The 69295-nt window shown below is 40.7% G+C and overlaps 1 protein-coding gene across 1 annotated transcript; it reads left to right on the forward strand.

Moving 5' to 3' along the window:
- The first annotated feature begins 15962 nt into the window (after positions 1 to 15962).
- SLC35D1 (solute carrier family 35 member D1) lies at positions 15963 to 59150 on the forward strand. Its single transcript, NM_001082459.2, is given in 12 exon segments — positions 15963 to 16275; positions 17082 to 17115; positions 17213 to 17299; positions 18003 to 18070; positions 19602 to 19673; positions 20235 to 20303; positions 22446 to 22548; positions 26434 to 26526; positions 44757 to 44824; positions 45928 to 46006; positions 50130 to 50212; positions 58827 to 59150. Coding segments are annotated over 12 exon segments (1068 nt in total). The 5' UTR covers positions 15963 to 16072; the 3' UTR covers positions 58936 to 59150.
- The last annotated feature ends 10145 nt before the right edge of the window (positions 59151 to 69295 follow it).

The raw sequence follows: 69295 nt of genomic DNA on the forward strand, positions 1-69295 counted from the left end.
GTTTTTTCCAGTAGTCATGTAAGGATGTGCGAGTGGGACCATTAAGAAGGCTTCAGATCAGATCAGATCAGATCAGTCACTCAGTCATGTCCAACTCTTTGCGACGCCATGAATCACAGCACACCAGGCCTCCCTGTCCATCACCAACTCCCGGAGTTCACTCCGACTCACGTCCATTGAGTCAGCGATGCCATCTAGCCATCTCATCCTCTGTCGTCCCCTTCTCCTCCTGCCCCCAATCCCTCCCAGCATCAGAGTCTTTTCCAATGAGTCAACTCTTTGCATGAGGTGGCCAAAGTACTGGAGTTTCAGCTTTAGCATCATTCCTTCCAAAGAAATCCCAGGGCTGATCTCCTTCAGAATGGACTGGTTGGATCTCCTTGCAGTTCAAGGGACTCTCAAGAGTCTTCTCCAACACTACAGTTCAAAAGCATCAATTCTTCAGCACTCAGCCTTCTTCACAGTCCAACTCTCACATCCATACATGACCACAGGAAAAACCATAGCCTTGACTAGACGAACCTTAGCACTGAAGAATTGATGCTTTTGAATTTCGGTGCTGGAGAGACTCTTGAGAGTCACTTGGACTGCAAGGAAAGGAGATCCAACCAGTCAATCCTAAAGGAAATCTACCTTAAATATTCACTGGAAGGACTGATGCTGAAGCTGAAGCTCCAATACTTTGTCCACTTGATGCAAAGAGCCGACTCATTGGAAAAGACTCTCATGCTGGGAAAGACTGAGGGCAGTAGGAGAAGGGGGGCGACAGAGGATAAGATAGTTGGATGGCATTACTGACTTGATGGACATGAGTTTGAGAAAACTACCGGAGATAGTGAAGGACAGGGAAGCCTGGCATGCTTCAGTCCATGGGGTCACAGAGAGTCAAACACAATTTTAGCAACTGAACAATAACAATTAATGAGTAAAGAATGAGGTGTTAAAACTAGTTCAAAAGAAAATATGAAGACAGATTTATGTATCAGTCAAAAGAATGCTAAAGTGAATATGCTCATAATAAATACAAAGCTTGTTAACATCCCATAAGGAAATAAACTTGAGGGATTATCCTTTTTAAAAATAATTTTATTTATTAATTTTTAGCTGTGCTGGGTCTTCTTTGCTGCACGGGCTTTTCTCTAGTTGTGAAAACCGGGGACCACTCTCTAGTTGCAGTGGGCAGGCTTCTTATTGCAGTAGCTTCTCTTGTTGCAGAGCTCAGGCTCCAGGCACATGGGCTCAATAGTTGTGGCTTGCGGGCTCTACATTGCAGGCTCAGTAGTGTAGTACAGGGGCTTAGTTGCTGTGCAGCATGTGGAATCTTCCTGGACCAGGGATCGAACCCGTGTCCCCTGCATTGGCAGGCAGATTCCTATCCACTGTATCACCAGGTAAGTCCAAACCTCTTCTAAGCAGAAAGCCCATCAAACGTGGATACTACCATAGAATTAATTAATCTTCCAAAGATCCATTCAACAATTCCCAGTGCTCCACTGAAAGAACATCCAGTAATCACTTTCCCTTTTTTCTACACTTGATAATGTTTTTAAACATTTCTCCTTTGCCTGCAGGCTATTCAGATATTTAAAGACACCAGCTTCATTTCATTTATCTTCAAGAGTCAGGTGCTCAGGATTAGACACAGGTGTGGTAATGAACAAGAAGGTGTTTTATTTCAGTTTGAAAAGGGAGAATCAAAACAATTCATTATTAAAACTGGGGTATATTATTAAATGTAAATCCTATTTGCTGCCTATTTCACTCTAAAGAAAGCTTTCACTGTATATTTTCTCTGCCTCCCAAACAGGTAGGACACTGTATATGTAATTATAGCAGCTGTATGACAACAGGAAAAAAACAAATAACTAGTCAGACAACTATCACATTGTAGATTCCAAAGTGGCATTTAGTTTGTCAACATGTTTAATTAATCATATTCAATAGTTAATTTGATCCAAACATTACACTTCACTACATGTGAAGCAGAATCAAAATATTGCCCTCTATGTTTCAGATATGAACTACCTATGTTTAGTGTCAATAATTAATTGATGCCTCCAAAGACAATTCTATTTCATTCCATTCCTTTATTTTTCTTTCTCTCAGTACACTTAACATGTTGTTTTTTTCTTTCATTGATTTGCTTAGGATCTCAGAGGTTAAAAAAGGATCTTGAAAACCTTCTAGACCAGAGCTCTCCAGTAGAATGTTCTGCAACGATGGAAAAATTCTATATTTGTGCTGTTCAGTATAGTAACTGCCAGCCACATGTGGCCATTAAACACTTAAAATATTTCTAGGGCAGGATTTCTCTAACTCAGCACTATTAACATTTTGGGTTTAATATGTCTTTATCATTGCAACATTGCTGAGAAATTTATTCAACATGCTAAGTCGTTTCATGCACAGTCATCCTGTTTAATTTCAACCTCATTCCCTCAGCTCTCAGCATGCATGTTCCATAGTGGTTGTTCCAAACTCTCCCACTCTACTCAAATGCATGACTTCACTCTGCCCACCAATTCCAAGAAGAGGAAGAAAACTACACTCTGCAGCTGTAGTATGAGATTACTTCCTTGTGTAATCCTAAAGCTTACTTAAAATTTCCACTTCCTATGTGGATGACAGTATTGATTTTCTCTGAATTTCTCCATGTTATAATAAATTCATAGTGGACTATCCTTGGAGATAATAGGGAGTCCAGTGCAATGAAAAAAATACTGGATGAAGATACAAGAGGCCAGAGTTTTACAACCAGTCCTATTTTAACCTGTCCAGCTTCAGATTTCACACTTGCATACCAGAGAATACTTCTAATGATTTTTTCCTAATATTTTAGATGACTATTCCAAGTGTAGACCTTTAAGATTCTACCTTCTTCCTATTTACTGTTTTTTAATAAAAAATGTCTATGTGCCATCATTGTGCTAGTTGCTGGAAATGCAACAGTAACTGGGACAGATTTGGCTCATGCCCACATGTAATTTGATTGGGAAGTGACCTACCTATTCAGTGCTCTACCCTGAGAAAGCTCAGCCCTAGGGAGAACAATCAATCTAAGCTATAAGGTTGCATTGCTCTGTTCTTAGGCTAATCCATGGGTACCAGGAGGGTGAGACTAAGCCTCCTCCCAGTTCATGATTTCTCCCATGCAGATATGTCAACTGCTTAGTAGAACCAGGGGAATATGCAGAAGATGTATTAATGAGCACAGTATAGACACTGGCCATTCAAACTTATAGCTGAAGCAAAATGCCACTTCTAACTTGGTTGCCATGAAATTAAAAGATACTTACTTCTTGGAAGGAAAGTTATGACAACAACATTTTAAAAAGCAGAGATATTACTTTGTCATCAAAGGTCCGTCTAGTCAAGGCTATGATTTTTCCAGTAGTCATGTATGGATGTGAGAGTTGGACTATAAAGAAGGCTGAGTGCTGAAGAATTGATGCTTTTGAACTGTGGTGTTGGGGAAGACTCTTGAGAGTCCCTTGGACTGCAAGGAGATCCAACCAGTCCATCCTAAAGGAGATCAGTCCTGAGTGTTCATTGGAAGGACTGATGTTGAAGCTGAAACTCCAATACTTTGGCCACCTGATGCAAACAGCTGACTCATTTGCAAAGACTCTGATGCTGGGAAGGATTGAGGGCAGGAGGAGAAGGGGATGACAGAGGATGAGATGGTTGAATGGCATCACCGACTCGATGGCCATGAGTTTGAGTGAACTCCGGGAGCTGGTGATGGACAGGGAGGCCTGGCGTGCTGTGGTTCATGGGGTTGCAAAGAGTTGGACACGACTGAGCGACTGAACTGAACAGAACTGAGACTTGGTTGCTGGTGTATAGGGAGGTCTAAGGAATTTCAGAGGAGGGGCAAAGGTGACCATTAGCAGTAGATCGAGTCTCAGAGGATCTGAGGAAGTTACTGTTTATCAGCATTTATAGACATATTCCTATGTTCTAATTGAAGAGTGGCAATACTGGTGTGTTGCTACTGCTACTGCTACTGAGTATCAACTGGAATTAGGAAGAATGAGGCAGCATGAGTACACAGCTATGTTATTTACCTGCTCTTTTCAACGTAATCAGAAGAAGCCTGCAATACGCCAACCTTTCTTAGAAATGCCTGCTTGCATCTACATATATATGTAAACCTTCCATCTTCACTTTAGTTTCTTCTTTTGACTCTACCCAAGTTTCCATCTACGACCTCCCTCTCCTGGACCATCTCATAGTTCTTCCTACTTCTGAGCCCAAATAGGCCCATCACCCTCTTATCAGATTTTAAAAATTTGTTAATTCTGATACATTAAATGGATATCCATTTTGATACCTTATTTTTACATTCTTACCTTTGCATTTTTTTTCTTGAGGAGGACTACAAAAGCTTCAGGTTTCATAAAACTTGCATCCACTCCTGCTCTTGGAGCTGATATTTTATTGGGAGGAGACAGACAATAAACTAATACAACATGATCAAGAAGTGGAAAAGCTACAAGGAAAGATAAAGCAGGGTTAGAGAACAGAAAGCCACAGGAGGTATGATATTTTAGGTAGGTTGGTCAAAAAAGACACATGAAAAAAAGCTCCACTGAACTTAGACTTAACTTGGAATTTCACCAATTTTTCCACAATGTTCCTTTTGAGGGAGGGGATGCTGTGTTGGATCTTAATTGCTGCTGGCAGATTTTCTCCAGTCGCAGAGAATGCAAGGTACTCTACTTTCGGCGCCCGAACTTCTCATAGTACTGGCTTCTGTGTTGCGGAGTATGGGCTCTAGGGCACCTGGGCTCCGGTAGTTTCAGTGTGTGGGCTCAGCAGCTGTGGTGCACGACCCTAGCTGCCCCAAGGCATGTGGAATCTTCCTGCCCTCTGCACTGGCAGAAGGATTCTTAACTACTGGACCCACAGGTCTCCCTCTTATTGGTTTTAATAATTCCAATCTCTTCCCTTTATTACTCTTTCCCTTCCTGAGGTTGCTATCTCCATGACACCTTATGAGTTTTTTTTTTTTTAATATTTCATTTTATCTAGTTAATATTTCTTTATATTAGATTCTCTTTAATCAAATAACTAGTGTGGTTTGTGTCCTAACTGGACTCTGATTGTTATAGAAATTGTTACTCGTAATGGTTCCAAAAGATGGGATTTGGGGATTGGTTTGGTTTTGTCCTTGGGTTTCAATGTAGTGGCTGAGCTCCTTGCTCAGAATGGGAAATGGGTGCTGGTAACCCATGCCATCGGAGAAGGCAACGGCACCCCACTCCAGCACTCTTGCCTGGAAAATCCCATGGACAGAGGAGGCTGGTGGGCCGAAGTCCATGGGGTCGCTAAGAGTCGGACAAGACTCAGCGACGTCACTTTCACTTTTCACTTTCATGCATTGGAGAAAGAAATGGCAATCCACTCCAGTGTTCTTGCCTGGAGAATCCCAGGGACGAGGGAGCCTCTTGGGCTGCCGTCTATGGGGTCGCACAGAGTCGGACACGGCTGAAGTAACTTAGCAGCAGCAGCAGCAGCAACCCATGCCATGCAGAAGTAGCACAATTGATAAAATAATCACCTGCAGTTAATTGTGAAGATGTGCCTGCTGACACAAGTGCCTTGGAGCATGTGCCTGCTGTACTTGCCTGTTACAGCAGTAATTGTGACCATGAAGACTACAGTGTGGAACAGACTCTTCTGAGTAGACTTAAACACAGAAAGAAATATCAGACTTGGGTCCTTATACTCATTATATTCTCGGTTAAAGTCTCATGAGAGAGCTAGAGATTCTATGGCAGCCCTAAAAGAATGTCTCATTTCTCATAGCCACAGGGCTGGTATTGCTAAAAGTGAGTAAATATTTAGTTGCCAAGTTTACAGAATTTACATTATTTGAATTTATGGCTTTGTTGTATCTCTCATGAAGAAGTTAGGAAAAATGATAGGGAAGCAAAGGGACACTAAATCTCGAAGTAAGGATATATCTGGCCAGATTTAAATCAAGTTGAAAATTTTGAATTCCCAGGTCATACTCTTTCTAACAGTAGAAGAAGCTTGTCCTCCTGTGCCTGAGGATATTATTAATAGCGTTTCCTTGCTTCAAAACTATCTAATATATTTATTAATAGGATCAGATATCATTATGCTCCGGGGTACAAGTACAAAGTCTGACCCAAGAGGAAGCAGTTTTTAAACCAAAAATTTGCAAGAATTTCCTAATTTTTATCAGTGTAAACCGGGAGAATATGTAAAGGAATGAGTTTTAAGGGAGACGAGCTATAGTACTGGTTTGAGCTAAATGTATTGACATGAGTGATCTTACCTGAGGTTCTAGATTTAATGTTTTAGCTCATAAAGGTGGGAATAGTCTAAAAATGTGTTAGCTGACAGAGAACTGGGCTCAAAAGTGGCCTGTGTTTAATGAGACTGAGAGGCCAAAACTTCCCCCATTATAATGTAGAGGAAGGAATTCCAAGGTTTAGGGAAATAGGAATATTGGAGTGCCTTTATCATGAATGATCTACATACCCATCTCTCCACTGCATGTTGAGAGGATCCAGAGGACATGCCCATCATCAGCATGTTGAAAAACATATTTGTGTGTAGAGTACAAATGTCCTTGAGAAGTTCTGTTATGGCTGTTCTCCATAAACCAGGCATAATTGTGGGGAATTTCACTATTGAGGTGGGCTCGCTGTTTATGATAGAGATGATAGAAATCCTAGAGTATCAGAGACAAGTAGCGGTTTTTAACCACCAAAGCTGAGAGGGGCATATTTACCATAAAAGGAAAGAAATAACACAGTGGTAACCAGAATGTTTTAATCCCCACAAATCTTTGGCGGTGGTTAATTGATTACAACATCCCTAAGAATGTTAATAGCATGGCAGTCTACTAAAATAGTGCTTAACCTATATAACAGGGGAAAACAGATTGACAACAAAAAAATCCAACTTCAGGACTTCTCTGGTGGTCCAGTGGCTAGGAATCCACCTGCCAATGCAGGGGTACATGGGTTTGATCCTGGATCCAGGAAGATTCTGAATGCCTTGGAGCAATTGGGCCTGAGAGTCATAGCTACTGAAGCCCGCATGCCTTGAACCGCTGCTCCACAGCAAGAGAAACCTGCACATCGCAGTTAAGACCCAATGAAACTAAAAATAATAAATAATAATAAAATTTAAAAATCTAACATGTTTCTGAAATGGAGTTTCTCACTCAGTTTTTAGACATAAGCCAATTTATACAGCCAGAACTCTTGCATTGAAGGGGGAGTCAAGTTTCCTTCCTGTATCATGGGACAGGGACACACTCTATTGTTGTTGTTGTTTAGTCATTAAATTGTGTCTGACTCTTTGCAACCCCGTGGACTGCAGCACGCCAGGTTTCCCTGTCCTCCACTGTCTCCCAGAGTTTGCTCAAGTTTGTGTCCACTGAGTCAGTGATGTTACCTAACCATGTCATCCTCTGCCGCCCTCTTCTCCTTTTGCCTTCAGTCTTTCCCAGCACTGAATACACTGTATAACTTCCTCCAAATCTTCTTCAAAGGGCCTGCAGTCATTGATGAGAGTGACTATGTATTGGGGGAAAGGAAATACCCAGACCTTTTGGGGATTATGGAACACTGGTTGCTGCTGCTGCTGCTGCTAAGTTGCTTCAGTCGTGTCCGACTCTGTGCGACCCTGTAGACGGCCTCCTACCAGGCTCCTCTGTCCCTGGGATTCTCCAGGCAAGAACACTGGAGTGGGTTGCCATTTCCTTCTCCAACGCAGGAAAGTGAAAAGAAAGTGAAGTCGCTCAGTCGTGTCCAACTCTTAGCGACCTCATGGACTGCAGCCAACCAGGCTCCTCCGTCCATGGGATTTTCCAGGCAAAAGTACTGGAGTGGGGTGCCATTGCCTTCTCCATGGAACACTGGTTACTTGATACTAATTCCTGGGCCCCCATATTACGACAGACTCCAGTGAAACTGGGGGCTGAGTCAGGTAACAATTGGAGTCTTAACTCAAATCTGAAACACAGTGGGCCTGGTGAGTCTGTAGATCCAATGTGGTTGAAATGAAAGTGAAAGTTGCTCAGTCATGTTCGACTCTTTGTGACCCCATGGACTATAAAGTCCATGGAATTCTCCAGGCAGGAACACTGGAATGGATAGCTGTTCCCTTTTCCAGGGGATCTTCCCCACCCAGGGATTGAACCTAGATCTCCCACATTGCAGGCGAATTCTTTACCAGCTAAGCCTTATCTGATTCCTGAATGTATAAATAGAAGAAATATATGTTTAGACATAACAGACATACTTGGCAACTAGGAAAATCCTTATATTGGCTCTTTGACCCATGGAATAGACCATAATGGTGGAAAGAGAAAGCCTGTGGAACTTTCCCATACTACCAGGATAGTAACAAAAGGGAATCACATACCTTTAGGGAAACTGCAGAGAGTAGTGCTGTCATCAAAGACTTGGAAGGATGCCTGGGTGGTGATACCTAACACATTTCCATTTAAGTCACCTCTTTGTCCAATACAGAAGGCAAATCTTGACCAATATCTGAGAATGATTATAAACTTAATCAGGAAGTGACTGCAATATTAGTTAATGTTCCACATGTAGCATTTCTACTGAGGCAGGTCAACACTACAGCTTCAGACACCTAGTACACAACTATTGATGTGGCAAATGCTTTTTCTTCTTCATCAGTTATAAGGATCAACTAGAAGCAGTTTACTTTTTAAATGGCAGGGTCAGGAGTACATCATCACAGTTTTGCCTCAGGATCACATCAAATCTACTCTCCACCATAGTATAGTTTACAAAGATATTAATCATCTTAACATTCTCTTAAAAAGCAACTGGTTCATTAGAAGGATTGAATTATGCTTACCGGCTCTGAGCAACGTGAAGTAGCAAATATTTTGGGTGGCTAAGTAAGGGAGCCAGGATCTCAGCTGGTCAGGATTTATTACTTGATACAATAGGGAACAACAGAGTTGTTTGCTGGAGTTCAGGGGATAAGGATGAGTTTAGTTTCAGACATGTTGAAGAGGCTCAGAGAGAGTCATCCAAGTGAAGATGTTCAGGACACAGTTGGATATACAAATCAGGAGTTCAAGAGAACACACATGAGTAGATTTAGGAAGTGTTGACAAAATGTTAAATCATAATTGAAGCCATGGAATGGGGTGTGATTATTGAGTGAAAACATATAGGAATCAAATGAGAAGACTCAAGATAGAGCCTTGGAGGATATGAAACTTTATTTTAAAGATATGGTAGAAGAAAATGAGCCAGCAAAGAATGAAAAGGGGCATTCAGAGAACCAGGAGGAGTAGCAGAGAGTGCAGTGTCCCAGGAGTTAGGGGAGGAGAGTGTAGCTAAAGGAAGGGAGAGGGTCCGTAATGCAGATGCTGTGAGGTGGTCACAGATAAAAGAAGACTGAGAGTCAGCTGGGTGTACTTTCTTTCAGGTCATTGGTGGCTTAGGGGTGACTAGCTTCAGGGTTTTGGAGGGGATGAAACTAATTTGGTGTGAGTTTGAAGGTGGTTTGAGGGAGTTATAGATCCAGTGAACAGGTGTGTAGTGAGGCTAATTCACAGAGATAGAAGATTCAAAGCAACTGACTTTGAATAAATTTGTGTAAGCTTCAGCTGTAAATAAATTGAGTTGGAAATGTCTCTGTAGTTTCAATGCATAAATTGATGTCTAGTATGACTGAGCGACTTTACATTCACTTTTCACTTTCATGCATTGGAGAAGGAAATGGCAACCCACTCCAGTGTTCTTGCCTGGAGAATCCCAGGGACGGGGGAGCCTGGTGGGCTGCCATCTATGGGGTCGCACAGAGTTGGACACGACTGAAGCGACTTAGCAGCAGCAGCATGGTGTTTGTGAATAGGTCATGAGTGACAATGAATTTAATTGGTGTCCCTATATCCTGGTTATTCTTCTTCATAGCGTTACTGAACATTAACCTTGGTAATTGAAGGAAGTAACGGCATTGTGAGAACTTTAAAAGCAAGTATGTCCACCTACCCTGTGTAAGACAGGGGTGTCTAGTGGAGGAGCACAAACCAAACGCTGAATGGACTGGGGCCAAATCTTTACAGTCACTTAGAGCTGTGGGACTCAGGACTTCCACTAGGTCTTTGTTTTCCTGTTATTATGTTGTCTCACCATACCTACTTCCTAGAGTGGTAAGGATGAAAGGAGATAATGAATTTCAATTACAACACATTGCCAGGTTCACCTTTGGCTATCAATAAGGTCTCCTTCCAACCCAACACAGAAAAGGATGAGGCCCTGCAGAGAAGCTGCATGCTTCTTCCATGCACTGTGGTTCTCTGAACTTTAAAAACATTGTTCAACTAGGAAACACCTAACACCTTTGCTCCCTGGCTATAGTGTAATCAGTGATGCAACACAGTGGTTATTGGGTGTGATCTAGGCTGGCAGTGAAACAACAAATTGGTGAACAAAAGTAAACATCAAAAAAGGCTAAATAAATTCCAGTATAAGAAGAGCAAGTGAGCTAGAGAAAGTGAGAAGTGTAGGGAAAAGAAACAGAAATATGAGTCATGTTAAAAAATAGTATACAGATCAATTTCCCTCATGGAGAAATGTAATGGCTAAAGCAAAAGATATGATTTAAACACAAAGAAGGTTTTTCTGCTAGTAATTATACCTAGCAAGATATAAAATATATCAAACTACAATGTTGACATTTCTAAATAGAGTAAGCATGTATATCAATGAGAACATTTAAATCTAGTTTTCCCAATCTTGTACAGTTTATTTACATATGTTTTAAACTTCATCAAATTTTATCAGCTAATGCATAAATTTCCCATATATAATTCTGTGATTAATATTACTAAGGTTAGGAAACAGATTTGAGTGCCTAAAATGCCTACGAGTCTAAATACCTATAATAAAAATCCTGCTAGAATACTGGAACCTGATCTTATCTTTATGGGCACGTACTGGGAATGTGTGACTCTATTAGATTTAAAAGCATTTTACTGAGTGTCCACAAATCATTACTGGAGTTGAGAAAATCCAACACAGTTTTTGGCCTATGGTTCAGTTCAGTTCAGTTCAGTCGCTCAGTTGTGTCCGACTCTTTGCGACCCTATGAATCACAGCATGCCAGGCCTCCCTGTCTATCACTAACTCCTGGAGTTCACTCAAACTCATGTCCATCAAGTCAGTGATGCCATCCAGCCATCTCATCCTCTGTCATCCCCTTCTCCTCCTGCCTCCAATCCCTCCCAGCATCAGGGTCTTTTCCAATGAGTCAACTCTTCACATGAGGTGGCCAAAGTACTGGAGTTTCAGCCTCAGCATCAGTCCTTCCAATGAACACGCAGGACTGATCTCCTTTAGGATGGACTGGTTGGATCTCCTTGCAGTCCAAGGGACTCTCAAGAGTCTTCTCCAACACCACAGTTTAAAAGCATCGATTCTTCGGCACTCAGCTTTCTTCACAGTCCAATTCTCACATCCATACATGACCACTGGAAAAACCATAGCCTTGACTGGACAGACCTTTGTTGGCAAAGTAATATCTCTGCTTTTAAATATAGTATCTAGGTTGTTCATAACTTTCCTTCTAAGGAGAAAGCATTTTTTAATTTCATGGCTGCAATCACCATCTGCAGTGATTCTGGAGCCCAAAAAAATAGTCTGACACTGTTTCCCTGTTTCCCCATGAAGTGATGGGACCAGATGCCATGATCTTCGTTTTCTGAATATTGAGCTTTAAGCCAACTTTTTCACTCTCCTCTTTCACTTTCATCAAGAGGCTTTTTAGTTCCTCTTCACTTTCTGCCATAAGGGTGGTGTCATCTGCATATCTGAGGTTATTGATATTTCTTCCAGCAATCTTGGCCTATGGTAGGTCTTAGTAAATACTTGTTAATAAAGTATGTAAACATGCTGAGAAAAACAATAGTAATTGCTCAGATCAGTACTTTTTAAGCAATTTATTTTTATTTCATTTTGCGTTACTGCAGAAATTTGTACCTGGCATTTCATCTTCCACAGAGTAGCACATGAACTATTACACGGCCTTTTTCAGTGGTTTTCATCATCCCCATCTGATTTTAGAAAAGATTTGCTTTTCATACAGTGTTAGTGGTAATATAAAATTGGTACAACCTCTTTGGGGATCAGTTTGTTCATTTCATTAATATTTTTAAAAAGTAGTCTTTAAGCAATTCCATTTCTAGAAACTGATACTTGCAAAAGTGGAATGGACAAGGATAATCAAAGACACATTGTTTATAAACTGAAAAAATGGCAATAATTTAAATGTCTATGGGATGGACTGCGTGAATTATGATGCATCCAGCTGACAGAATTCTTGGCAGCCATTAACAATGAATGAGGTAGAGTCTCTTTACTGCCACAGAAAGGCCTTTAAGGAATACTAAATGAAAAGAGAAAGGTTGCATAATGGTAATAATAGTAATTATTGTTGCTTAGTCGCTAAGTTGTGTCTGACTCTTTGTGACCCCATAGACTGCAGCATGTCAGGCTTCCCTGTCCTTCACCATCTCCCTGAGTTTGCTCAAACTCATGTCCACTGAGTTGGTGATGCCACCCAACCATCTCATCCTCTGTCAGCCGCTTCTCGTCCTGTCTTCAGTCTTGCCAAGAATCAGGTCTTCCCTGATGAGTTGTCTCTTTGCATCAGGTGGCCAAAGTATTGGAGCTTCAGCTTCAGCATCAGTCCTTCCACTGAATATTCAGGGTTGATTTCCTTTAGGATTGACTGGTTTGATCTCCTTGATTATTATTATTAGGAACACTTGTAAAGTGTGTACTATATTCTAAACATTTAACTTAACTCATTTAATTCTCATCACCACCCTAAGAGGGGGGTGCTATTGTTATCCCCATTTTACAGACAAAGGAACTGAAGCATCATATTGTCAAGTAACTTGCCCAAGGTCGCAAAACCAGGATCAGAGACAGTGTCTGGCTTGAGCATCACTGTTTCTCACACGATTCTTTCCATTTATGGTAAAAAATGTATAACAATACACATATGTAAATGTATGTGTACGCATGTAAATGTATATGTATGTGTGCACGTGTGTATGTAGGCACGGAAAGTGACTCAAACTACTCTCAAAGTGTGTTCATAGTACACAGCCTTTGAACAGTTAGCAGTCACTTTCTCTGAAAAGTGGGTTGGGGTGAGAGGAAGAGAGCATGTGATACAAGCCTCTTTTGCTTGTTTGCTTTTGTTATGAGGGACATTATTATTTTCAAAATAATTTTTTCACAAGGGATGTTTCTCAAAATATAACGTCCTGAATATTTTTCTTCTACTACCTGCAGTTAAGGAAGAAATTTGACCATTTTTTCCCCTCATCATTGAAGTTATATCATTGATTCATTTAGCAAAAACATCTGAACAGTGCTAGGTGCTCACTGTGAAGTGGAACAGACTGTCAGGCAAACTCCTAATTCTAGAGCCCCTATCAAAGGGGATGAACAAAGCTGGGGTGGGAGAAGCACAAGAGATGACATTTCTGTGGAAGGCAAGGAGAGGTAGTGTGAAAGAAGGTACCCAGAGAGGAGAGAATATTTTGCATAAATATTGAAGGAAAAGTAAGAGTTCTTCAGGAGGCAGGGGAGGGAGAGGAAAAAGCTTTCCAGATGGAGGGAATATAGGAGTAAGGACAGAGAAATAGGCAACAGGAACCTACATTATTCTTCAGGGAACTGGGTGTAGTTAGCCAAAACCTAAGGAGGAACAGGTGGGGAGGGCAGGAGCCACATCACTTAAGCCCTTGTGGACCATGTTAAAAATTTCATCCTTGTGCTAGTTTTTACTAAGGAACATTCAAAGAACACAGATGTTCTCAGGATAATTTAAAACATACAGGTCAAAAGATGTTTATACAATGAACATTATCTAGCCTCAAACAGGAAGGTAATTCTGATACATGCTACATGTGGATGAACCTTGAAAATACTGTGCTAAGTGAAATGAAGATACAAAAGGACAAATGCTGTATGATTCCCCTGATATGAGGTACCTAGACTCATAGAATTTATAGAGACAGAAAATAGAATAGTGGTTACCAGAGGATGGAGGGAGGGAGCAACGGGGAGTTATTGTTTTGTAGTTTCATAATCTGTTTGAGATGATGTGAAAGTTCTAGAGAAGGGTAGCAGTAAGAGTTGTGCAACAATATACTTAACAGCACTGAACTGTGTACTCAAAAAAAGTTAAAATACTAAATTTTATATTATGCATATTTCACTATATAAAAACCAGGTAAAGATGGTAAGTTTTGTTATGTAAATTTTACTATAATTTTCAAATGTGGAAAAAATTGAAAAGTTATAGACAAAATTTTGGGGTAAATAATTCAAAATTACTTTTCTTTCTTGACATTAAAATTAGGTATGTCATTTCTTTGCTTCAGTTTAGTTCAGTCGCTCAGTAGTGTCCGACTCTTTGCGACCCCATGAATCGCAGCACGCCAGGCCTCCCTGTCCATCACCAACTCCCGGAGTTCACTCAGACTCATGTCCATCGAGTCAGTGATGCCATCCAGCCATCTCATCCTCTGTTGTCCCCTTCTCCGCCTGCCCCCAATCCCTCCCAGCATCAGAGTCTTTTCCAATGACTCAACTCTTTGCATGAGGTGGCCAAAGTACTGTAGTTTCAGCTTTAGCATCATTCCTCCCAAAGAAATCCCAGGGCTGATCTCCTTGCAGTCCAAGGGACTCTCAAGAGTCTTCTCCAACACCACAGTTCAATAATGACTTGTTTCTCTTATATACAATGTCTACCATTTACTGAAAACTAGCTTTATATCTGCAGAAGGCAATGGCAACCCACTCCAGTACTCTTGCCTGGAAAATCCCATGGACGGAGGAGCCTGGTAGCCTTCAGTCCACGGGGTCGCGAAGAGTCAGACACGACTGAGCGACTTCCCTTTCACTTTTCACTTTCATGCATTGGAGAAGGAAATGGCAACCCACTCCAGTGTTCTTGCCTGGAGAATCCCAGGGATGGCAGAGCCTGGTGGGCTGCCATCTCTGGGGTCGCACAGAGTCGGACACGACTGAAGTGACTTAGCAGTAGCAGCAGCTTTATATCCAGAGATGAGGCGATGCAGGCTCAGGGAGGTCAACTCACTGACCCAAGAGTACACAGCTAGTGAGGCGTCATTTCTAGGAAACCTAAAATAGGAACTCAGCTCTTAACACCCTGCTCTTGCACCAATCCGCAAGCCAATTGATTATCTTTCTACTTTTTGGATACCGCAATACTTTTCTTTAAACAATCTCCCTTGATCTGCAAATAAGACTGTATTGTATGGTGTTTTCTGGGTTCAGAAACCGTAAGAAATCCGAGGCAAGGCAGAATGCCTCAAATAGCTGTTGAATGTTTACTCTTGGTCCATATCTGATACTTTTTAAGGGCGTGGACCTTCTTTAAGAGAGACCAAAAGAGAATTCAAATAAGTCTAGACACACGCACCTTGTTAACTACTGAGCCGACCACCTGTTACCTATTGGAGGCGGGTCTTTATTTATTTATTTTTTCCTCTTGCCGGAGTTATCTAGAAAATACGGCTTTCAGCCTTTCAGCCGCCAGCCTCCGCATCCCAGGTACGCGGCCGCGGAGAGACCCGGAGCAGGCTCGCGCGCAGGCGCTATTCGGCAGCTTCTTTCCGCGAGTGTGTTGTGCTGCCGGGAGCCCCGGTGTCCTCGAGTGGTTCTCTTAAGGTTCCTCTCCCTCTCCGTCCGGGACTCAGGGTCGCCAGTGCCCCTTCCCAGAGCCCTCTCCAACCCTTGCCCAGGCCGAGCCAGGCGCGGTCCCTACCCTCTGACCCCGCGTTGCACAATGCCCGATCAAAGTCCCCGGGCGTGTGAACCCCAGCGTCCCTGCCCCTGGGCGGAGACAGGCGGCGGCCGCGCGGGGAGCCGAGGCGGCCAGCGCAGCGGGTTCAGAGCACCGGCCCCGGCCCCGCGAGCTCCCCGCGAGCTGCCGCCACAGACCCCCAGGCCGCTCGGGCCCGCTGCCCGCCGCTTCCCTCGCAGGCCCCGCCGCCGCAGCCATGGCGGAAGTTCATAGACGTCAGCATGCCCGGGTTAAAGGAGAAGCCCCCGCGAAATCCTCCACACACAGACATGAGGAGGAGCTGGGGATGGCGTCGGCCGAAACGCTGACCGTATTCCTGAAGCTGCTGGCCGCCGGCTTTTACGGCGTGAGCTCTTTCCTGATCGTGGTGGTCAACAAGAGCGTGCTCACCAACTACAGGTAGGGCCGAGGCGGCGGCGGCCCAGGCCACGGAGAGGAGAGGAAAGGAGCGGGCGGCGGCAGCGGCTGGGCGCCGGCTCCCTGGACTTTGGCTGCAAAGTTGGAGCTGAACAAAGTTGGGCGGGAGCCGGCGAGGGCGGGCAGGCGGCTGACACGCGCGGCCCGGGCGGAGGAGCCGGCTTGCACGGCGGCCCGGAGTCGGGGTCCCGCTCCGAGCGCGGAGCTCGGGACTGCGGGGCGTGCGTTTGGAAAGCTCCTGCCCTGCCCGCAGTGCAGCGCCCTGGAAACGCCGCTCTTCCGAGCGACGAAGCGAAGTTGCTTCGTGACTCTTCGACTCCTGTGCATGCCTGACTGGGAGCCGGAGAGGGATGCCCGCCCTTCTCCACAGCCTGGGCCAGGGTCCGGGGCTTCAAGGTTCCCCGAATTCGCTGAGAGCCTCTGGGGACCTAGGCATCCTCAAGCCCATTTAAAATTGTGATGCTGCCACTGGGACCCCTAGGCAGAAGCACCTTTTTAGAAAGGTGCGAAACCGTTTAAAAGATGTATGTCTTAACTTCCAAGAAAATCTGTTGCAGAAAACTGACTGAAATTGTAGAAACGGACAAGATGAGACAAGTGGCAGCCCGAAGCTACAAAATCAGCGGTGTTGCCTGACAAGCATCAGTGATTTTCCTCACTGATTGTCATTTGGATAAGGGCGGACGTTGGTGTGTTTTGTATCAAAATGCATTGTAAGGTTGCATTTGTAAGGTTGAGTTCGGGTTTTTCTGACGCTGTGGGTTTTTTTCTCTCTACCATTTTTGTAGATTTCCCTCTTCACTGTGTGTTGGACTTGGCCAGGTTAGTTGGAATCTTCAGCATTACGTGGTTTGTGTCGTTGGAACTTCTGAGTGTGTCTTTATGTGTGGAACAGTGAATCTGTGTTCTCTGCTTACAGATGGTGGCCACAGTGGCAGTACTTTGGGTGGGAAAGGCACTCAGAGTAGTCAAGTTTCCTGACTTTGACAGAAATGTACCTCGAAAGGTAAAAAAAAAAAAAAAAAAAGCAATACTTTATTTTCGAAATGAATTCACTATGTATATTTTCCATCGGTGCCTTACATATTTAAAAATTGCAGCCTTGAAATTGCCCAGTCCAAAGTGGGTATAAAGAAGGTAAAGAATGAATGTAGTAATAAGTGTTTTTAAAAAGTCCAACAGTCTCTTTAAAGTTAAGGAAAAAAAAGAAGCCCTTAGATCTTGTATTCTGTTTTAATTAATAAACACTTGTTGTAATTACAACCATGTTGCATTTTCTGCATTCGTCTATCTAATCTAGCTGGTGTATCCTTCAGTCATTATTCTTTGGGTTTATTTTCTTATTCTTTGGTCTGTCTTTGCTTGACTCAACCTGAAGATGAAATACCTTTCCTTTTTCTGCCAATATTAGACCTGTTGGCTCTACAGTATCGTTCTTTAAAGCAAAGATGTTGTCCCATATGATTTGATCATATTCATATTTCTTTTTTTCCCCTCCATTCTTTCCTCTCTCTTTTTGCACAGAGCTCTTTATCCAGGAGTAATGTTGTTTGGGTGCTTCATAGGAGCCAAAATTGTGTGTGAGAACTAATCTTATGTTTTATGTGGAAAGAATTTGATCATATAAACAAAACTGTTTCTGTTTGAAAAGGACCTTGTTTTAGCTGTCTTTATTATTGAGTTTTGTTATCCCTTTTTAAATTTTCTAGACGTTTCCACTACCTCTACTATATTTTGGGAACCAAATCACGGGACTGTTCAGCACAAAGAAACTGAAGTATGGATAACTTTATTTTACTAGTGAGGTTAATATAATGTATTCTTAAAATTGTACTTGAATGTCAAATGTTTAACACATCGGTACTGATTCTTGAAAAAGAAAGGACCAGAAAGCTTCTGTTACTAAATAAATATTACACCAAAGGTTTTAGTTTAATCTCTTTAAGTTTGAAGAGGAAGAGGAGTTTTTTGTTTGTTTGGGGTTTTTTTCCCTTTCACTTTGATGATAGAAGCTTTAAAATGTTATAAACTACTGTGATGAGAGATTTTCATTATTTTTCCAGACATATAATAGTGAAGGATATATGTTAGGCTTCTGAGATTTCAATTCTTTAGTACAATTTTTAAATATTATATTTTAGGCAAATTTCACAAGTAAGATTAGATGTAGTTTTTCATTAACATGAGGTAGTTAAAATAACATCTGATAGAACCCTGATAAAAATATCATTAACATTTTTCCTGTGGTCATATGACTGTAGAGGCAGCGTTTTCACTTTTAGAAAGAAGCAATAGCAGTCTACTCTATGACAGTACTCTCTTATTACCTTGTAACTTCCCAATTCTTATCTTCTCCACTTACGGAGTATATGTATCAGGAACATGTGATGTTAAAAATATACACATAGGGAAACCATTTAACAGAAACCCAGGGCTTCACCACTGCCACATGAGTTAAACCTCTGGTGTAATGGGTGATTGTAAAACAGAATGGAGAGATCTCTTGAGGGTCAGAGACCAAGGTTTTTTCATTTCCTCAGACCCAAGAAACTTGACAGAATGGCCACAATGATATTTCTGGGGAGGGTTCCATGGAAGTCATGTTTATCATGGGTGGGCATCCTTTTATCCATACATCTCATTACCCATTTGGAAAGAAATACAGACCTGCTGCAGAGTGTTACTTGTGTATAGAGTTTGCTCTTTTTCCTCCATTGTCATTCATCCATCTATTTCCATCCATCTATTCATGCCCCATCTTTGATTGCCAGCCAAGTATAAGGCACTTTGGAGTGAGATGATAGAGTCAGAAATAATTATATTGCAAGAGGCTGTATGTTCGATTAGTGCAAGCAAAATACTCTGGGAATTTAGAGGAAAAAAGTACTGCCACAAAAGGACAATCAAGGAATGTTTTATAGGCTAAAATGATTACCAGTTTTGTTTGAAGGTTAGGGCTTGGAAGGGAGATCAGTCTAGAAAAGAAAGATCTTTCAAAGACCAACATGAATATGTCTAACATAATAAGCAGGGTAAAATTAAAAAGTGGCTGTTACTAGTCTTTGATAATAGATGTATATTTTCTACCATTTTATAATTCAGTTTTTTTTCGCTTCTAGTAGTTTTATAAAAGCAACCCTTTCAGACTTTTAAATACTTTCTATAGAGAAGTAAGGATTTAATTTAGTGACAGGTTAATCAGCATGGAATTTTTATAATGGAAAAGGTTAGCATTATTTTAAAATACTAATTTTGGAGAATCAAATTTTATTCTACCTAAGTTTTTTTGTTTGTTTGTTTGTTTTCAGCTTACCAATGTTTACAGTTCTGAGAAGGTTCTCCATCCTGTTTACAATGTTTGCTGAAGGAGTTTTACTCAAGTGAGCTAAATTTCTAATATATTTAGTCGTTAACAAGTTTTTAGCTCCCTGAAAAGGTCTCTAGCATGTGTAAGATATTCCAATCATTTGTGTTTTACTTTATCTTTTGAGAAGTTTAAGCAGCTTTCTTCCTTTGCTATAGGAATTGATAGTTTATGACTTCCTTATGGAAGCCTGTCTGAACGTGAGATATGCTTTCAAGAATTCCTATACCTACTGAAGCCACTGGGTGAAGCTGAGTCAGAAGGTCAATATAGGTTTTAAATCATGTTCGTGACTATGCTGTTTTTCTACAAATGTGTGTGACTATTTTCTGCTTAAAGAAATCTGATTTGCAAAAATGTAAACTCAATAATAATAACATAAGAATAGGAAATAAGCATACTTATTTATATAAGAAAATAAGTCTTTGCTTCATTAGAAGCAAATTGGATATCTTTTAAATATCCAATTCCTTGGAATCATTTGTTTATAGTTTGTTTTAGAAGAAAACATTTTTGTTGTAAAATGAGTCTTTGTAAATAACTAAAGCCACATGTATATTTTTTAATTATTTTATAGGAAGACTTTTTCTTGGGGTATTAAGATGACTGTATTTGCAATGATTATTGGAGCCTTTGTAGCTGCAAGGTAAGATGTGGGCCCATATAAAACCTATGAGAGGGCATTAGAATTTGTCAATAATTACTGATAATAAATGGTTAATTACCAATGAAGAGAATTTTTTATAGACTAAATAAGAACCATGTCTTTAAAAAGTATTCAGAGACTTCAAAAAGTTAAATCTTTTTGGTTGTATGAAGATTAAGGCTAGCAAAATCAGATTCTTGGGATTCTTAAAAGTTAAATTCATGTAATTTAGAGTTTATTATGCTGTCTTCTATTTATTGAGCACATACCATATGCCATTCAATATGTTGGTATTTTACACATACTATTTATGTGTTTTTCACAACTACACTGTATGGTATGGGTATTATTTTCCTATTTATGTTAAGGAAATGAAAATCTAAGTTCCATAGCTTGCTCGAGGTCATATAGCTATTAGATGACAGACCTGGAGTTTGAGTCTATGCCTGACTGCAAAGCCTGTGTGCTTTTGTAAACCGTGTGGCATTCTTTTCCTTTGCATGCTGCTAAAGAAAATAGTGTCGCAGAGAAGACAAGTGATCATGGATTATTTGCCTTATGGGATAATAAATAATAGAATTGCTTTATTTGGCTTCACCTAAGGCGTCACAATACCAAAACTTGGATATTCTATTAAATTATTAAAGCTTTTTTCCATTGTTCTTAACTTTTAATTTTAAAATGAAGAAAATGTATATCCAGAGACTCAGAAAATTAGTGCTCGCTTTGGCAGCACATATACAAAGACTCAGAAAATGGAAATGATGAGTAGAAGTCTTTTTACTGAGCCCAGATCATGCATGTATGGGCTTGCTGATGCTGTAGATTCTACCTGACATACATTTTCCATCCGGGAGTTCCAGTGTGCTTCTTGAATTGGCTCATTGACCTTTATCATATCCCTGTAATACAGGTGTGTTTGTGGGTGAATATGTCAATTCTGTTCCACCCTAACTCTCCAAGTAAAATTTCATTCTAAAAAAAAAAAAAAAAAATAGAGTAATTAGTTACTAGAATTTTGTTATATAGCTGACTGCTTTTCCCTCTAGGTAATCTTGCCTTCTTGGAGAGAAATTCGGTGTGAATTGCCTACCATTCTTTTTAAAGGTGCCCTGCTCATCTTGGATCCCACTGAAGCTGGTGGGATCCAAAATCAAACCAAACACAGAAGTTTCTCCAAGCTAACTCTAGCCTGCAAAAAGTTTCTGAGGCAGACTGCTATCTGGGCCAGGCTTATCTAATTAGAAACTTTTACTTGGGAAAGAAATTTGGAGGAAGAGTTACAGGGTTGTCAGGCTGCTTGGAAGAGGGAGGGGTCATCAGGTAGTTCTGCCTGACATTGCAGTGGCATAGAGCTCCTCAGAAGTCTGTCCCATGGAGTAGCTGAACTCCAAAGAGATAGCACCTTTGCAGAATCACAGAATGTGAGGCCCCTGTTTTAGTTAGGGTGCTAAAGTATGCAGATGGCACACTCTTCTTAGATTTTCATTTCTTCTCTTCAGTTTACTAAGTTCTGCCTGGTTCTCTGCAAAATACTAAGAAGCTTCAGTTTCCCTAGTCTCACTAGTTGTATGTAATATGCTCACTGGGCCATTATTTAGTATTTGCATCTACACTGTATGCTTAGACACTAGTGTGACGTGATCTCAGAACTAACTGCAATCCACAGTTCAGAAATTCCACCGAGTGGCCCAGCCATCTGTGCAAGATAAACCTATCTTTTGTGTGAACCTTTGAAAAATGCTCTGTTAACAACTTCATTCTCCTTTTGGTTTCCTTATCTGTGAAACTGAGCTGTGATGCCTTCTGCTTGCTTCAGATGTACTGTAATGGTGAATTTGGTTGGTTCTGTCTTGCCTGACTTTGAATTCAGAATAGTGTGCTATTAACTGACAAGGTTGATTATTGCTAATGACTGTGTTTAAACATTAGTGCTTCTCATTTCTGCAGACTCCCTTACTAATTATGAAATTGCAAACTGTAACCTGGAACCAGGAAATACTAGTAGCTGATAAAATGTGTAATATTCACTTACGTAGATAAACATATGTTCTTGGAAATATTGTAGTTCAAACCTATTTAAAATTTAATGCATGTTCTTTAAATGTTAGTTGTTATTAAAGTGTTGTTTATATTTTGCAGCTCTGACTTGGCATTTGATCTGGAAGGATATGTTTTTATTCTGATCAATGATGTCCTGACAGCAGCAAATGGTGCCTACGTAAAACAAAAATTAGATTCAAAAGTAGGTAGCAATCTAATGCTTCTTTAAGAGATGTTTACTGATACTGGGAATGGTCATGTCAGTCCTTCAGGGAAAAAGTGGAGAATAAAGGAAGATACTTAGGAAAGATGAGAAAGACTAGGGAATCTCTGAGGGTAAAAATGCCTGGACCTTGGTGCTCATGTAAGAAACTTTATTTTCTAATTAGCAATTAGATTTTACTGTTGGCTTTTTTGGAAGGGACTGGGTGAATATTGACTTTGAGTGGGATAGTGATATAAGAAATGTTCATTAGAGAAAAGTGTCATGAATGTTCATGGCTATCTCCTAGAGGACTTGGTGAGGGACCTGGACAAGAAAGAAGTATCTGGAAGCCCTTGAGCGGATTTCAGAAGTGATTTAGAAGCAGCTGCAGAACAAGAATGGACTTTGCATATTTGTCCTACAGACAGTTGTCTCTCAGTGTCTTTGGGGGACCGGTTCCAGGAACCCCTGAGATTACAAAAATCCTTGGATGCTCAAGTACCTTATATAAAATGGAATAGTATTTACGTGTTGGAGAAGGCAATGGCACCCCACTCCAGTACTCTTGCCTGGAAAATCCCATGGACAGAGGAGCCTGGTAGGCTGCAGTCCATGGGGTTGCTGAGAGTCGGACACGACTGAGCGACTTCACTTTCACTTTTCACTTTCACGCATTGGAGAAGGAAATGGCAGCCCACTCCAGTGTTCTTGCCTGGAGAATCCCAGGGACGGGGGAGCCTGGTGGGTTTCCGTCTATGGGGTCACACAGAGTCGGACACGACTGTAGTGACTTAGCAGTAGCAGTAGCATTTACGTGTAACCTATGCGCATCCTCCCATATACTTTAAATCATTTCTTAATTAACCTAGAAGATCTAGGGACAGTGCAGATCTATTTCCAACACCTTTTCTGTGAATATACCTTTTATGCCTTTTTTCCATTTATTTGCTTTGATGGCTATGTGATGATTGCATTTTAATGGGGGCTACTATTAAAAATTTTTATCTTTGTACTATAGCTAGAGAAAAGGGAGCAGTTTGAGATTTAGTTTTGCTCTGTGTTTTTGCCTCTTTGGAAATAGGTAGGAATAATAACATTTTATTAGTTCACCAGCCTTAGCTGTCTAAAACAGTACTGTCCAGTACTATTCTGTAATGATGGAAATCTGTTATTTCTTCCTATCCGTTAATGGTAGCACCTAGCCACACATAGCTGTTGAGCACTTGATAGGTGATGGCCTAATTGAGGAACTGCAGTCGTAGTTTAATGTAATTATAATTACATTGAAATCGCTGCATTTGGCCAGTGACTACTGTGTTAGCACAATCTAGAGTACATCCTCAGTTCAGTTCAGTTGCTCAGTCGTGTCCTCACTCTTTGCAACCCCATAGACCGCAGCACACCAGGCCTCCCTGTCCATCGCCAACTCCCAGAATTTACTCAGACTCATGTCCATTGAGTCGGTGATGCCATCCAACCATCTCATCCTCTGTTGTCCCCTTCTCCTCCCGCCTTCAATCTTTCCCAGTATCAGGGTCTTTTCAAATGAGTCAGTTCTTTGCATCCAGTGGCCAAAGTATTGGAGTTTCAGCTTCAGCATCAGTCCTTCCAATGAATATTCAGGACTGATTTCCTTTAGGATGGACTGATTGGATCTCCTTGCAGTCCAAGGGACTCGGAAGAGTCTTCTCCAACACCACAGTTCAAAAGCATCAATCCTTCGGTGCTTCAATCCTTCTGTCCAACTCTCATACATGACTACTGGACTACATCCTAGAATGTAGAAGAAAGCGAAGATGGTTTCTGTATTCTGTATTTATTTCCAGGGGTGTCCTTTAGTTCCTCATTCAGAAATGAGTTATGACTTACTTATATTAGAACTTCTAAGCATATTAATCTGCTTTTCATAGTTCATGGATTAGGAGCAACAATCCTATCTCAAGGAATAGGCTTACCAGCAGTATAAAAGTTTGGCTGATAACAGGAGAAACAGGAAAACTGTGACAGTCAAGTGGACTACTCAAACATGGCGACATCATGTAAAAACACAGTATAATCATGTTTATGATGATGGCCTACATTAAATTTTAGTCAATGTCCTCTGTTTAAGAGGACAGGAGAAAAGATATTCAAAACAGCAAGTAAAAAGAAAAAAACAACAGTTTGGCCTTTGTCAGTTGTCTGGATGGGGTGTGCGTGGGCATCCTCTACTTCCTGGATAACACATCTCTTGCTGAGGGGGACCTGATGTTACGGGTTGCTTTGTCCCACTATGGCTTTTTTCTTGCTGTCTTGCTGTCTGAGATGCTTTTTAGTAAATCTGGAGTTTTATTACCTATAATTTCAGAACTACTTGTAATCATGGTCCTTTGAGCATGAATCCCATGGCCTAAGGACTTAGTGCTGTATTTCAGACCTGAATGCAGCTATTGAATTTAAAACATTTTCAACTTTAAAGAACTCTTACAAATAACATGTATTTATAATAGAAGTGGTAGCAAACATAGATAAACAAGAGGAAGAAAATATAAATCTCTTAATTCCACCATTGAGTGAGAAGCACTGTGTCAGTAGATACCCTTTTGTAGGAACGTGTGTGTGTTTATATATGCATGTACACACTTAACTATGAGAAAAACTTAAAAGAGTGATGATACATAATGTTTTCTAATTTGTATTTTTCATTTGGTACTGTTTGATGAGTACCTTCCTCACCAGTCAGTGTTACTAAACATTTTTAGTGGCTGCATAATATTTCATTGTACGGGTATATCATAGTTTAATCAACTAGTTTTCTATTGTTGCATCTTTGTTTCCAGTTTTTCAAAGCTGCTTTTGATAAAGCACAGGGAACTCTGCTCAATATTCTGTAATAACCTAAGTGGGAAAAGAATTTGAAAAAGAATAGATATAACATGTATGTGTATAACTGAATGACTTTGCTGTACACTTGAAACTAACACAACATTGTTAATCAACTATATGCCAATATAAAATAAAATTTTTTTAAAAATCACTGAAGAAAAAAAATCTGCTTTTGAGAAGGTAGTTTGACTTTTCATATCAGTTGGTATCTTTCAATCACAGAAGTTAGGCAGATATTATGGCCCTATCCTCACTACTCCTTTATCCCCTAAAGTCTAGGACTGCTTTTTCAGGTGACAGCTTCCTGCTGAATGTCCCAGAACTGTGTGAATCACAGGTAGACCCAGAGTTCTTATAGGTTCCCTGTGTTTGAAGATGTGTGCAGTCCTTTTTTGCTCCCAAGTAGCTGAGGGCACAACTAGGCATACCATGTTTTGGGAATTGTAGGGTAATGGTCATCTTTTTCTTTGCTTTTTTTTTTTTGGAGTAATCTTAGTCTTCATTATACTTCCCATGTACATTTTCAGAAATAACTTCAGAGATACTGGGAAGTTATATCTGTCTGTGTTGTTCTAGGTGTGAGTCTGTGTGTGGATCTGGCCTTCCTTCTCTCTGAAATCTCACTGCTATGTTTCTGGAACAGCCTAGGACTTACCTGGGGACTTTTGATTAAGTTTTGGAAAGGGAAGGGCTCCAAGGACATGTCTCTGTAGAGATGTATGTTTTTTGTTCAAAATAACTTTTCTCCTTGCTGTTTTGAGACAGCCACTTGATATCATTTTTATTTCTCTGATTTTAAGTACTCAAGGAACTTATGTCAAATAAACTAAAAATCTTGTAAGTTTGCTTTTTTTTTTTTTTGAAAGCTTAGGTTATTTTTTAGTGTTTGCAAAACTTCTGACTTAATGTGCTATGTATATTGTGGTGTGTGTGTATAAAGGGGGTGGTGCTCTGTTGAGGGTTGTCTCCATCTATCAGCTGGAACCAAATGAACCAGCTAATTTTTTACTCTCCTAGGAGCTGGGAAAATATGGTCTGCTCTATTACAATGCACTGTTCATGATTCTGCCCACCCTGGCCATTGCATATTTTACGGGAGATGCCCAAAAGGTAAGACTTTCTAATTATGGCTTCAATCATGCCTTATGTTTTGGAATTTTATTTTTATTTGTATGACCAAAAGGTAGACAGTTTGGTTGTTAAAAAGTAATGTTCTTACTAAGTGACCAAAAACCAAGAATTTACTTTTTAGCTTGCTAATGTCATGCTAACCTTTTTGGATAGTACTAAAATAGCTTAAAATAGCTCTGGCTGTCAACATAAAAATAGTGCATGCCGTCTATCGTCCTTCTCTTACGTGCCAGAAGGTTAGAGGAGGGGAACTTTTACATTTCTGATGAACTACAGAGTAGGAGTAGTAGCAGACTATCCTTGGAAAACAAAAAATCCAGAAGTAGTAGAATTCATCAAACCTAAACAAAATGCTTGGCATCTCCAGAAGCTCTCAGTTTTGGTGACAGTTGTTATGCTGGCTTAAATCCCAGACTGTTTTTTCCCCTCAGGAGATATTTAGCCTAGTGGTGACTTAACCACATAAATAGCAACTAATATGGTAGTTAACTCATTTTCTGCAAATGTCTAGCTAAATCCAGAATAACATAACAAACTAAATCCAGACAAGAATTTTTCTCTGAAACAAATGCATATTCATAGGATACAAATTGGTAACATTTTGTTAGAATTCACAAAATTTTGAGAACTTAATGGAAATCTAGAATTCTGCCAAGGATTTCTGTACCAAAATTCCTTGTAATGATTCCCCTGGCTAGTAGTTTCTTCGGAATAAATGTGTTGATTATTTATTCTAATGACAGTGACAAATTCCACAAAGCAGTCAGAACCAAAGTAAAGCAAAGGTTTTTGGAAATAGTTAGGCTGTTAAAAAAAAATCAGCGGTAGGAGAAGAGTGACTGCTTATGAAGCTTTTTTTTTTTTTTTTAAATCAAGAGCTCATTCTTGGAAAACTGGAATAGAACATATGTAAATGTTTTAATGAATAGAGTGTTGAATAAGTTTTTTTGTGGCTCTGAAAAAAGTGGGAAGAGAAACTAACATTTATTGAATTCCTGTTATGTGCTACTCACTTTATGTATATATAATGTAATATGGTCCCCAAGGATTCCCTGATCACTCAGTTGGTAAAAAATCCACCTGCAATGCAGGAGACCCCAGTTCGATTCCGAGGTTGGGAAGATCCCCTGGAGAAGGGATAGGCTACCCACTCCAGTATTCTTGGGCTTCCCTTGTGGCTCAGCTGGTAAAGAATCCGCCTGTAATGCGGGAGACCTGGATTTGATCCCTGGTTTGGGAAGATCCCCTGGAGAAGGGAAAGGTTAACCTACTCCAGTATTCTGGCCGGGAGAATTCTAGGCACTATATAGTCCATGGGGTCACAAAGAGTTGGACAAGATTGAGCGACTTTCACTTTATGGACCCCATAACAGCTATAGGAAGTTTGAATTAACCCTACATATATTTTTTTAAATTAAAATTTATTTTTATTTTATTTATTTGGCTGCATTGGGTCTTAGTAGCGGCACGTGGGCTATTCAGTGTTAGTTATGCAGGATCTTTAGTTGCTGCATGTGGGATCTAATTCCCTGACCAGAAATCAAGCCCAGGTCCCTTGCATTGGGAGCTCAGAGTCTTAGCCACTGGACCACTGGGGAAGTCCCTGAATGGACCCTATTTTATTAATGTGGAAATAGAGGTTCAGAGAGACCGAATATCTTGCCCAGCATCATACTGTCAGCGGGGTAGTAGAGTCAGGACTTAAACCCAGGCCTGATTGCAGGAACCATGGTCTCTTCAGTGCTCTGCCTACCTCTAGCTAACCCGAGCAGAAGCACCCTCCACCCTTTAGCTTTGGGGCAAGAATGTAATGTAAAATAACTTGATACCTCATGGCAGCACAGGTGTTCCAAATCTTCAGGCCAATTTGTACATGAGAAAGTTGGAATAATTAATGTGGTTAGGTATTTTACAGACTTGGCAAAAAATGTAATTTTCATTAATTTGAAACTTTGACTAGTAGCTTGTAGCTACTTGAAAAAATTGACTGAAGGAGATATTTCTTCATTCCAGAGTGATGATCATTTAACTAGAAGTTACCTGCCAGGTTGTAGCAAAATCTGTGCATGTTTTGAAGTTCACTAGCCTACTTTCAATTTTAAATGCTTCAATATAAGTGTTTACTTATAGTGGAAAAAATGACTTTGCCACCTATATTGTGATGAGATTTAGCTTTTACTCTTCTTTTTTAAAGCTTCCCTGGTGGCTCAGATGGTAAAGCGTCTGCCTACAATTCAGGAGACCCGGGTTCAATCCCTGGGTCAGGAAGATCCTCTGGAGAAGGAAGTGGCAACCCACTCCAGTATTCTTGCTTGGAAAATCCCTTGGACTGAGGAGCCTGGTAGGCTACAGTCCATGGAGTCGCGAAGAGTTGAACAGGATTTTTTTAAGGCAGAGGAGTGGAAAATTTGAGTAATCTTTTTGTTTTTCTTAATAAAAATGACAAGCAAAGGTCACGAAAGGTTTTTTGAAAGAATAATGTTTTTAAAGAATGACAGAATGTATCTAAATGCTTTCAAGTTGGGATGAAAAACTAATTAAGAGACTGAACTCAGTTGCTTTGTGATCAACCCTATCAGTGTTTTTGGGTTTCACGTGTTTGTTTATCCTCATTCTGATTATCAATTAATATGATTCTTATAAAATATTTCAGTTCAGTTCAGTTTAGTTGCTCAGTCATGTCCAGCTCTTTGCGACCCTATGAATTGCAGCACGCCAGGCCTCCCTGTCCATCACCAACTCCTGGAGTTTACTCAAACTCATGTCCATCGAGTCAGTGATGCCATCCAGCCCTCTCATCCTCTGGTGTCCCCTTCTCCTCCTGTCCCCAATCCCTCCCAGCATCAGAGTCTTTTCCAATGAGTCAACTCTTTGCATGAGGTGGCCAAAGTATTGGAGTTTCAGCTTTAGCATCAGTCCTTCCAGGGAACACCCAGGACTGGTCTCCTTTAGCACTGGTTGGATCTCCTTGCAGTCCAAGGGACTCTCAAGAGTCTTCTCCAACACCACAGTTCAAAAGCATCAATTCTTCGGCGCTCAGCTTTCTTCACAGTCCAACTCTCACATCCATACATGACCACTGGAAAAACCATAGCCTTGACTAGACGGACCTTTATTGGCAAAGTAATGTCTCTGCTTTTGAATATGCTGTCTAGGTTGGTCATAACTTTCCTTCCAAGGAGTAAGCGTCTTTTAATTTCATGGCTGCAGTCACCATCTGCAGTGATTTTGGAGCCCCCCAAAATAAAATCTGACACTGTTTCCACTGTTTCCCCATCTATTTGCCATGAAGTGATGGGACCAGATGCCATGATCTTCGTTTTCTGAATGTTGAGCTTTAAGCCAACTTTTTCACTCTCCTCTTTCACTTTCATCTAGAGGCTCTTCAGTTCTTCACTTTCTGCCATAAGGGTGGTGTCATCTGCATATCTGAGGTTATTGATATTTCTCCCAGCAATCTTTATTGGAGTATATAGATGGATCTACTGGCTGGCAGGCTTAAAATCTCATGTTCTTTTTCTTAACATTCTCTCCCTCTAACGTTCTTGGGTAGTTATTAAGTGCTGTTATGTGTCTCTGGGCTCAGGTGATATGAAAGAAAGATGAACTAGGTGGTATTCTTGCCTCTGGGGATCGTTTAGTTGTCTTGGGGAGCAGACCTGTCAGCAGCAGAGTCATCAGTGTTATAGGTTCTGTGGGAGAACTGTTGGGGGCATTGTGGGTTGGAAAATGTAAGTGGATCAATTCTACCTCCTTGCTGGAGAGGGAATGCCTGTCTTATGGAACTTTGCCTACAAACAGAACGAAAATACAAATGATATGAATAATCAGTACTGTTTGGTAGGTTTTGAATTAAATTCGGCACTTAGGAACTCCAAGAATTCTGAGTTTGATTCTGTTTCTAAGTTCCTTTGTTTCTAAATTTTTGTATGCTTATTACTACAATTTCAAATTTAGTTGGGATTCAGTCAGTTCAGTATTTCTGAGCATATTTCTTGTGCTGAGAAAGGCCTGTGCTAAGTTCTCTTGGGAATATGTGAGAAATACAACACAGTCTTTGCCACTCAAGGAAGACATTTGACATGCTCCAGAGGTGGTGTAAGATCCAGCACCAAAGTGTGTGCCAATCAGTCAGTACTATAAGTGTTGTAGGAGGAAGCAGGTGTGGGTGAAATATCAAGCTTGGCTTATTAGAGAAGGTAGGGTTTGGTTTTCTGATCCACCAGCTGCAACAAGTAACACTAACCTGTTCTTTGAGTGTCATCATTAGAGGTATGACTTACAGAAGTGGTTGAATGGTTTGCTTTTATTGACCAGCACAGAAGCACTGGGGGCGGCGGGGGGCGGCCAAAGATGCCTAACACGTCCTAGAGGCTCATGGTATCCTGCCACAGGTTGCAGTTGATTCCTTCCCCTGAAAGGTTCAGTTTCGTAGTCAGTGGACTGCTTGTCTGAAGTTCTGGCAAAAGGGTTCGCGTTACAGAATAGAATAAGTGGCAGGATTTCAAGTAAGTGTTTTTTCTTAAGTCCAGTTCATGTTCTGTGTGTGTCTTTTAGGTTGGGTTTCCCCTTCAAAATATGTGTATGTTAAGTGGGCAAACATTCATGTATGTGCATGTATTTTTTTTTTTAAAGAGTAGACACTTTTGATGTCTAGCTTTAAATAGAACTGCTCCATATTAACAGTTTCAGTCTACTTCTGGTGTTCAAGTAATACTTCACCTGTAGGATATGGTGCTTTGTACCTGATAAGATGCTTCCATGTTAATCATTTTCCCTAATCTTCATTGTGTACCTGTGTGGTAGGTTGTTCATCTGGTTTATAGAGGTTAAAGACATGCTTGAGGTTACCTGATGACAGAGTTTAGTACTAAAACCACTCTGCCTTTTTTTGTTTGTTTGACCATACCATGAAACTTGAGGGATTTTAGCTTCCTGACCAGGGATCAAACCTGGGTCCCCTGAAGTGGAAGCACAGAGTCCTAACAGCTGGACCACCAGGGAATTCCCTAAAACCAGTCTTTCTGACTCCAAGGAGATCTCTTGCTATTTGCCTGACCACATCTCTCTCCCAAAGCCATTTGCTGACTCCCTGACTGACTTTTTCCCCTGTTCGGGACTATGCATACAGAACAAGCTGTTAAATGGAAGAAATATCTCAGATTAGTATTAGAAGTGGAGTCTCTGCAGCTTGGCTTTGTTGTTAATTGTTTACAAATAATTATTTCATTCAGCAAATATCTGTTGAGTGCTGCTTATATGTCAGGTGCTGTTCTAAGTTAAAAACACATGCCTTTGCTTCAAAGGAGCTTGCATTCCAATGGTATAAGATAGACTAAACATAAATTATATAGTAAGAGCTATAAAGAGAGGTAAAAGAAGGAAGAGAGTGATTAGGGAAGTACTATTTTGGATAAGATGATTAGGGAAAGTATTTTTATAAGCTTCGTTTGAGCAGACACTGAATGTATGGACTCAGAGACCAGTTGGTGTGGCTCTTTAGAAGGGGTAGTCTAGGCCAAGTATTCTAAGGGCTGAGGTAGGAGCTTGTTCACAGGGGATGTTCTCTGAAGAGGTAAATATCAGGAGAAGTCAGAGTGGGCCTTGAAAGATGTAGAGGCAGAGAAACAAAAGGTACATTCCAGGTGGAATTGACAACCTGAGCACAGGCACAGCCCCAAGGACCAGAATCTTCAGTGTGGTTAGAAGGTGTAAGTCAAGGACTTGGAGCCTTTAGCAGAGAGCCTTTGGAGAGCATGTGGTTCCAGCCCCTTATCTCACAGATGAGGGAACTGGGGCCCAAAGAGGGCTCTGGACTAGATCCCAGATTTCCTGACTCTACAGCTAGTGTCTCCCTCTTCCTGCCACACCATACCCCACTTCCTTCTAAGTTGGAACCAGTGCTAGGCACAGGAATTTGAAATTTACTATGTCGATAACGACACATCCCTAAAAGTTTGTGACATAAGTGGTACAGCTGAGAGAAGTTGGGGCCAGAATGCAAAAGACCAGCAACTTCCAGGTCTGTTTATGAGCACTATCTGGCTCTGGGCAAGTCCTGTCTGCTCTCTTGGCCTGTTCTGTCACGTGGTAACTGAGTAGGTTGGATCTACTAAGTTGATGGGTTCTGTAGGTAGGGCCTTTTCAGGGCTGAGACAGCATGTCTGAGGAGTAGAAGGCACGTCAGTGTGGAGACTGAGCTGCTGTTCCTGACAACTGGTATGAGCCCAGTTGCTCCCTGACTCCTAATAAGCTATGCTAATAAACTGCTCTCATCTATTGGACTTATGGCTTTCCTGGCCTAGAGCTATTTTATTTGGAAGATCTCTATTGAATGAAAAGATTGCCAAGATAAATTATTAAATGAAGAAGCGCAGTGTAAAATAGTGTATCTGGTATACTAGCTTTAGAATAAAATACAAAGGAAAAAATAAAAATATATGTACACATTCATTTAATTTACTTACTGTTTAAGTAAAGACACTATGGAAGAATATACATGAAACTAATAAAGTAATCACCAGTTTGCTTGTGAGAGAGAAAACAGGAAAGTGTAGAACAGAAATGCAATGGAGACTTCATTACTTTTTTTTTTTCTGATTGTAGAACTGTATGAATTTATTTAAACTGCATTTTAAAAAAGGAACATAAAAAAAGATAAAGTTTTTTTTCTGTAAATAATGGCTATCCAGTGATGAATTCTAAACTTTAAAATCACTGGGGGAAGTGGGGCAAATTAACTTGTTTTCACTGTTTCGGAGTTTCAGACTCCTGACCCAGGATTCAAACTGAAGCAAAATCAGATCCAAATTATTTTTCTGAAAATCCCACTGTTAACCTTAGGAGGGAGAGAAGGGAAGTCTTCCCTCTGTTGGAGCAAGAACCCAATAAGAGGGCTCTGAAAGGCCAGCACCCCAGGGAGGCAGGAGTTATACAGAGCAGTTGATGGGGCTGGCACAGCTTTTAAGGAAAAATTGAAAGCCAGTGAGGAAAATAACTAAATTTCTATAAAAGTGAAAGGTAAGATCCGGTTGTACAACTCATCCCAGTGAGCACGTAATACTTGTCCTTGGCAAAGTGTTCTGAGAAACCGTGTGTGTGTGTGTGTGGTGTAATTTTTCAAAAAGTTTAAGTTCTCGAAGTCCTGGGCTTACCAGAAACCAAGGAACCGATATATTCAGCATTTAGTTTTTCTAAACACAAATCTTCTAACTTTAAAACATACTCCTTAGAAAAAAACAAAACCAAAAACTGTGGTAAAGCCAGCTTTTACTTTTAACAGAAGATACCTAGTTAACATTGATAAAGGTGGAGCAAGCACCAGTTAACTAATGGCTTTCTGAAGTGTCAAATTGAAAAGACTGTGTTTCAACTTGTTAGTCGCTGCCTCCAAAAGGGAATGTGTGCAGCACAAAGCCAGCGATTCAGAGCGTCGGGAGCTGGAGCCTGGGTTACTGGCAGCACACCCTGTTAGGTGTTCTCACGTAGGGGTGGGAGAACAGACCCTTTGCTGTAGCTCTCACAAGGCCGGCACTGTAGGCACTTGCACCCTGTATAATGTCTTCATTCTGTCACTGGTTAAATTACATGGGTCAGATGAGTTTTACAGGAAAAGTTCCTGCACAGATTATCTATTGGGAGGTATCTCTTACTAAGCATTGCTACTAAATAATGAAGAATTATTAGGCTGTTGCTTTAGCCTGTCCAGGGTTATAAATCTTTTCTGGGTCACTCTGTGAACCATTATAGACTGATTCTCAAACCCTGAAGTGTTCTTTCCCGTATAGAGACAGGGCCCTTCTGCTTTTCTGGGCCTTGGTATTCTCAAACATGATATGAGTGGATTGGATCAGTTATTCTTTATTTACGAATGACTAGATCTTTCTCTGTGATGGGGTTAATGGTGACCTCCTCCAAGGGGGAGTATGCCATACCCAGGTCTAATGCACCCAGAGCCCCTTGCCCCTGTAGCCGTCCACTGCTGACCCATACCTCCCAGGGGATACTCAAGCAGAGTTCTGTCTCAGTCTCTGTGGGGTCTCTGGTCCTGGTGTGTACAAGGTTTGTTTGAGTCCTCTGAGTGTCTCTGGCACTGGTATGGGGTTTGATTCTAAAGACAATTTCGCCCCTCCTGCCATCTTGTTGGGGCTTCTCCTTTGCCCTTGGACATGGGGTATCTCCTCAAAGTCACTCCAGCGCTGTGCAGCCACTGCTCCAGTGCCACAAGACTGGGAAAACGGACTCTTTTAGGGCAGGAAAAAACCCATGTGTGCACCAGGACCCAGGAGAAAGGATCAGTGACCCCACAAGAGACTGGCCCAGACTTGCCAGTGAGTGATCAGGAGTCTCCAGTGGAGGCATGGGTTGGCAATGGCCTGCTGCAGGGTTGGGGGCACAGAGTGCATCAGTGCATGCTTGGGACCTTTTGAAGGATGTTGCCATTATCTTCATTCAGTTCAGTTCAGTCAGTCAATCATGTTCGACTCTTTTCAACCCCGTGGACTGCAGCATGCCAGGCTTACCTGTCCATCACCAACTCCCAGAGCTTACTCAAACTCATGTCCATTGAGTCAGTGATGCCATCCAACCATCTCATCCTCTGTCATCCCCTTCTACTTCAGCCTTCGATCTTTCCTAGCATCAGGGTCTTTTCAAATGAGTCAGTTCTTCACATCTGGTGGCCAAAGTATTGGAATTTCAGTTTCAGCGTCAGTCCTTCCAATGAATACTCAGGACTCATTTCCTTTAGGATGGACTGGTTGGATCTCCTTGCTGTCCAAGGGACTCTCAAGAGTCTTCTCCAATACCAACGTTCAGAAGTTTTGGCTGGATGGACCTTTGTTGGCAAAATAATGTCTCTGCTTTTTAATATGCTATCTAGGTTGGCCATAACTTTCCTTCCAAGGAGTAAGCATCTTTTAATTTCATGGCTGCAATCACCATCTGCAGTGATTTTGGAGCCCCCAAAAATAGGTGTCTCTAATTTTCTTGAAGAGATTGCTAGTGTTTCCCATTCTATTGTTTTCCTCTATTTCTTTGTATTGATTACTGAGGAAGGCTTTCTTATCTCTCCTTGCTCTTCTTTGGAACTCTGCATTCAAATGGGTATATCTTTCCTTTTCTCCTTTGCCTTTCGCTTCTCTTCTTTTCACAGTTATTTGTAAGCCTTCCTCAGACAACCATTTTGCCTTTTTGCATTTCTTTTTCTTGGGGATGGTCTTCATCATTGCTTTCTTTACAGTGTCACAAACCTCCGTCCGTAGTTCTTTAGGCACTCTGTCAGTCAGACCTAATCCTTTGAATCTATTTCTCACTTCCACTGTATCATCATGAGGGATTTGATTTAGGTCCTACCTGAATGGTCTAGTGGTTTCCCCTACTTTCTTCAATTTAGTCTGAATTTGGCAATAAGGAGTTCATGATCTGAGCCACAGTCAGCTCCTGGTCTTATGTTTGCTGAGTGTAGAGCTTCTCCATCTTTGGCTGCAAAGAATATAATCAGTCTGATTTCGGTATTGACCATCTGGTGATGTCCATGTGTAGTATTCTCTTGTGTTATTGGAAGAGGGTGTTTGCTATGACCAGGGTTCTCTTGGCAAAACTCTATTAGCCTTTGCCCTGCTTCATTCTGTACTCCAAAGCCAAATTTGCCTCTTACTCCAGGTATCTCTTGACTTCTATGTTTGCATTCCAGTCCCCTGTAATGAAAGGGACATCTTTTTTGGGTGTTAGTTCTAGACGGTCTTTTAGATCTTCATAGAATCATTCAACATCGGCTTCTTCAGCATTACTGGTTGGGGCATAGACTTGGATACTGTGATAGTGAATGGTTTGCCTTGGAAACAAACAGATCATTCTGTCATTTTTGAGACTGCATCCAAGTACTGCATTTCGGACTCTTGTTGACTACGATGGCTCCTCCATTTCTTCTAAGGGATTCTTGCCCACAGTAGTAAATATAATGGTCATCTGAGTTAAACTTATGCCACAGAATTCTTTTCATTCCCGTGGTTTGTTTTATATTATACTACCAGCACCTGTAGAGCCAGAGACTGTTCAAAATAGGACAGAAACCTTAGAAAGCATCTTTGTATGTTCTGTCTGTAATCATACCCCCAGTCAGCCAGGATTGAAGATTGCTGGCCTTGTGGCAGAGAGCGCATCTACTTCTGTATCACAGAGAATGACCAAGCAAGTCATTTTCTTCACAATAGCTCTTCATCAGTGTTTTCTAGAGGCAGATGTTTTAAAGTTTGTTTTTTTTTTTCCTGAATAACAAAGTACATTCTCACTGTGCCTTCTTTATTTCGTATCTTCAAGAGAAGAAAAATTTGCTTGCACATCTATCACTGAGAGATGACAGTGGTAGAAGTTAAAGTGAATATTCTCTCTGAATGTAAATTATGTATACATTTAAAGTGTCTGCATTTTATTCTCTCACTGATTCTCACAAGAGATAGATAGATGGAGCAGTTGTCTATATTTGTAGCATAGGCAGCAGAGAAGGCAGTGGCACCCACTCCAGTACTCTTGCCTGGAAAATCCCAGGGACGGAGGACCCTGGTGGGCCACGGTCCATGGGGTCGCTAAGAGCCGGACACGACTGAGCGACTTCACTTTCACTTTTCACTTTTATGCACTGGAGAAGGAAATGGCAGCCCACTCCAGTGTTCTTGCCTGGAGAATCCCAGGGACAGGGAAGCCTGGTGGGCTGCCGTCTGTGGGGTTGCACAGAGTCGGACACGACTGAAGCGACTTAGCAGCAGCAGCAGCAGCATAGCTAGAGGCTTACAAAGGTTAATGACTTCCTAATGGCCTCACAGGACATTAGTGGAGAGTTGGAATTAGAACTTTGGCTTTTTGACTTAGTAACCGTGTAGAACCATCTGGGAGAAAAAAATTCAGACTATATTGCCTTGTCTTTGGTTTTCCCCAGTAGTGCTGATGGAAAGATGATAAGTTATAGGACTGCATGGGCGTTTACTAGCTGAATAATTTGGAGAAAGTTACTTAATATTTCTTAGCCTCGAGCATAATAGCTTAATAAGTTGTGGATTTTATTTATTTATTTATTTTTAATGCTGTTTTATGGTAGGGAGAGTGGACTCCATTGTACTGTAAAGCTGTTAGGGTTGTATTTATCCTGCAGCTGTACTCTCAGATGGCTGCTGCTTGTTCTATCTCAGCCAAGACCCATTCCTGTGGCAGAGCAGGGGGGTGCAACTGGCTGCCTGACCCATTGACTGGCTTTCTCCAGAGATAGGCTGAGTATGTAGGGAAAGAAAAAAAACATCTTGGGAGAATTATTTTTCTATTTTTGAATTATATATAAATGGAATTATGTCAATGAGATTTATTTTTAGTATTCTACAGATATAGTTATTATGTTCCCAAAGGGCATTGTGCACTATATATGTGGGGCATTTTTCTGAATAGAGTTTAATGTTCAGTGTAGAGAACATTGGGCTTGAAATGTATTAAGTCCCCCATTGATTAGCTGTGTTACCTAAAGACAGTCACTCTTTGTCTTCTGGGAATAATAAGACTTGGCCTTTCTACCTCACAGGCTTGTTGTAGGAATCAAATGATGGGGTGTATATAGAAGCACTTTGCCAACTATAAAGTGCTCCACAATACACGGCAGTGCATTTTTAACTGTTAAGGCAGTGCATTTTTATTGCCACTGTTTATCCCTTCATTATCAACAAATTCAACTGAACTATCTTCAGCTCAGTGCTCTGAGGCCCACCATGGGGTCTGGAGCATGATTGAGTTTTAGTAGGTGTCAAATTGTACATTGAAAGCGGTAAAGGATTGTTGAGAGAGAAAGGATGAGAAGAGAAAAAAAAATATATATATATATTTAAAAAGGCTTAAGTGGAACTTTTAGGGATGAAAAATATAATCAGAATTTAAAAATAAAGCAGAAAGTATCAAGCAACAGATCAGGCACTACACAGGAAGAAAAGTTCAGTGAGTTAAAGAAACAGCAATAGAAAGTGTTCAAGATGAAGGACAGAAAAAAAGACTAGAAAACAAATGAACAGATTATTAGTGATGTGTGGGATAATACTAAGAGCACTAACATTTGTGTAACTAGAGTCCTGAAAAAGGGCTGAGTGGGGGGCAGAAACAAATTTGAAGAAATAATAGCTGAATTTTTTCCAAATTTGATGAAATCTCTAAACCTGCACACACAGGAAAGTCAATAAACCTTAAATAGAATAAACATAAAGGAAACTGTACCATAGAGAGGGACATGCCATAATGCTAAAGGGTTAGTATAGGTGGGTATAACAATCCTAAATGTGTACATACTTGATGAGAGAGCTTCAAAATAATATGAAGCAAAAACTGACAGCACAGAGAGGATAAATAGACCAACCTGTTGGAGATTTTAATATTCTACTTTAAGTAATTGATAAAAATACCTAAACTGAAGGTCATTAAGGATAGAGAAGACTTGACCAGCACCATCAACCAGCAAAGCCTAACTGGTGTTTGTAGAGCACTTCTGTCAAACAGCAACAGGACGCTCATTCATTTCAAGTGCGCATGGAACAGTGCACCAACATGGACTACGTTCTGGGCCGTAAAACAAGTCTTGGTAGTTTAAAAGAATTGCAGCCATCCAGGTACGTGTACTGATCAGCCCAGAATTAAACTAGAAGTTAAAATATATTAAAAACAAGAAGATTTAAATTCAATGATCTAAAGTGTCTCCCTTAAGAAACTAGAAAATAAGAGCAAATTAAACCCAAAGTAAATAGAAGGACGCAGAAATCAATGAAATAGAAAACGGAAAAGCAAAGTGAAAGCTGGTTCTTTGAAAGGATCAATAAAAGTGCTAAACCCTGGCCAATTAATCAGGACAGAAAGTCAGAATACACAAATTACCAACATCAGAAATGAACAAAGGGCATTATTACGGAGCCTATATATATTAAAGGGATAAGAGAATTATATGAACAATATGCCATAAACTGAAAAACTGAGAAGTGTACAAATTCTTGAAAGACAAAACTGTAAAAGCTCACTCAAGAAGAAATAGGTAACATGAATAGCCTTACTCTATAAAATAATTAACTTGCTTGATTTAGTTAAAATAATTAAAAGTCCTTGTTAATAGGGCTATTTAGCCCCATCTTTATTAGAGAAATTGGATTTGTAGTTGAAAACCTTATGAAAAAGGACACTTTAGGCCCTGATCACTTCACTGGAGTGTTTAAGGAAGAAACAATGCTAATTCCACATAAATTCTTCTAGAATGTAGAAAAGGAGGAAGGAACACTTCCCAAATGATTTTTTTATGAGGCCAGCATACCCTCTACCACTAGCTGACAAAAAAAATTATAAGGAGAGAAAAAAACTGTAGTCTAAAAAAATCCAGCAATATATAAAAAGGACACTATCTCATGACCGAGTTGTGTTTATCTCAGGAATTAGGGTTAGTTTAAAACTGGAAAATTAATCAGTATAATTCATCATATTGGCAAGAATAAAATAGAAGAAGGGCTTCCCTGGTGGCTCTGTGGTAAAGAATCTGCTTGCCAATGTAGGAGATACAGGTTCGATCCCTGGGTTGGGAAGATGCCCTGGAGAAGGAAATATCAACCCACTCCAGTATGCTTGCCTGGGAAATCCCATGGACAGAGGAACCTGGCAGGCTACAGTCCATGAGGTCACAAGAATCAGACACAACTTAGTGAGTAAACAACTGCAAAAATGGAAGAAACATGTCAATAGTTAGAAAATGTAGTTGATGAAAGTGACACCCATTTATGGGTTTAAAATTCTCTGCAAACTTGGAATAGAAGGGAACTTTCTCAATCCAATAAAGGACATGTACCAAAATAATATGTTGCTATCGTACTTAGTGGTGAATGACTCAGTACCTTTTCTCTAGGACTGAGAACAGGGCAGGGATGTCCACTCTTATATAATGTTCTATTCAGCATTATACTAGAAGACCTTATCAGTGCAAGAAAGTAAGAATAAGAGATTATAAAGGAAGAATTTAAAATACCTCTATAAAAACCATGATCATATATGCAGAGAAAAAAGAATCTAGAAAAGAGTGATTCAGTTCAGTTCCGTCGCTCAGTCGTGTCTGACTCTCTGTGACCCCATGAATTGCAGCACTCCAGGCCTCCCTGTCCATCACTAACTCCCGGAGTTCACTCAAACACGTCCATCGAGTCGATGATGCCATCCAGCCATCTCATCCTCTGTCGTCCCCTTCTCTTCCTGCCCCCAATCCCTCCCAGCATCAGAGTCTTTTCCAGTGAGTCATCTCTTCGCATGAGGTGGCCAAAGTACTGGAGTTTCAGCTTTAGCATCATTCCTTCCAAAGAACACCCAGGACTGATCTCCTTTAGAATGGACTGGTTGGATCTCCTTGCAGTCCAAGGGACTCTCAAGGGTCTTCTCCAAACCACAGGTCAAAAGCATCAATTCTTCAGCACTCAGCTTTCTTTACAGTCCAACTCTCACATCCATACATGACCACTGGAAAAACCATAGCCTTGACTAGACGGATCTTTGCTGGCAAAGTAATGTCTCTGGTTTTGAATATGCTATCTAGGTTGGTCATAACTTTCCTTCCAAGGAGTGTCTTTAATTTCATGGCTGCAGTCACCATCTGCTGTGATTTTGGAGCCCCCAAAAATAAAGTCTGACACTGTTTCCACTGTTTCCCCATCTATTTCCCATGAAGTGATGGGACCAGATGCCATGATCTTCGTTTTCTGAATGTTGAGCATTAAGCCAACTTTTTCACTCTCCTCTTTCACTTTCATCAAGAGGCTTTTGAGTTCCTCTTCACAAAAGAGTGATTAGAACTAACTAGTTTACAAAGTTGTAAGATAACAAGGTCAGCATGTGAAAATCGACTGAACTGTCATTTACCAGCAGTGAACTTTTGGAAACTAAATAGTACCATTTACAAAAGCTTCAAAAGTATGAAATACTCAGGGAAAAGTTTAGCAAAATATGTCTATATCTGTGCCCTGAAAACTTGACAGAACAATAATAGATCAACGAAACAGAGCAGAGAATCAAGAAGTAGAAATAGACCATGTGGTCAGTTGTTTTTGTTGAAGTTACCTGAATAAATCAATGAGGAAAGGATGATCTCTTCAACAAATGGTGCTATAGCAATTTGACATCTGTATGCAGAAAAATGAACCTGACCCCTACCTCAGGAAATACACGAAAGTTAATTGAAATGTATTTTGAATTGCATTGTGTTGTTCCTCCCCTAAGTCATGTTGAGGTCCTACCCCTGGTACCTCAGTGCCTTTGAAATAGGGTCATTACAATTCATTAAGATGAAAAGGTAATGGAGTAGGGTATACCCTAATCCAGCATCACTGGTGTGGTTAGAAAAAGAGGAAATTTGGATACAGACAATAACATAGAATGCCATGAAAATATGAAGGCAAACATCAGAGTGATGCCTCAGTAAGCTAAGGAACACCACATTGCCAGCACATCACCAGCGTCTAGGGCAGAGGCATTGTCCCCCACATCACTCAGCAGGCACCTACCCTGCTGATGCCTTGAGCTTGGACTCCTGGCATTTAAAACCGTAAGAAATGATTTTTGTTTTTTAAGTCGCTCAGTTGGTGGTACTTTGCTACAGTAGCCCTAACAGATTAACAGTAACAAGTTTTCTAGGTCCGTTTATTTTGGTTTTTTAAAACCAAATGAAGGTAGAGCACTGGGAACTCTCACACAGTGCTGTTGGGAATACACTTGGACATTTCCATATAAAAAGATACATTTACTGAAGGAACCAAAAGTATTATGTCAAGTTAAAGAAGGCACCTATAAAAGAGTACATACTATACAATGCCATTTATATGAAATTATTGAATGGCAAAACTCCAGTAACAGAAAGGAGATCAGAGGTTCCCAGAGGCTGTAATGGGGGAGGGATTGACTATAAAGGGGCAGGAGGGACCTTTCTAGGCTAGCAAATATTTTTGCTTTACAGAGATATAATGGACATTTAATATTGTGTAAGTTTAAGTTGTACAACGGTTGATTTGATAGTTATGTATTAGGAAGTGATTACCATAGTAACATGAGTTAACCCTACCGTCACCTCACATACCTGCCATTTCTTTTTTTGTGGTGAAAACACTTAGGATCTACTCTCTTAGTAACTTTCAAGTATGTAAACTTCATAGTTTTGTTAACCATAAAACCGTTTTTGCACATTAGAGCCCTAGAACATATACATCTTCTAAGTTACAAAGCCAACATCTCACTGTTTCCCCCTGCCAGTGCCTGGCAGCCACCATTCTGCTCTCATTCTATGCATTTGGCTTTTTTAGATTTTTACACGTAAGATCAAACTCTGTCCGTCTTTCTCTGTCTGATCTATCTCACTTTGCATAATGCCTTCAAGGTCCGTTTATGTTGTTGCAAAATGCAGGATGTCCTTTCTCATGGCTAAATAATGTTCCATTGTGTGTGTGTGTGTGTGTGTGTGTGTGTGTGTGTGTTTCATCCTGACTGTAAAATGTACGTTCTTGCCAACAATATACAAGGATTCTCTTTTCTCCACACCGTTGTCAGCACTTGTCATCTCTGATGACAGCTATTCTAACAGTTGTGGGGTGCTATCTCATTGTGGTTTTAATTTGCACTTTTTTAGTGATGTTGAGTACCTTTTCATGTACCTGTTATCCATTTATACCTTTTTTTTGGGGGGGGATATCTACTCAATTCCTTTGCCCCCTTTTTAATTGGATTGTTTGGGGTTTTTCTTGACGTTGAGTTATACGAGTTTCTTATGTGCTTTGGCAGTTAACCTCTTATCAGATATGTAGTTTGCAAATATTTTTCCCCATCCCATAGGTTGGCTTCTCATTTTGTGGATTGTTTCTTTTGCTTTGCAGAAGCCTTTTAGTTTGATGTCGTCCCTCTTATCTTTGCTTTGGTTGTTTGTTCTTTTGGTGTCATAGCCAGAAAATTGTTGTCACAATCAGTGCCAAGGTGCTTTCTCCTCTGTTTTCCTCTAGGTTTTATGGTTTTAGGCCGAACTTTCTTTATCATGATTGTAATGGTGGTTTCATGCCTATACATTTGTCAAGACTCATTGAATTACACACTTAAAAATTGGTGAATTTAATTTTTTTTATATGTTATGCCTCAACAAAGAATCATAAACAAGTTGAATGTCTACTGTCTATCAAATGCTGTGATTCAACTAATGTGAAGTGGGTCCTCCCACCAGGGAGCTCCCCACCTGTAGATGTGGTAGAGGAAGACTTGAGTTCAGAGAGAAGGAAGTACTGAAGAGGAGTAGTGCTGAGGCCAGGGGAAGGAGCTCTCGATCTGGGGATGCCCCACAGAGGAACTGCTTGGCTTCTAGTTTGATGGGTGAGCAGGAGTCAGGTGAATGTCGAGGGGCAGGGCATTCCGGGCAGAGGCATGTGAGTGTGAAATGCATGTTATGTTTTATAAACCACGAGGAGCCGGGTATTGCTGGAGCCCTGGAGCTATGAGATTTGTGTTGAAGTGGCAAGAGTTGAAGTTGGACAGGTTGGCAGAGAGATAAAAAGTGGAATGTTCCTCAGATTTGCTTGAGAAACTCATATTGCAAGAGAATTTATGTACTTGAGAGAGAAACACTCCCTCATGGGTGAGAGACAGATGATCAATGCACACTGTCGTTTCTGTTCATTCCTTTGACTTTTGGCTTAGAAACAAAGGGGAACAACAGAAACTTTGCTTTTATAAAATCAACTGTTTTAAAATAGTAATTCTCCCTGGACAGACCTCAACTGAATTTAGGTAACTAAGACTGTTCTTGAGCTTTCACACATGACAAGGAAGAAATATGTTTTAAGATTTGAGAAAGCCATTATTTAATACCAGCCATCTGGGAAGATTGCTGAAATTAGCAAGACATGGCTTGTGCCTTCAAGCAAATAGCAGTTTCTTGGTACCAACATGGAGAAATATAAAATCTCACTCATGTTACATTTTGGAAAGGAGAAAACCTTACAAAACTGCTTGTTGATTCATTTCCATATATATGAGATTCTTGAACATCACTCTTTATCCTTGGAGTGATGCATGGAAGTGTATATATAAGACTGTGTGATGGGAGCAACCACACAGGGTTTTCATTAATGAATGATACCGCCGACTTGGAGGGCCTGCTCTAAAATCTGGTGCTTTCTTGTTTATTACAGGCATTGGATTTTGAAGGCTGGGCTGACACCCTCTTTCTTCTGCAGTTCACCCTCTCTTGTGTGATGGGGTAAGCCTTTGCTGCCTTGTTAGCAGATAGTTTTCCTAAAGAAATTTGGTCTAGTGTCTTTCTGCCTCATTCCTGTCTCTTGAATGTATCAGCTTAGGATAAACCTCCAGACTCAAGTGGTTTCACCATCCTTGGGAATGTACCCCCAGGGCTACCAAACTAATCTCAAAGTCATGCTTTTAGAAGGATGAATGAAAAAAACTAAATATTTATTCAGTAAGCTAGTATGTGATAAGCACCATTATATTTCAACATGCATTATTTAATTTTATTTCTACATTAACCATTTGACAGATATTGTTGCCCCCTACTCCTTACTGCCTGAGAAACAGGCTCAGAATTCAAATAAATTGTCTTAAGTTTGCAGAATTAGTAGGCAGTAGTAGCAGCTTTTGAATTTAGGACTGACTTCTCCCTACCATGTTGAAGAAGGCAAGAGGTATCTGCAAATGTGCCTCTTCTCTTCACCTCCAAATTTCCCTAATGGTATTTTTTCCCTCAACCAGTCATTTCAGTTGATATTCGTGACTGGATCTAGCCCAGGCTTGCTACATAGTGACTGGATGCTTCAAAATAAAGATGACACGGTAGCTTGGTACTGAGTCAGGCTCAGAAGCCTCATTGTAAAATCTGGGAGTGCCGGCTGCTGCCACTGTTGTTAAGTGAACTATATCCCCTCTTAAAGTAGTTCTCACTTGTTTTTCTTCCATCCTAAAGTATCTCTCTTGTCTTCACCCTGGTCCAGAATCATATTGCCCTCATGTTACATATATACCTGAGCCAGGGTCTGTAAGCTCTGAGCTTTGTATCTCAGTTAGGTGAATTAGGACTATGATCTAAAAAGATGACTCATGATTGTGAACGGTGGTTTCAAGGTTTTAGTGCAGTAGCTGGGAGAAGCACTTGATCATTAAATGGACATGTGTTTCTCTTTAATGAAATTAAAAAAAAAAAATCCAAAGCTTCAATAGAAGCAGCAGTGAGGTGGGAAAGCTCACAGGCAGTGTCTAGTGAAATGTACTATCATTTCCCTAGGCTAGGGGTTATTATAAAACAAGCAGTTGGATTTTACTTATAAGATACCTTTTCTTTATTTTTTCCAGATTTATCTTGATGTATGCTACAGTACTTTGCACTCAGTATAATTCTGCTCTTACAACTACAATAGTTGGCTGTATTAAGGTGAGTTGAAAAGGTACTATATTCTTTTCGGTGCCTGCTTTATTTGAAAAGTGTTCTTCTAAAATAAGTCTGACTGTGGCCTTCACCCTTTCATTCTTATTTCCTCACGTGTTGCCTTGCTGGTTTGACAAACTGTGGTGATGGTTTCTAGAACAATCCTGAAGAACTCAGGGAGAACATGATCTCCACTTTCAGGCAGCTTAGGTCTGAGGAGTGAGAAAAGGAGAATGCGTCATCTCAGAGGGGAGGAAGGAGAGTGATATTCAGCCCTGTTTCTGACAGGAAAGGTGACCAGCTTGAAACTGGTGGGTTTGTCCCTTTAACTCCTGACGAGAATTATTCTCTTCCTCGCTGAGCTCTGGCTGCGTTGTAGAAGGATGCCTGCCAGAAGCTAATCAAGAGTTTTCCTAAGCGTGAGCCAAGCCTTAAATGGCCCACTATTAAAAGCTGTGTCTGACATTACCAGTGATGTCATTTCCTCCCGATCCATTTTATTTGAGGGAGGCTCATTTGTCTTCAGCCAGGAGAGCCACATTGACTTGAATATTGAGCTGCAGTTAGCAGCTTGAAGCCTGAGGCCTCTTTCATCTGAATTTGTGATTCTAGTGCTTTAAGATCCAAGAGGCCGCAGCATCCCTGAATTCCAAAAGCATTAGTGAGGTAGGCTTGCTTTCTTTTTAAATTTTTTTTAATATAAATTTATTTACTTTAATTGGAGGCTAATTACAATATTGTATTGGTTTTGCCATACATCAACATGAATCTGCCACGGGTATACACTTTCTAAAAGAGCACAATAGAGAGAGGTAGGTCCTTGATCATTTGGAGGAAACAGCACAGTTCCCCTTGGGGCTTAACTTCTGGTGCCTCATTTGTCAGTCATGAGGGAAGGGATTGCAGAGTAGAGTTTGTCCTGGTGTGCTGTGTTTCCCTTTGTACCCGCCATGGAGTTGTATTCATAGATACCAGACCTCATTTTAGAACTAGATTTGGGTTAAAGCCTCAGAAGGTCTGCGATTTCAAACATAGAATTGGAGCGTTTGGTGTGAATAGAATTCTAAATTAAGCTGTAATAACTGTGTGACTTCTATGAAAGCTAGAGATAAGCATTTGAAGGCCTGGGCTGGCTGAGACAGTTTCAGCCCCAAATTTAAGATAGTTTCAGCCCCAAATTTGAGATTGTTTCAGCCCCAAATTACCTCTCCAGCCCTGTTTGGGTTTTGTAAAGTTAATGCTTCAGGAGCAAAGTAGATGGCTTGCCTCTTCAGAATAAAAACAGCAGGAACACGAGACACAGGACAGTTGGTGCCTTGTTTTTAACCAAGAAGAAGGATGGTATGGGAAAGCTATTTAGCAAATAACTAAACCTAATTGCTTAGAATTTCTTAGTGTACATTTTTCATTGTCATCAGTGTGAGGTATGAATACAGTAATGCTCTCATCAGCATTAAGTCCAGTGCTTTTCTTTTGATATTTCCTCCTCTCCACAGAATGATATGAACTTACTCAGTCCAAAGGGAATGGTTTTACTTCTAAACTCTAGAGGGAGGAAAAAAACTGGAGTATCTGATTATAGTTGACCCTTGAACAAAGCAGGTTTCAACTGCTAGGGTCCACTTTACTCATTATTGACCAGAGACATATTAATATGTTTTGTTACCCAAAAACTATTGACCAGAGACATTTCTGTATTCACTTACATAACAAATCGTCAGCCATAGGCGTTAGTGTCTGCAAAAATCCCCAGTCAATAATGTATTAACATGCCGAATTTTTTCAGTAGTAAATATTACAGTACTGTACCATCTGTGGTTGCTGAATCCACAGATGCCCAATCTCAGATAAGGAGGGCCATCCGTAAGTTGGGCTTTCCTGGTGCCTCCAGATGGTAAAGAATCTGTCTGCAATGCTGGAGACCCAGGTTGGATCCTTGGGTCAGGAAGATCCCCTAGAGAAGGAAATGGCAACCCACTCCAGTGTTCTTGCCTGGAGAATCACATGGACAGAGGAGCCTGGTGGGCTGCAGTCCATGCAGTTGCAAAGTTGGGCACAACTGAGCAACTGACATGCACACACAGATCTATAAGTTATACTCAGATTTTTCACTACACCCCAACTCCAGCTTTGTACAAGGGTCAACTGTGGTTTATATTGCTCTTGCTTCTCACAGCTGCTAAGGTATTGAAGGATGTGTTATACCTTCAGACAGATGGGAGTACCCTGATAGCCTTGCTGGTTTGGAGTTGGGCCAGAGTGGAGCTTCTTTCCTTAGCCTCCCAGTTACAACCTGGGTAGTTCTGTTCAGTCACTGTTCTCCAGCAGGCTTTAAGTTGCCTTCTGTGCTTGAAGAACCTAACCCACTAAACCCTTGGGTCAACATTCCTTGTTTCTCTTAAGTGTGGTGGTAAAATTACTTAGGAGAACTTGTTAAACGTGGAGGGTCCTAGGCCCACCTCAGATGTTTTGAATCAGAATCTCTAAAGCAGGGCATGGAAGTCATCAGGGTTTCCTGCTGAGTCTCAGGTAAACTAAAGGCTCAGAATTGTGGTCTTCGTTTTGAGCTCCCAGCACAGACCCTCCTGGTGAGTTCTACTTTGGGGGCATGAGTGTGTCTTCTGATAGAAAATCTTGGTTAGGATGCTTTAATATATAGTTTTTCTGACTTCTGACCGATACTGAGCAAAAGATTGGATTCTCTGTTCTTTCCTTTTCTGAAATTCTTGGGCAGTTTATGCTGACTAATCTCTCTTTTCCCTAAATCTCTCTATTCCAAGAGGGGTCCTGTTAATGCATTTTCCCAAGTTGCCTACCAGCCTTGTTTACAGTTACGTGGTATTTTTTTTTTCCCCTCTCAAATAATAAGAAAATTTGCTCTAAAGTGACTTTTTTTTCTCTATATTTAGACCTGGAAGAGGCCAACATAATTTTTAATGCTCTCTCACAGGGTACTACTCCACTATAAGAATAATTTTGAAGTTTATTTTTGGCCTTTTCAAAACACGATAAACACTTTACTTTCTGCTTTGTAGGCCTAATCTAAGAGAGGCCAGGTACTAAAAATATGTGTGACATTTACCGTTTTGGCAGTTGTAATAGCACAGGAGTCAGTGACTTAAGAATGGAAAAAAGGTTAGGGAAGAATTGAATAAGAGCTTAAACTTCGGAAATTTTTATTTTATCTTTGTGGTCTGAGGATAATTAAAAAGGAGCCAGAGGTTTTCACTGCTGTGGGCCCAGTTTGAGGCCTAGTTGTGAAAGTGAAGTCGCTCAGTCGTGTCCGACTCTTTGCGACCCCATGAACTGTAGCCTACCAGGCTCCTCTGTCCATGGGATTTTCCAGGCAATAGTACTGGAGTGGGTTGCCATTTCCTTCTCCAAGGGGGAATCTTCCTGACTCAGGGATCAAACCCAGGTCTCCTGCATTGCAGACAGACGCTTTACCCTCTGAGCCATCAGGGGAGGCCTAGTTGAGGAACTAAGATCTCACAAGCTGAAAAAGGAGCAAGATAAGCAGGTGTTTACACCTGGGAGATTAAGGGAGTTGGGAGAAGTGATTTTATGTTTGATACTTTGAGATGACTTCCCCTTGTTTTTTTAAGATACCAACAGAGTCCTCTAGAAATAGTCTTTGAGTTGGTAAATTCTCCATCATCCCCTTTTTCCCTTTCAAAAAAAAGGGAAAGATACTTGCCTGTAAGCAGATTTTCCTTCACTCTCCCCTTACAAAGTCAACTGCTATGTCTATGGGAGGAAAAAAACATTGTTTTTGAACTTGTTAAATGTGTAGAAATAGCCCTGGTAATAACAGTGATTCTTTATTTAGATTTGTACTGTCGGCCCATATCACAAGGAAGGGGAAAGTTTGATGATCTTTTTAGTATTCTTTAGTATTGGTGAAAGCATTTAGCTTCTGGAGAGACCAGGAAGAGACTGATGTTATTGTTTGTTAGTTGATGTTCATACTCATGCTACACTCATTTTAGGATCGTTGGGTTTTTGTTAGTTTCTCTTATTTGCTTTTGTAATTTAAGGATATATGTTTGGGTCATTGTGTGGATGACTTTATTTGAATATTGAAAAAGTTCAAACCTGTGTAACAGTATTTTGCCATTTTTCTTTTTAGAATATATTAATAACTTATATTGGAATGGTCTTTGGTGGAGATTATATTTTCACTTGGACAAACTTCATTGGCTTAAATATCAGGTAAGTAAAAATATTTAACTGTAATCAGTTGGACAGACAGATTTAGATTGTCAAATAGTCACAGTTAGCTTGGACTATTTAATGGCAAATTTGTTCACTTGTTATTAAACAGACATTTTTGGAATTCCTACAATATATTATACAATTAATGTCTTTTTGATAATGCTTTTTAAGGAAAAAGGAGAAAGTGGTTTCATATTTCATGCACAATTTTTGGGGAGTCTTTTCTGGAAGTTGAACTCCTTTTGCTTAGCCTTGAAAGAATAATCTTTTATTTATTGTGCTAGATGTCAGTGCAGTGTTCTTAAGAAAATTCCAGGCTAAAGAATAGCAACTCTCTTTATATTGCTTTATATGCATCTTACTTTGGACACATCACTGCATTTCTTTAGACTTCATTCATCTTTAACAATGATGAGGGTAACTTGCCTGAAGGAGCTTTTTTAGTTTGAGAATTTTGAATTTCATGGCTTTAAATACTATTTATATGCTTTAAAACCCTCAAATTTTAAAGACCTCTGTTCTGAACTCAGACTTGTATATCTAATTAGCTCACTTGACATCTCTGGCTGACATGTCCAAAACTGAACTCCTTGTATTTCCTCCAAAGTCTGTTCCACCCACAGCCTGAACATCTCAACTGGTGACACTCTATCCTTCTGGCCTCTCAATTCAACAGGCTTGGAGTTATCCTCAATTCTTCAGCTTGTACCCAACATCCAGTGTGTTAGCAAATTCGATTGGTTCTACCTTCAGAATACATCCAAAAAGATCACTTTTCACCATCTGCATTCCTTCCATCATTATCTCAGCCGCCAACATCTTTTGCCTAGATTACTGCTAGTCTTCTATACTTGCATCTCTGATTTGGCTCATCCCCACATCTCACCCCTAGTCAGTTCTCAAGAGTAGACAGTGTATTCCTTGTCAGAGCTAGGTCAGAACATGTCGCTGTTCTTTGTACTCCCCTCTCCATGTCCCACGGAGAAGGCGATGGCACCCCAGTCCAGTACTCTTGCCTGGAAAAATCCCATGGACGGAGGAGCCAGGTGGGCTGCAGTCCATGGGGTCGAGAAGAGTCGGGCACAACTGAGCGACTTCACTTTCACTTTTCACTTTCATGCATTGGAGAAGGCAATGGCAACCCACTCCAGTGTTCTTGCCTGGAGAATCCCAGGGATGGGGGAGCCTGGTGGGCTGCCATCTGTGGGGTCGCACAGAGTCGGACACGACTGAAGCGACTTAGCAGCAGTAGCAGCAGCTCTATGTCCCAATGTCCTGACAAGGCCCTACAAAGTCTGTCCCTCGCTTGCCCTTCAATTTCAATTTTAGCTCTTGCTTCTCTTCTCCCCCACTCTATTTCATCTACACAGACCTTCTTGCTATTCTTTTCGAATACAGGGCATGCTGTCTCTTTAGGGTGTTTGGACAGAATATTTTCTTTACCTGGAACACTGTACTGCCAGATACTTGCATGGCTGGTTCCCGTATGCCTATATATTTTTGCTCAAATGTTACCTACTCATGGAAGTTTACCCTGACCACCTTATGTAAAATTGCAACCTGCTCTTCCTCTTCTGATGCTCTGAAGCCCTCTTATTCTATTTTTCTGTTTATTTCTATGTATACTATGCATTTTCTATCTCCCCTGCTACAATGTAAGTTCCATGAGGGTATAGATCTCTGCCTGTATTGTTCACTTATCTTTTCAAGCTCCTAGAATGAGTTCTGGTCATTGCTTAATATTTGTTTGATGAATTCTCTATGGATTGGTGATTAAAAAAACACTTTGAAAACTATAAAGGTCTTTAATGGTAGTATGTTTTTAATTTACAATAAATTATATAACTCTCGAGCTTTTATATCTTTAAATGTAAATAAGTGATAATGCCTATTCCACCTTTCTTATGAATCAGTGTGAGATTTAATAATAAGATAATAATTCATTATTTTCCCTTCCATGACATTTATTTGCCATTATTATTGTTTGTCTTTTTAGAGGAAAATTATTTGTTATTTGTGGGGGTTGGATATGTTGTTCAGAGGTTGGATATGTAAATATGCCTGAGGATGGCATATTCTGGAAGGAGGACGAGCAGTTGGGTCTCAGATCTCATTCACAGTTGCAGTTCTGATACTTAACAATTGTGTGATTTTGAAAGCGTTGTTTTTTTCTGATCTTCAGTTTTCTTACATATTTCCATTAGAAACCTGTATCTTTAGAGTTGTTGGAATGAAATAATCCAATGAATGAAGTACCTGATTCATTGCTTGATAATTTATGCTTAGTAGATAATCAGTTTCTTTCATTAATAGTTGTGAGGAATGTAAGGATCAACATGGTGAACTAGTTCTGAGTTTGCATGTAGCCTAAGCTTCCTTCATTTCTAAAAATCTAGATTAAAGAGTCTTTATGATACATTATAGGCCTGATTCAGAAATGCCTTGATTTTTTTTTTTTTTTTTTGTCTCCTTCATGTAAGAACTTGATGGTTAAAATGAAGTTAAGAGCTGCTATTTGCATTTTCAGATGTCTGCAGTTAAATCTCATAACATAGTATCTTATAAGAAATATTGGGTTTTTTTCCACATTGCAGGCTATTTTAAAAAAAACTTCAGTGCCTGAGTATGTTGGAACGTTTCATGTGTCAGCCCAACATATGTCAAATCTAAAGTCTTGAAAGTTTCTTTTTGTGTTAAGAGGTGATTATAGTTCTGGTTAAACAGTACTGTTTTGCTAGCAAGATTAGTTGATAATGATGTCCTTGGTACTTTTCCCTTATGTAGTATTTTTAATAATTTCGAATTGCCTTCACATTTTATTGTAATAAATTTTACAGGCCATATCTCTTTAATCTCTGTTTCATTACAGAGTTAAGGAGAGTAAGTAGGATACTTATTTGCCAGTCAGCATTCAAATTATTTGCAGAGTTAGGATTAGAGTCCAGATGACCTTGTGTTTCAAATACCATTTCTTTCCCTTACAACTTGCATTTCAGTGTCTGTAAAGGAAAGTATATGTTGCCTTTTTTTTTCTTTCACTTTTCCTCTTTAAAAATTATGGTTTTGGGTTTTTTCCCATCTTACACTAGTTAGTAAGTGGACTCATGGATTACGAACATTACTTTTTGTTTTTTTTAATGTGAAAAACCAAACTTAGATTGGCTACTTAGTAGATTTCACATTGATTGAAAATGGTATGAATCCATCCTTGGCTGATTGCACTTTGAAAGAAATCACTAATAAAACTGTACTTGTGAGTACTCTGATGAATCTAGCTTCCCTTCATCCTGCTTGGGTTTTTTTTTTTTTTTGCTGTTTCAGGAAAAGTTAAATAGTCCTTTCTGATAGGATTCAATTCTAGGAAGCAAGAGGTTTGTATTGGTAGGTTCTCAGGCTCCAATTTGATTTTTTTTTTTTTTTTTTCCTGTCCCCCAGTAGGACTCTGTTAAGAGCCTGGCTATCTCCAACTTCCCTAAGTGCCTTTTTCCAGTGGCCAATTACTGTGTGTTCACTCAAGCTCAAAAAAGCAGAGCGAGTGGGGAATGAATGAATGAGTGGTGAAGGGTGGTGACAAAATGTACTTCTGTGCTTTCACCAGAAGTTGGCCTCTGGCCTGTGTCTTTGGCCCAAGTAATGCAGGCTTTCTAAATAATGACCCCAGCATCTCCATAACTGCCCAGGCTAGAATTCATAGAACTTTTGGAGTTTATTTTTATCTATGATTCTTTTTTTTCCTTCTATTAAAAAAAAAACAAACACCATGATTTAAATACAGTAAAATCCACCCCACCCCCATTTCCTGTACAGTTCTGGGAGTTTCGATAAATGCAATACAGTTATATAACTACCACCGCCATATTCAAGGTATAAAACAATTCTAATACCTCCCAGATCTCCCTGTGTCCTTTTTCATTGAACCTCTCTCCCCTGCAAAGATCTGTTTTGTATCCATATGGTGTCCCGAATGTTGTATAATGACACAAAATGTTATGCAGCTCTTTGTCTGACCTCAACATATTGCATGAGATTCCGTGTTGTATTTGAGATTCTGTGGTTTGCATGTACCAGTAGTTGGTACCTCTTTCCTGCTGACTGTGGATCCCTTAGGGTGGTATGTGCATGCTTAGTGGCTCAGTCATGTCTGACTCTTTGTGATGCTTTGAACTGCAGCGCGCCAGGCTCCTCTGTCTGTGGGGTTTTCCAGGCAAGAATACTGGAGTGGGTTGCCATTTCCTCTCCAGGGAATCTCCCCAACCCGGGAATAGAACCTGAGTCTCCTGCGTCTCCTGCATTGTAGGCGGATTCTTTACCTGCAGAGCCACTGGGGAATTCCCTTTTACTGCTGAGTGGTAGTCTATGATGGAATTCCCAGATCAGAGATTGAACCTGTGTCTCCTGCATTGGCAGGTGGATTCTTTACCATTGAGTCACTTGGGAAGCCCTGAAGTTCCTTTATTATCGATATTTTATAAATGAGGAGGCTGAGGCTTAGAAAGTTTCAGTCTAATGCATTCTGAAGACATGCATTGGGCCTGTTTCTGTTTGCCTGGCGCTGTGCTCTAGAGAGGTGTGGTACATTCACTCATATGGCTCTGCCAAGGTCACACAGCTCATGTCATTGAAGGATTTCAGCCCTGATGGGTTGAACTCCAGAGTCCAGGTTCTCACCCTTTAATGAATTATCATTCAGTAAATGACTAATTAGTTATAATGTAGCCTAAGTGAACCATATGTAGCCATTGCCACTTTAGATTCTCAGCTGTCTGAGGGCAGAAATCACTTGTCTTATTTATAGTTGTGTCAGTACTTATCAGTGCCTGGTCTGTAACAGGTATCCAACTAGTAATAATAATAACCAAATACCAGACAATATTTTTTTATGCTTAGTCTTATCCTCCGCATTGCCCTAAGTATGCCATACTTAATCTAACAGTTCTCTGAGATAGGTGCTGTGAGAATTTCATTTCATAGACGGGCTGAGAAACTTGCCATGTATTATCCAGCTGGTGAAGCATTCAGTCCATGATTGCCTTCCAAGTTTCCCTAACTGCAGTCCAGTAAAAGTGAATAGAGGAATAAATTAATTTTATTTTCATATCCCATCAGCATATGTCATCGTACTGGTTACATAACTCTTGAGCCAGCCTCCTTTTGTGTAACACACCCCATTTTACTGTACCTTCTGACATCAAACCAGAGTCTATACAGTCTCTGGGGTGGGCCGTGATGCAGCTCAGAGTCTGGCTTCAGAGAGGACTTTGGTCTAGCCACTTCTGCCTGGCTCCTGAATCTACTGTTCCTGCATTTGGGACTCCTTTACCTGTTTCCTTAAAAGGAGGTTTTGCTTCCTGGTTCCAGCCTTCTCCTCCTGCATAATTCCATCCTGGCAGACTCTTCTAGTTCCAGGCTTCTCCTGAAGTGAGGATGTGAGCTCTTCTTAGTGGTTCTCTCATTTGGAGAGAGAAGGATATGTTTTGTATTATCAGTGGGTTGCTGCTGCTGTAACAGTTACCAGGCTTTTCATAGAGATAAATAACTGACTTCTCACTGGAATAACTTGGACTTCTAAAATGTTGTAGGGAGGTTAGCTAGCCCTTCCTTACAGAAGAGCACTGAGATGGAATATAGCAGCAGATTTGTATTCTGTTATGGGCACTGCCACTGGCTATTTATATAGTTCACTTTTCATAACCCAGTTTTCTTTTGCCCAGTTTTTAAGCCAGGGTTGTCTGCTTTAGTTCAGCTACTAAACTTCCCTGATTGATCCTGGTCATGAGGTCTAAAGTTATTTTGCAGGAGACTAATGACATTTGAAGGAACTTCTTCCAGGTGTGGGAAATATATATATTACTTTTTTAAAAGTTCTGACAGGAGTCTTCTACCTACCTTTTAAGGGTTTTTTTTTTTGTTTGTTTGTTTGTTTGTTTGTTTTTAAGGCAGAAAAGAAAAAGGAGTGGAAGTAGGGGAGAAAATGATGGAAATGCTTGAGCAGTTTGGATTCAGCCCTGAGTCGGGGAAGAGTATCAAAGATATCAGGAAAGCAAAAACAAAAAACAAAAAACCCTGTTTCCAAATATGTGAGAGAAATGCCCCCTTTCCAAAAACACTGACATTAAATGGGAAGAATAGGTAGAAAGCAAGTTTTTAGGTTCATATTCTTTTGTTTCTTTAACTTTTCTCTAGTTGAATCCTTTAAAAAACAAAACTGTATTGTACATGAAGGCAATCTTATCAGAATTCTAATCTTAAAAGAGAGCATCTACCTGACTCACATCAGTTAATAAAACAAATAATATCCTTATCAATGCCATTGAGTTCCAAAGAAATCACAACAAAATTTGGGAGCCTTTTAATTTTTTTTGTAAATTTACTCCTGGCCAAATTCCTAAAATGCCTAGGCAGATAGAATGGTTAACAAACATCCTGGTCAGACTTTTGTGACTGAGGTACTTCTATTTTTAAAGTATATGCACACGAGGGAATGACATTTAATGTCCTGTAATGGCACTCCACTCCAGTACTCTTGCCTGGAAAATCCCATGGACGGAGGAGCCTGGTGGGCTGCAGTCCATGGGGTCGCTAAGAGTCCGACACAACTGAGCGACTTCACTTTCCCTTTTCACTTTCATGCATTGGAGAAGGAAATGGCAACCCACTCCAGTATTCTTGCCTGGAGAATCCCAGGGACGGGGGAGCCTGGCGGGCTGCCGTCTCTGGGGTCGCACAGAGTCGGACACGACTGAAGCGACTTAGCAGCAGCAGCAGCAGTAAATCATAACAAAAATAATATGAAAAAGAATGTATGTATGTATATATATATGAAATTGCATAACTTTGCTGTACACCAGAAACTAACATAACTTTGTAAATCAACTCTACTTCAATAAAAACTAAAGAAAGTATGTGCACAGACCGACACTTACCTTGATATAGAAGGGACATAGATATCTGTGAAGGCAACATAGGGAGTTAATATTTGTTGAGTGCCTAGTCTGTGATGGCCACCTTTACAACATTGTTTCATTTAATCATCCCCGAGCTCACATGAAAACTGAGACTCAGAGGGGTGAAATAACTTGCCCAAGGTCACACAGCCACCATAGTAAGAAGCAGAGCTGGGACTCTAACCCTGATCTGACTATAAAAATCTGCTGCATGGTTTAGCCATGTGAGAGCACATCGGACAAGAGAGTAAAATGGTCCCACTTTGTTTAAACATTGTCAGTCTCTCTGCTTACCTCCTGTCTTACCACCGGCTTGTCTTTATTCTCCTGTCTCCTTAAGGAGATGACTGATTAGTATGCAAAGGCCTAGACTAATTTTTACCTTAAGGGAATTTGTAATCTAGTTGGGAAGGTTCATTTATTCCTAAACACACTAATAGGTACTTTTAATACGTTCCCTCAAAAGAGCTTTCACAAGGCTGTGTAGCCCAGGTGGGCTTGAGGTCCCCCAAATAATCACTGTCCCAGAAGAGCGAACCCTCCTGGTGGTAGGTATGGTAGACAAGTGTGAGGGGTGGCAGCAGCCGGCTCAGAGGCCAAGGGCTCAGATGATGTAGGCTCTCCACTGTTCGCTTGATGCTAGTTGGAGAGAAACCAGCTCTGTGAGTCTCCCCAGGATCTGCATGTTTTCTTTCTTGTGTATGTGTGTGGGTGCTCAGTCATGTCTGACTCTTTGCAGCCCCGTGGACTGCAGCCTACCAGGTTCCTCCGTCCATGGAATTTTCCAGGCAAGACTACTGGAGTGGGTTGCCATTTCCAGGATATCTTCCTGACCCCGGGATCACACCTGCTTCTCTTGCATTTCCTGCATTGACAGGAGATACCTTGACAGTCTGCATTGACGAGGTGGATTCCTTCCATTGCGCCACCTGGGAAGCCTGTTTTCTTACTTATTGGGATGTTTTTTATTTTTATTAAAAAGTATTTCTGCCTCGAATGATTATTTTTGAAAATGCAAAAAATACAAGTAGAAATCACCTATAATTTCAGTCTAGATGTAATTATCATTAATATTCTTATTTTGTTTCTTCCAGACTTTATTCCGATGCATTAATGTACATATTCATGTTCATTTAAATAAAATAGTGTTGGAGAATGCCAAACTATTTTTTCATTTTAAAAGTCATGGCCAGCTCTTTATTTTCTGTCATTTAAATAAATGCCTAGCATTCTATTGTATGAATTTATATAAAACTCTATCGTGAGACACTTATCCTTTAGCTAATTTTCTGAAGTTATAGATTTTGTGATAAATGCTTTGTCAGTAAGTCTATGAAGATGTATACAGTTCATCCATGAAATAGATTGGTAGGTCAGAGGATAAGCAGAATTCTGAGGTTTTTATTTCAACAAATTGTCATGAAGAAAGACTGTATAAAATTGGCACTCCTGCTGACAAGTATATGCAAATATTCGTTTTTCCAAAGCATCAACGACAGTGGATAGTACCATGATGAGGGAGTGTCTCTAGTTTGGTAAATGAAAATGCTGTATGTTTCATTTTATGTGGTGGTGTTTTATAAAGGTAGCTCCAACCCTCACTCCAGGTTGCCTTATATTTGTGCCATTCCTTCCTTCCTCCCTGATGGTGGTTTTCTGTTTTGCAGCATTGCTGGGAGCCTGGTATATTCCTACATCACCTTCTCTGAAGAGCAGCTGAGCAAACAATCAGAAGCCAGTAGCAAGCTGGACATTAAGGGGAAAGGAGCAGTATGACAAGGGTTGCATCGACTGCATTGGCCCAAGTTTTCGATCAAATGGGAACACTGGCAATTCTTACACAGATACTGAGGTGTCTTGATCATGAAGAAAATACCATTGCACTTGTACAATCTGAGGATTGATTGCTGCCTTTTAAAATTTTATGAGAGAAACTTATAATTGACTCTTTTAAATATGCCCTTAGAATTAATTTATATCAGACTGGAAAATGTACTGGGCTTTTTTATTTATTTTTCTTCTATGCCGACAGTGAAACATCCATGTTTTGAAAATATTTTATTCCATAGTCTGATATCCAGGTGTCCCTGAGAGCCACATATCTAAAGCGTTCCATCAGAAGCCTCACTGTTCACGTCGTTGCTGAGTCTGGAGACAGTTTGGCCTTCCTTCTGCTGGAAATGCACCTGAGGATCTGAAGTTAGTCTTCTTTGAATTTTCTTTCTTAACGATTGCCTTTTCTTCATGAGGCTACCATTACTGCTTTGGCCAAAGAGGACATCTTTGGCACTAAAGAAATGTGTGTGGCTTCAAAGTGTATTGGTTTCTACATGGGCTTTCCTGAGAGCTCATGGGATGAAGTAGGGTGTGTTCCTTGAAAATGTCCTATTCCCTGTATGTGGTGTAGGCTGAGGAGAATGAAGGGGTGAAGGAAGTAGACCTTTTACTCATTTTATTCATCTGTCAGAGTCGTTCATTCAACTAAAAGGTATCGTGCGTGTAATAGGTGCCAGGCATTGTGCTGAGTGCTGGGGGTGGAGAGATGTTCTTAGAGGTAGTTGCCTGATCTTGCTCCTGCTATAGTGACCAAGGGTAAGACTGAGAACTTAGCTCCGTGGATTTATTCAGAAGATGTTGGGACTGTGAACAAGTCTTAGAGGTTTTCTCAGCTCTCAGAAACTGCAAATCTATATGCAGGGTTAGAAGCACCACCTCCACAGCGATGTGAAGCCAAATGCTGCAGTGTACATCAAATGCATGTGAACCCTGCCATCCTAAACCATGAGCTCGGCTGTTCTTGCCCAAGTGAGAATGGCATGCTGGGAACATGGCCTCCATCTGTTTCCCCTTGCTTCCTGCTTCTGGGTTTTGTTGCTACTCTTTTTACTTCTGCTTGAATCAGTATGACTACCCTTACATTTCTGAGTGTATGATTTCGAGGGGAAAGGCTGGTTAGATGTTTCTGTATGGTCCAGGCTTGGACTGTGTTGCTGGCACCGTCAGTGTTAGAGCCATCACCTTCCTTCCACTTCCTTCAATGGCATGAGCATAACCTCTTTCCTTTGGACACTCCTGCCACATCCCACATTAATGAGCAGGCCTGCCTCTCTCAAGGTCAGTGCTGCATCCTGGGAGAGCAGCCGTGGATGGGCCTTGCCTGAATTGCCTCTTTGGGCAGGTCAGGTGTTAACTCAAACACAGCAGTGTGACTTGGCTTAGAGACATCCATTGACTTTGGAGATAAATGCTCAGGCCAGCTGTGCAGTCATGTGCAGGAAGCTGGCTACCTTTGCGTTGGTGTACATGATGGTTTTCATTTCATCAGGTTTGCAATCTACTGGCCTTTGTTGACCTAAACAGCTAGTATTCTGGTGCCTCAACAGGGAACCTGGAAGGTTTTGATTTCGTCCTATTTTTGAAAAAGAGTTATATTGAGGTCCTTTTCATATTCATATCTTTCCCTTATTTTTGGTTTGTCTTTGTCAAAGCCTAGCCAGTGGTGCTGGGTCCCTGGAATTAGCCTCATAGCCAACTCTCAAGTTAGTAGCTCCATATAGGGAGTCCTGAGACACTGTTTCCTAACATTATGTGAGCTGAGAAAATTTAAGTGGGAGAATAGGATATTATGTTGTGCAAGATATCACCTTATCCCTGTTTTATTGATAAAAAAGAAAGACTCGGAGAAAAATGACTTGCTAATAAGTCAGAATTCCTGTTTTTTTCCCACTGAACTGTGCTGCCATTGATAACCCCACCTTCTCCTCTGAGGAAGTAGTGGTGCCAGCTGAGCTAGCCTGAGCTCTTTGGAGGAGGCGAGTGATTGATGGAATTTAGAGTCCGCAAGGAATAGGCTTTGTGTGTCAGGGAGAGTGATGGGCTCTCTGCGTGCCTGAGCTTCTGTCTTACTCCAGGCTGGCCATGGGTGACACGCACCCTGCCTATGAATTTTGCTGCCCCTGCCCACTTTTGCCTGGGGACAAGGGGAATGCATTTTGGGAGCTAATTTTGGTAGTTCTGTTCCTTCTTCTTTGAGCTATTGGGAGGAGGGAACTTTGACATTAGAAATAGTTTGTGTGCATTCAGAGATGTTGGACTAAGACCACTCCACCCGCCCCCCGCCCCGCCCCCAGCCCTGCCAAGTGTTGAACTGCTTCTTGGAGAGTCGGTTTCCTTGAAGATGTGTCATCTCTCTAGGTCTTATTTGAGAAAATCGTGCTTAGTAATAACTTCACTAAATGCACATGACATTAGGGCCCGTGGCCTAGACTGAGCTTTCTGACTGATGCAGCGGAGCAGCTTCAGGCTCTCTGCCCTGTTCATGTTGATTGTTGGATTCCCCTTCACCTGCCACCAACATCTTAAGAGCAAGAAGCCTGGGGAGGTTGGAGATTGAATAGACTAACCAACCATTTTTGTAGTTTGTTTTCAGTTATGTGCAGGCTTGGTTATGGCACAGGAAGAGATGTGCCTGGTATTCCAGCATCTTACAAAGCAAAAGTTCTTTGATCTGGAAACTACCTCCTGGGAGAAAAAGAGGCAGTATAGAATTAAATCCTGAATTTGCCCTTTGAGACAGATGAGCTGTGTTGAGGATGCTGAAAACACATTTGTGACTAGTGGCTCCTTTTTTTGAGTTAATGACAGCGATGCCCTCTTTGACCAGTCTGCTTTTAAGGCAGTGCCAGATTGATTTGAGTAACCTGATTGGTCAGGTTACACGTTGCCAGCACGTCAGGTGACTTTTAACTCCTTCGCGTGACTGTTGACTGTAGGAGTCAGTCATTTGTAGGATCCAGCTTGCACATAGGTTAAGAAAGAGAAGTATGTTTTGCGTTTGTTCTTTGTAGTTCTTATTGTATCAGCCATGTATGGAAAGTTCACAGCAGTAATGCTGATATGGGATCTTCATGGAGAGAAGAGTAGAGTTTCACTTTTGACTAGTTTGAAGTAGTACCCAGGATTTTGGGCAGGCCTACCTTTATTTTGGTTGTTATGGCATCTTTCAGTGAGCAGAGATTGACTATTTTATGCCAGGCATTATGCGAAGCTCTGCGGCAGCTGAGGTGAAGAGGACGTGGTTCTCATTCTCAAGGAATGTATAATTCTTTAGCCAGACCCCGATTGAGAGAAAGAAGCAGATGAAAGGAATCAGCGATTGATAAGTAGAAGCTGTCTGCACAGTTGTCAGCACTGGTGATTAGGGTGTCCCACCCATAGAGTTGACTGAAGCACTTCTTTAAGAGGACTTATACTAGTCCTCTAGCTCTGAGATGAGAGCCAGGCCATTCAAATTCTGTAACTCCCCGGGTCCCTCTGCTCTCTCCTGCATGTATTCTTGCTTCCCCATAGCTGTGTACTACTGGTCCCTCCCTATGAACAAGGCTGTGATTGATTTTTCTCTCCCTGAGGGAAAAATAATAATCTTCAAAATAAATAAGGCAAGGGATGCAGACTCCTCAGCACAATGCCTCGTGCATATTAGGCACTCAGCAAACGTTACTGTCATGATTTCAGGGTTAGACTGTAGGCAAAGATTAAGAGTCTTAATTTGTGCTCCTTAAATGCTAGAGGCCTGGGCAATGTATTTCTTTTTGAATGTGACCCTATAATTTGGTTGCTTCTAGAATGGTTAAAGAAGAGTTTCTGCTCATGGTCAACTTTTTAAAATATCTAGTGTGTATAGTTGGGCTATTGTATGATGCAGGTGATTCCACCTTTAAACAAGATTCTATTCTTTAAAGAAGAAAAGAGAAATGACTCTCATATTTTGGTAAGTTAAAAAAATATTAGTATCTATCTCAGAGAAATATAATTACACTTCAGAATGGTGATTCTGTTAAAAGTTCCCCAGTTTGTTACCTTAGGGTAGCTCCTGTGTAGGTTGGATGTTCTTCTCATCTCCGAATTAAATGCATTAGCTTCATGCTGCCTCTGTGTCCAGGCTTTTGTCAGTTGTTGGTCTTTGTGAACCTCTGGCACCATCGCTGTTTTCTAAGCCTACCTTCTAGTTCTTACTGTTAGGATGCCACTTCATCATGGTATGAGGAGATATTCTATGATGGGCTTTTTTTAAGCTTTCTTTTTTGAAAATACTTTTTAAAAAGAAATCTACTGGTTAGATTTTTTTTGTCTCACAAGATGTTTTTAGAGATTATTTTGTTCATAAACATTTCTTTCTCATGCTGATAATCAACTGACTTTTGTCTACAAATGTTGGTCTGTCACAGTATTTTTTCAATATAGATTCTATTTACCAAATGACCATTTTAGTGTTTTTAAAAGGTACTGAGGATTGAGATATGTAAATCAGGTGACATAAATATGAAAATTATGTGCCTAAATATTTTTGTAAAGGTGTCAAATAAATACTTTTTCTTCAACCCATGTATTAAAATTTCTTTCTAAGTGCCTGCAGAGACAGTCAAGAGCTGTAAGTCTGCCTCAGTTTAAGAGGATGACATCCCAATTAGTTGACTGAGACACAATAGAGAAAATACTGTTTGCCAATGTGATATTATGATTTATAATAAGAAATATGTATTTAGTCTTTGTCCTTATTCCTGGCACACTGCTCCTAAAACCCATGTAATTTCCTATATAAGAGCTACAGGAAAATCTTTTATTAGAGTATGTAGTTTTGTTTCCAGTTCATGAAATAGCTCCAGAGCCATAAAGGTGAAAAGGGTGCCTTTTGTTAGCATCTTTCAACCATTCCTAAGGTTATGTTAATGAGATGGCTTTTGGAAACTCCCTAAGGCTGGGAGCTGGTTGCCAGGGGAACCAACTGAGAGATTTATATTGGAACTTTCAGCCTCCATACATCTGCTCTTTCCAAGTGAAGAGAAGAGAGGCTAGGGGAGAGGAGCTGGAGGTTAAATCTGTGGCCATTGATTGAGTCAATCATGTCAACATAATGAAGCCTACGTAAACGTCCATGAACTATGAGATCTGGACAGCTCCCAAGTTACTGAACGTGCTTAGGTGATGGTCTCCTGGAACAGTGTGCAGGTTCTGCATGCGCCCCACACTCCTTGCCCTCTGCAGCTCTTCATCTGCTATTCCCGAGTTACATATTTTTGTAATAAACCAATAGTTTAGTAAGTAAACTGTTTTCCTGAGTTCTGTGAGCCACTCCCACAAATTAATCGAACCTGAGAAGAGTGTGATTTATAGCTGTTTGGTCAGAAGCACAGGTGGCAATCTGGATTTGTGATTTGTGTTGGAAATGGGTTGAAGGAACAGTCTTGTGGGACTCAGCCTTTTGCTGCGGGATCTGATACTAACTCCAAGTTCAGTATCAGAACTGAATTGTAGCTCATGTAGCCCATGTAGCAGATTGGCTTGGTATGGGGCAAAAACACACGTTTGGTAACCAGAAATGTGAGTACAGTGCAGAGAAGATGACCTGGGAGCAGTTTTTCCTTTACAGCCATTCAATCCTTTGCACGAATAGCACATATGATTCAATATTCAGTGACTGGTGTACTTGTGGTAAACTGAAAGGAAAGAAATGCATATAAAATTGCCTTTAAAACATTTCATCTCCTTAATCAGGTGCTTAAGACTCTGAATAACTTTATTAGGAAATAACCCCCAAATATAAAACATGCTATTCAAGAAGCTATTGGTACTGGCAAAAACAGGTAGAAGTACATTAAGGCATTAAAAAAGAACTGTGGTAAGATACATAATGTAAAACTTACTGTCTTAATGCTTTTGAAGTGTCCAGTTCAGGACCAATACTGTATATTCACACTGTTCTGCAGCCAGGCTCCAGAACCGTTTCCATCTTGTAAAACTGCAGTCCGTAACCATTACAGAGCTCAGTCCCCGCTGCCCCCAGACCCCAGCAACTACCATTCTACTTTGTGCCTCCCTGGATAACTCCTGTAAGTAAAATCGTACAGTATCTGTCATTCTGTGACTGTCTCATCTCACTTAACATAATGTCCTTGAGGGTCATCTGTGTCATAGCACGTGTCAGCATTTCTTTCCAAGGCTGAATAATTTTCCATTGTATGTATATGCTAGCTTTTGTATATCCGTCCATCCGCTGCTGGACACTGGTTTCTTCCAGCATGTGGCTATTGTGAATAAGAATTGCTAAACATGCCAAGCTGTCACTTTGAGTTGCTCTAACAAATGGCCATAGATGGCAAATAACAAACATTGATTTCTCACAGCTCTGAGGCTGGAATGTCCAAGATCAAAATGCCAGCAGATGTGGCAGCTGCTAAGAGTCCGCTTCCTGGTTTGCAGATGTCCATCTTCTCAAAGCCTCACGTGGGAGAGCAGAGAGGAAGCAAGCTGTCTTGATTCTTCTTAAAAGGACTCTTAATCTTGAGGGCTCCACCTTCATGATTTAGCTACCTACCAAAGACCACATCTGCAAATACTATCTTGTCAGGGATTGGGGTTTTAACAGATGAATTGGGAGCAGGGGATGGGACACAAAATCTATAGGAGTGGCTGTACAAATAGGCTTTTGATTCTTCTTTGGAATTGCTAGGTCATATAATAATTCTATTTTAAATTTTTTGAGGAATGGCTGTACTGTTTTCCATTGTGACTGTACCATTTAACGTTCCCACCAGTAGTGCACAAAGATTCCAATTTCACATCCTTGTCAACACTTGTTATTTTCTTTATTGGTAGCCATCCTGCTTAGTGTGAGATGATATCATCTTATTGTGATTTGTATTTTTCTAACAACTAGTGAGCATTTTTCATATGCTTGTTGCTCACGTAATATACTTTCTTTGGAGAAATGTCTATTCAAGTCCATTTTTTTTTTAATTGGATTTTTTGGTGCTTGAACTGTAGAGATTTTTTGGTGCTTTTAATTGGATTTTTTGGTGCTTGAACTTTATAACTGCAGTTATAAAGTATTATGAATTTTAACCCCTTATCAAATTATCTGCAACTATTTTCTCCCATTCTGTAGGTTGCCTTTTGCTTCTTGTTGACTGGTGTCCTTTGATGTACAGTTTTAAATTTTGATGTAGTGTGATTTGTCTATTTTTACTTAGGTTGACTGTTCTTTTGGTGTCATATCCAAGAGATAATTGACAAGTCCATTGTCATGAAGACTTTTCTCTATATTTTCTTCTAAGAGTTGTATAATTTTACATCTTAGGTCTATTGTTAGTTAGCTTTTGTATATGGTTCTACTTCCAATTCCATTTTTTTTTTTTTTTTCAGCTTGAATATCCAGCTTTGAGAGACTGTCCCTAAGGCATTTGTTGTAACCAACTTTTAATGTCTTATCAGTTTTTTCTTTCTAATTTTTGAGATATGTGCTCTTTCACGCAGCCGTTCCTCTACTGGTTTATCATCTTGCTCAGCTTCCACTCAGAGGGCTGTCAGTTATTGGGGCAGAGCACAGAATTGGGGCCTTTGTGTATCCACAGCAGGTAAGCGGAAACCAGGGCCCTTCAGGACTTCTTCCCTATAGAAGAAAAGGGACAGGCATCTTCTTCTGTCTATCCATCCATCTGTGCAGTAAGACTGAGCTCACTGGGACCAGCACCCAGCCTCTAGCAGAGGCCTGGCACAACCTTTTTACACATGAAGCTCAGGGAGGTAACAGCTGTGCACTGGAGTTGTGGAACCCACATTCCAATCCTGGTCAGTCTTTGCTCTTCACCACCACATGAGTTTCTTTTTGTTTTTCGTTAATTAATTCAAGAAGCATCAGTTAGAACTGGACATAGAACAACAGACTGGTTTCAAATCCGGAAAGGAGTACATCAAGACTGTATATTGTCACCCTGCTTATTTAACTTATATGCAGAGTACATCATGAGAAATGCTGAACTGGATGAAGCACAAGCTGGAATCAAGGTTGCCAGGAGAAATATCAATAACCTCAGATATGCAGATGACACCACCCTTATGGCAGAAAGCAAAGAACTAAAGAGCCTCTTGATGAAAGTGAAAGAGGAGAGTGAAAATGTTGGCTTAAAACTCAGCATTCAGAAAACTAAGATCATGGCATCCTGGTCCCATCCCTTCATGGGAAATAGATGGGCAAACAATGGAAACAGTGACAAACTTTATTTTGGGGGGCTCCAAAATCACTACAGATGGTGACTGCAGCCATGAAATTAAAAGACGCTTATTCCTTGGAAGAAAAGTTATGACCAACCTAGATAGCATATTGAAAAGCAGAGACATTACTTTGCCAACAAAGGTCCATCTAGTCAAGGCTGTGGTTTTTCCAGTGTTCATATATGGATGTGAGAGTTGGACTATAAAGAAAGCTGAGCACAGAATTGATGCTTTTGAACTGTGGTGTTGGAGAAGACTCTTGAGAGTCCCTTGGATTGCAAGGAGATCCAGCCAGTCCATCCTGAAGGAAATCAGTCCTGATTATTCATTGGAAGGACTGATGCTGAAGCTCCAATACTTTGACCACCTGATGCGAACACCTGACTCATTTGAAAAGACCCTGATGCTGGGAAAGATTGAAAGTGGTAGGGGAAGGGGATGACAGAGGATGAGATGATTGGATGGCATAACTGACTCAATGGACATGAGTTTGAGGAAGCTCTGGGAGTTGGTGATGGCCAGGGAAGCCTGGTGTGCTGCAGTCCATGGGGTCGCAAAGAGACACGACTAAGTGACTAAATTGAACTGAACTGATTTATTTGTGTTGGGTCTTAGTTGCATCATGTGGGATCTTTCCTTGTTGTGTACGGCTCCCTAGTTGTGGGTCCGAGGCTCTGGAGTATGCAGTTTCAGTACTTGGGGCTTAGCTGCCGTGACCCCCACTGCACCCCCCAGTGTTAGTTCCCGAACCAGGGGTCAAACCTGCATCCCCTCTGTTGCAAGGCAGATTCTTAACCACTGGACAACCAGGGAAGTTCTCAAACTAGATTCTTGTTTTTCCTAGTCTGCCTGTAATAAACTTGGTGGGACCTATCTTATCACCACCATATGCCTGTCTGTTGGTGGCATTCTTCATTCAGAGTTCATACACAGTGGATTTAAAGCTGATGAAGCTGGTAGCTGGTTCAATCTGAGAAGGAAAAGCAACCAGCCATGCTTTTCAGCTGTGCTGATGGTGCCCTCTTGTGGTAACAGCTGCCACTGGGGGCTATGTGATAGTGAAGAAAGGGAAACTGTTAGTCGCTCAGCTGTGTCTGACTTTGTGACCCTATGGACTGTAGTTCGCCAGTCTCCTCTGTCCGTGGAATTCTCCAGGCAAGAATACTGGAGTGGGCATTCCCTTCTTCAGAGGCTCTTCCCCACACAGGAATTAAACCCAGGTCTGCAGTGCGGGCAGATTCTTGCCATCTGAGCCACTGTTTGTTTTACAAGAAGGAAAAGCAGTATTACTTATTTATGTTATGCCTACTATATGCTTTCATGGAGTTAAAACTTCATATCATGTGTTTCCATGTTACAGTGTTGCTGTAAAAATGGTACCTTAAGCAAGGCTGAGGGATTTGTCCCTCAGATAAACTGAAATCTGAGCTTTGACTCCAAAGCCTATTTAAAGAATTACAGATAACATCCCTGTGTTAGGAGACTGCAGCGGGAAAGTTCACCGGAGTGCCTCATCGTGTCTGCTTATCCTTCGGGTAACTTATTTTTTTTCAATGAGTATTTTTGAGGACAATATCTACAAATGATGACAGAATCATGAAACTACCTGAGCTGTATGTAAGAAGCTGTGGGAGGGAGGAAGAATGCCATCCTAACTGGGAATGGTAAGAAAATCTCTTGGGAGAGCATTTGAGCTGATACTTAGAGGGACAACTAGGATTCCACTGGGAAAGCACTGGAGGTACAGGCCTCCAACATTCCAGGGCCATCCTATCGGTTTCTGTCTGGAATGCATTCCACCCTCCCCCATGTCTTTATAGCGCATGCCATCTCTCTGGGCCTTCTTTGGTGGTACCCCACCACACTCCCTGGTCTCTCCCTGCTTCACCTCCACAGCACTTGTCTCCTCTAATGAAATGTAAGCTCATTGAAGGCAGAGATGTTGGTCTGTTTTGTTTGTTCTGATGTCCCTGGCACCTAGAACAGTGCTGGATATGTTTGTAGGGACACAGTATTTCTTGAACACATCCAGTCAGTAGCTACATTTACTGAGCACAGCAAGGCAGAAACATGGCCTTTTCTTCCT

This window comes from Bos taurus, chromosome 3 (genome assembly GCF_002263795.3).
Source record: "Bos taurus isolate L1 Dominette 01449 registration number 42190680 breed Hereford chromosome 3, ARS-UCD2.0, whole genome shotgun sequence".
NCBI lineage: Eukaryota > Metazoa > Chordata > Mammalia > Artiodactyla > Bovidae > Bos > Bos taurus.